The sequence below is a fragment of the Hemiscyllium ocellatum genome, chromosome 44 (assembly GCF_020745735.1).
Source record: "Hemiscyllium ocellatum isolate sHemOce1 chromosome 44, sHemOce1.pat.X.cur, whole genome shotgun sequence".
Taxonomy (NCBI): Eukaryota; Metazoa; Chordata; class Chondrichthyes; order Orectolobiformes; family Hemiscylliidae; genus Hemiscyllium; species Hemiscyllium ocellatum.
The window spans coordinates 15,537,352-15,609,440 of record NC_083444.1 but is presented as its reverse complement, the minus strand read 5'-3'; positions in this window follow the sequence as shown (position 1 = coordinate 15,609,440).

Below are 72,089 nucleotides of genomic sequence, written 5' to 3'. Positions count from 1 at the left end.
AAATCTGAACAGAAATGTTGAAAAAATCCTGCTCCCCATGATGGCAGGTTCACACACACAGAACACAGAATGGAAACCACTGGGGAAAGAAGCAATGGAGACATAAGACAAAATGATCCTGCAACTAATCATTTGTATCAGGATGCACTGCCTCAGGTAATGGCGGAGGGAAATGCAACTGAGACATTTGGGAGAGAATGGGGTCATTAACTGACACGATGGAGTGTCACTAAGTGAATTGTTCTTTCTCAGAGCCAGCACAGACAAAATATTTGAATGGCCTCCTTCTGTGCTGTAACAATTCAGCGAACCGTGTTATGGATCAGATCAAACCCTCTATAAACATATCACAGAGATAGCCTAATCCCTCACACTCACTCCATTACTGTCGCCCTGACATTTCTCTGAAAGGTATGTGTAAGGTGCTGCATTTCAGATGTGATTCACTTGGTCAAACACCCAGGCTTTCAGGAAAACACATTTTATTATTACACCACAGTTAAAATACAAAGAAATACAAGAAAAAATTACATAATTTTAACTCCACTGAAATACTTAACAAAATAAAATATTATTTAACGACTACTCACCAACAGTTCCAATATAGCAGCATCCCATAAACACACCCTTCGCAAAGGCCAATTCAGCACACAGAGATTTCTCTCACTTGCTGTCTGCTTAGACTTGGAGAAGGAACACCAACAGAATGAATCCAGCAGCAGAGAGAGATCTACAGCTTTTTCCAGCAGCAGATAAGGGAGATGCATGTAGCAGCTTCAAATCCAAAAAAATCTGTCTTCTACTTGTGAAAGTAAAAAGCAAAATCCCTGGATATGTGCGAGCCTGACTCCACCCACTCATGCTTTGTTTGTCTACATTTAATCCTGTGTCTGTCCAAACATTCACTTTACTGTTTGAATCCCAGTTTCTAGCACTTGGCACATAGCCTGGTGTGCTTTGACAATGTAGGGGCATATCTAAACACATCTTAAATGTTATCTGGGTTTCTGGGTTTCAGACTCACACCAGACACTGGTGAAACGTGTTTACTCACATTTCCTGTAAACCTCCTGCTCATTAACTTAAATCAACGTCATTGGTCATTGATCCCTCTTTCAAGGAGAATTTTTTTCTCTGACTACTCTATCTGTGCCCCCGTAATCTGACACATTTCACTATCTCCTCTCAATCTCCCCTACTCTCAGGAAAAAACACCAGTCTGTCCAAATCTACCTTTGAACTGAACCTCTCCAGCCCAGGCAACATCCCGGTAACTCCCTTCTCCACCTTCTCTCGTACTATCACAGCCCTTCTAAAATGTGGATTCTAGAACTGCACATCTTACATGAGCTAAGCTCGAATCAGTCTTTAAGGTTGTTTCTCCTCTCTGCGATTAAATTCTAAGTCTGGACTAATAAAGGCAAGTATTCCACATGCCTTTGCAAACACTTTATCCACCCGACTGACACCTTAAGGAATTCAGGATAGTGCACTTCTATGTCCCTCTGATCTGCTGTGCTTCCAAGGAGCTGATACTATGCTCGTGATTTAAGAGAAAGTGGGTGTGTCGTGTGATTATTTGTCTCATTGAAGTGGGCCATGAGACTGAAACGATTGGGAACCATTCATCTCGATTCTATGTTGTTCCCGTCCATCTGTTCATCCTGTATTCCCTCACCTTGTTTGCCCTGTCCAAGTACATCACATCACATTGATCCCGATTGAATTCCATTGGACATGGTCTGACCTTCTGACCAGGGGTCTACATCCTCCAATAACATAAAGCCTTCTCCTCACGATTCACCACTCCAGAGAATAAAACAGGAACAGTCACGGTTACAACACTGATCTGAACTTCAAATTGCTTTTAAAAAGTCATTGGACCAATAATCTAGCAAAATGATGCATTCACGTTGAACGTTGGCTTGATGTTTCATCACATTACCTTGACCAACCTTGTGAAGGGATACATTATTCCATTCTTCATCTCTTCTCTGAATTTCCTCTGGGTAACTGCATAAATAAAGGTGTTTGTGCAGCAACTCAGGAGCTGGAGCATGAAGCCAATCTCTCTTACAAATGTTGGCAGAGGAACTGGGTATCCCAAGTAATCAAATCGTTTCAGTATGGAATAAGCAATGAACACCACCCATAACATGACAAAATTACCAGATATAATAAATAACATAATCATGGATTTCCTCCGACTCCCCATCTCTGGGTCACTGACACTGTCCCCAGTCATCTGAGCCCGGAGTCTCCTGCGAGCTCTGTTGGCTAATATAATGTTTCTGACTGTCAGTGTGTTTAACAGTAGAATCAAAATAAATGGAATGAATGGTGTTATTACGTAATGCATTAATTCAACAATAGTCCAAACAACTGAAGTAAATACATTTTGAGGCACTTTACAAAACCACGGACTATTAGAAAGCCAATATCGCTTGTAATACATGAAATACCAGAAAATGTTCTTCAAATAACTCAGCACAGTCACTGTTCCTAAAACCACACCCGCTGTTTTCTTGGTGTATTGTTTATTTCTCAGCTTTTGGCAACATATGGCCACAAACCGATCAAAAGTGAACATGACTGTGACCCAGACAGAGCAGTCTGTGGCAGCATAAAGCAGAATCGCGTGGATGTTGCACACGTGGAGAGCATGCACAAAAAGAAACTCCTCCCGATATGTGATAGGAATTTGTCGTAGTATCAGATCGAAGATAATGACCAGTAGATCGGCCACTGCCATAGCCACCAGGTAATGAGTAACACATTTGGAAAGGCCACACATCCCCCGAACCAGGATCATAATTGCAATCAGATTAACTTGAAAGAAGAGGAACAAATATAATAATTTATATCTCAAGTATAGTGCAGAAACGATCTTTTTCCTTTATTTCCAGTAAAATATTGGAGTCAATTATTAATGAGTATCCAATGATTTTGCAAAACTAAACCACAAATCTACCACAAATTTGCAATTTATAATTCCATTCAGAAAGGATTCTAACTATTTTACCTGTCAGGGGATGGAAATAACATGTAGTCAAAATCATTGGAAATGCTGAGGTCTAAAACACAGAGGTGTCTGTGACAATATGGACTTCACAACTTTGAAAACTGTTCATGGATTGAAAGAATCAACAAAGAATAACCTTTAAATATGGAGAGAAGCAATGGCGTCCTCAAATAAAGTGTTTCTTGAGACACAAGGGACAATGAGGAGCTGTTGTAAAAGCAGTTACATGGGAGTTACCCATTCCTGGGAAGAAGGGGTTACAGATACCGAAGGGGAAATAATACCTGCTTGAGAAATTGCTGCCTCGTGACAAAGGGACAATTATGACGTGGCTGCAGTGGTAATGTTCTGAAGTAAAGAGTGTAATTGTAGGAAAAGGTATGTTTTAAGCAGCTAACCCTGAATGAAACAAGGAACAAAGGAGTTACTTTTGCTGAGAAGGCAAAGTATAGACTTGAGAGGGCCGAAAATCTAATCTATATTTGGGATGAAAAAACCTATTGAATCATCAATAATGTTACAGCACAAACATGAAAGACAGAAAATTGTGCGAGAATCCAACAGCAGAACAACTCAGTTGCAGAACTTCAGTTGATAACATGGTCCAGGGATCGAACCCTGGACACTTCCAGCGACAGACCACTGTTGGTTGAAATCCAAAGCAGGTAGTAACTAATTTGGTTTGCATGGATTATACTTGGTTACTTGAGGGATCTTAATAAAGTTGAAATTATTGTTTCAGTACCGATTGTCTCAGAGATTTTTTATTAAATGGCCAAATTAAAGGGAAATTATGTTGAGTTTAGTCACAATGCATGGATCAGTGAAACGGGATTGAAACAAGCAAAAGTTCAAGTCAACACAAAATTTGCGATCTGAAGCCAAATTTACCAACACGTGCAGAAATACTGTAACAGAAATGATCGATTCAGGCATTTCGATATTTTGCTCCATTCAAGTAGGTCTTTGATAACTTTTATTAATTGTCATTAACGTTTCTTTAACTCTCATCTCATTCAATCCTTAGAGGGAAAATTCTCACTAGCGATTAAGAAAGAAACAAAGAGGAAAAGAGAATGAATGAAAAGCAGTGAGAAAGGAAGAAAGAAAGACAGGAAGAAAGAAAGAGAGAAAAAAAGAGAGAAAAATAAGAATGAGAAAAAAGTAAGAGAGAAAAAAAAGAATAAGAGAATAAAGAATGAGAGGAAAAAGAAAGAAAACAAAGAAAGAGTGAGAGAAAAGAGAAAGGAATGAAGAGAAAAAAGAAAGATACAAAAAAGAAATGGAGAGAAAAGAGAGAGAAAACAAAGAGAAAAAAGAGACAGGTGAAAAAGAGAGAGAGAAAAATGAAAGGGAGAAAAAAGAGAGAAAAAAGAAAGAGAGAAAAAAGAAAGAGAGTGAAAAGTGAAAGAGAGAAAAAAGAGAGGGAAAAGAGAGAGAGGGAAAAGAGAGAGAGAAAAGAAAGAGAGAAAAAAGAGAGAGAAAGATCGAGAGGATAAAGGAAAGAGAAAGAGAGACAAAAAAGAACGAGCAAAAGAGAGAAAAAGAGATGAAAAGAAAGAGAGAAAACAACGAAAGACAGAAAAATAAAAAGACAGAAAAATGAGAAAACAATGAAAGAGACAGAGAAAAAAGAAAGAGATAAAAAGAGAGAGAAAAAATAAAGAGAGAGAGAAAAGATAGAGAAAAGAAAGTTAAAGAGAGAGAAAAAAGGAAGAGAAAGAGAGAGAAGATAAAAGAGAGAGAGAAAAGAGTGAAGACAAAGAAAGAGAGAAAAAGAAACAGAGAAAAAAGAAACAGAGAGAGAAAAAAGAGAGATAAAAATAAAGAGAGAAAAAAGAAAGAGAGAAAGAGGGAAAAAGAAAGAGAGGAAAAATAAAGAGAAAAAACAACGAAAGACAGAAAAAAGAAAGAGAGAAAAAGAGAAAAGAAGAGACAGAGAAAAAAAAAGAGAAAGAGAGAGAGAAAAAAGAGAAAAAAGAGAGAAAACAAAGAAAGAGAAAGAAAAAGCAAGAGAGAAAAAAGAAAGGGAGAAAATGAAAGAGTGAAAAAAGAGAGAAAACAAAGAAAGAGAGAAAAGGAAAGAGAAAAAGAAAGAGAGAAAAAGAAAGAGAAAAAAGAAAGAGAGAAAAAAGAAAGAGAAAAAGAGAGAAAACAAAGAAAGAGAAAAATAGAATGCAAGAAAAGAAAGAAATAGAGAAAAAAGAAAGCCAGAAAAAAGAGAGCAAAAATGAAAGAGTGAAAAAAGAGAGAAAACAAAGAAACAGAGAGAAAAGAGAAAGAAAAAGAGGAAAAAGAAAGAGAGAAAAATATAAAGAGAGAGAAAAAAGAATGCAAAAGACAGAGAAAAGAAAGAGAAAAGGGGAGAAGAGAAAACAGGAGAAAAAAGAAAGAAATAAGAGAGAAAGAAGGAAAAGAAAGAGAGAAAAAAAGTGGAAAGAGGAAAGGAGAGAGAAAAAAGAAAGAGAGAAAGAGAAATAAAAAAGAAAAAGAGAGACAAAAGGAAGAGAAAGAGAGAAAAAGTGAGAAAAGAAAGAAAAAAAAGAAAGAGAGAAAAGAAAGCCAGAAAAAAGAGAGTGAAAATGAAAGAGTGAAAAAAAAAAGAAAGAGAGAGAAAAAAAGAGGAAAAAGAGAGAAAAAAAAGACAAAAAAGAGAGAGAAAAAGAATGCAAAAGAGAGAAAAAAGAAAGAGAAAAAGGAGAGAAAACAAAGAAAGAGAAAAATAGAACAAGAGAAAAGAAAGAAATAGAGAAAAAAAGAGTGAAAAAGAAAGCCAGAAAAAAGAGTGAAAATGAAAGAGTGAAAAAAAGAGAGAAAACAAAGAAAGAGAGAGAAAAAAGAAAGAGAAAGAGGAAAAAGAAAGAGAGAAAAATAAAGGGAGAGAAAAAAAGAGAGAAAAAGAATGCAAAAGAGAGAGAAAAGAAAGAGAAAAAGAGGGAGAGAAGAGAAAACGGAGAGAAAAAAGAAAGAAAAAAGAAAAAAGGAAAAGAAGGAGAGAGAGAAAAAATGGAAAGAGGAAAGGAGAGAGAAAAAAGAAAGAGAAAGAGAAAGAGAGAGAAAAAAGAAATAAAAAGAGAGAAAAAAGAGAGAAAAGAGAAAAAAGGAAGAAAAAAGAGAGTAAAAAGGAAGAGAGAAGAGAGAGAGAGAGAGAGAAACTGTAGATAGATAAAGACTATTTATTGTTTTGCCTCACAAGTGCTATGATGTTAATGAATTCTTATAGAAAAATGGAATTCGTCTTGATGTCTACTCACTACAGAAACATAAGGAAGATCAGGGAAAAAAGTAACACAGAAATTACAATGCTGCGCATGATTAAATTGTATTTTTTTTGAATTTCATCTACAGGATGTAACTTACCCGGGACACCAACAGCAGCTAAGACCGGGTAGTAAATCCTTTGTATGTCAGCGATCACCCACAGAATCTTCAGCTTTACCATAAAGCTAAGAGACATAGTTTCCAATTTGAAAATATTGGTTATTTTGATGATTGTTGACAAGGATTAGCCAGTTCTCTCTTTGAGAGATTGAGGAAACTTCCATTATTTATACAGGGGAGAATCCATTAGAGCAGAAAACCAATTCCCAAGTTACTGAGCCTAATTACAGCCACTAACGAAAGTAATGCAATCAACAGCTACTGTCAGGGGAATTTGTACATGAGCAGGCGTGTCCTGACCAGTTAACCCTATCCCTGCTCATCAACCCCAAGCGTCCAAAATTGCACATTAAAAGAATAGCCTCTGTCCAACAATTCTAATGAAGGTATCTTCTAAATCAAATCAGCAGTGGAAAATAAGAATGAACATTGCACAGAATTTTAATGGGGGAGTTTAATTGTCAGTATATAGACTGATTCGGTGCTGGCATAATTCAATGGGGACGTTCAATGAGGCTACAGTCACTGATTTCCCACGAGCGACATCCTGGAGATCCTTGACTAGAAACTTAACTGAATGAGTCACATAAATCTTTTTCCACATCTTCTGGGATGAAGGTGTCTTTGGGCGTGGAAGCATTGATTTCCTGTCCCTAGTTATTCTCCAGAAGGTGTGAATGAGCTGCCTTCTTAATTACTGCACTTCACGTGCTGCAGGGAGATGGACACTACTAACAGCAAGTCAGAAGCTTGGAAAACTGCACTAAGTAACTCACGTCCTGACTTCCCAAAGTTTGTCTAAGATCTGCAAAGTAAAAGTCAGGAGTGTGATGGAATCCTCCCCACTTGCCTGAACGGGTGCAGCTCCAACAGCACTCAGGGAAGCTTGACACCATCCAGGGAAAAGCAGCTCACTTGATTGGTACCACATCGTCACCCACCCAGTCCCTCCACCACCGGCTGTGTGTACCACCTACAGGATACACAGTTTAATGTTTAACATATTTATAATTAAAATATTGGGTGGACATTAAAACAGAGATGAGGATTTATTTTCTCTCCGATGCTTGTGAGTCTTTGGACGTTGATGCAGAATTAAATGAATGATGGAGAGAAAAGATGAAGGTACCAAAACAGACTCTAAAGGTGCGTAAGGCTGTGATAAAGAACAGTGGCACAAGATGAAACACATACCCCTTAGAGCAAGGGGCAGGAGAAGCTAGGGATGCTTAAAAACATCCTTCTGTCTGTATTCATGTAGGAAAGTGTAAATACTAGTCGAAATAATAGGGCTTCAAGGCAATAATCTGACTTTTAAAAAATATTTAATACTCATAAAGAAAAGCACCCTGGATAAATTAAACAACAGTTGATACTGTTATAATCTACATCCAGGATTTCAAAGGAAAAGGAAGCAGAGAGGGTGGTGTTGACCTTCCTGAGTAATTGATCTCACTGCTTTTCAACTGGTGTGTCCCAGCACACTGGGACGTGGTGTCAAAGTGGGAAGTGTGCTGTGGAATGTTTGGGAGGCAGTGCTGCTTCACCTGTACATTGAATCTGTCTTCGTGTTTCTGATCTCCTCCAGAGCTTCGGGGTCGATTATTGAAGGTAGCACCTACTGACAACAAGCATCCCTTACAACAGAGCAGGCACAATCTCCAGAGGTACCCGTGTGCACCCTTCCAATACTGCACTTGGCATTTGAAATGTGCCGTGGTATTATTTGTCTCATTGAAGTGGGCCTTGAGTCTGAAAAGACTGGGAATCATTAACATAAATTCTGTTTTATTCCCCAAGATTATCGGTTTTGAAAATGGTCTCCTCCTGTTTAACAAGAGTATGATAAACATAGGTAGCCACAGGCCAACGTTGCTGGAAAAAAGGAAAAGGCTGGAATCAATTGGTGTGAATGGTTCAATGAAACTTTCACAGAAGTGTAATTCAATAAGATTGAAAGTGTACTATCTATAACAGGAAACAACTGTCTGAGAATGGGTACGTAAGAGGATCATGAAACTGAGAAAAAGCTTCATAGGAAATACCACACTTCAATTATTTCAGACCCCACAGTCAGAGTATTGAGTGCAGTTTTGGGCCCCATAGCTCAGGAAGGTTGGACTAGCCCTGGAGCATGTTCAGAGGAGGCTCACGAGAATGGTCCCAGAAATGAAAAGCTTAATGTGTAGGGATCATTGAGGAGTCTGGTTGTGTAATCAAGGATGAGGGAGGGTCTAATTGAAATGTACAGAACACTGAATGGCCTGGACAGAGTGGATGTTGGGAAGATGTTTCCATTGATAAGAGTGACTAGGACCCGAGGGCACAGCCTTAGAGTAAAGGGAAGAGCCTTTAGAACGGAGATAAGGGGACACTTCTTCAGCCAGGGAGTGGTGAGTCTATGGGATTCACTGCCACAGATGGTTGTGGAGGCCAGATCATTGTGTATATTTAAGACGGAGATAGATAGGTTCCTGATTGTCAAGGGAATCCAGGATTACAGGGAGAAAGCGAATGAGGTTGAGAAACTTATCAGCCATGATTGAATGGTAAAGCAGACTCAATGGGCTGAATGGCCTAATTTCTGATCCTCTGTCTTGTGGTGTTTTAAAATAGATGTAAGAGTAAGCTATTCGGCCTATTGAGCCTGCTCAACCATTCAATCTCATGATAATTGATACTTTGCCATGTTCCTGCTGTGTCCCCTCCCTTGACACCTTTAGAATCTAGAAATCGATCTGTTAGAGTCTTAAGAATATTCAGTGAATTTCCTCTATAGCTTTATATGGTGGAGAACTCCACAGGGTCAGCAGTCTCTGAGCGAAGACATTTATTCCCACCTCAGTGCGATATGATCTGGCATCGATACTGATTACACACTTACTGATTTTCTGCCACTATCAATTGGGGCAGTTTGTCGTGTTCCTTCACAATCCTGCTCTTGAAATATTCCAGACGGTTAGGAAGGATAGAACAGGACATTCAGGGATACAAGAGGTAGGATCTGAATCCAGCCTTTTGAATCATTGAGTCTGCTCCAAGATTCACAGAGATCCCTCCCTCATCCTTGATTACACAACCAGACTCCTCAATGATCCCTACACATTAAGCTTTTCATTTCTGGGACCATTCTCGTGAGCCTCCTCTGAACATGCTCCAGGGATAGATTCATCCTCAACTCAACCCCCCTGTCTTTTCCCCATTCACTTCAACACCATTCCTGTTAGAAATCTGTCCATCTCAGCATTGAATCGACTTAGAAACCCAGGGTCGATGGCTCTCTGTGATAAATTACTCCACAGATACACACCACTCTGAGAGGAGAGATTCCTCCATATCTCTGTCTTCGACATGGGGCTTCTTATCGTGAGGTGACGCCCTGTGGTCAGAGACATAATCTCTCCACATCTGCCCTGTCAAGACCCGTGAGAATCCATAGGTCACCTCTGTTTGGCCTGCAATTCAACTCTTGGGCAACAGCTACCCAAACCTCTCAACCTCTCCTCATAAGAGAGCCCCCCTGCTTCTAGCAACAACTGAGTGAACCTTCTCTCGACTGCCCCCACTGCATGGATATCTTTACTCCAATATGGGCCTCAAAACTCTTCACAGTTTTCCAGGGAGTCCTGACCACTGCCTTGCACAGTTTTTAACAAGACCTCCAGATTCTGATACACTGTTCCTTTAGAAATAAAGGCCAGCAGCTCATCTGCCTTCCCTATTTCCCATTGAATTTGGTTGTGATTTTGTTTTGTGATACATGTATGCTGACTCCCGAATCCCAAGGTGCTGATGCTTTCTTCAGTCTTTCTCCAATGAAGGAATATTCAGCCTTCTTATTCTTTGCATCAACGTGGTCTTAGGGTTTCCCCAAACAAAAGGTGCTTCAACTTTTCCAAAGATGTGAACATGCCAGGAGTAGGCAACGTGGCTTTCTGTCGACTGCTCTACTTTCGATGTCAACAGGGTTGATTCTCAATGGCATGTTCCCACTTTCTCCCCAGACATCTTGATGCCGTTAAATCACATTTATCCATCTGTTCCTCAAATATACCCAGTGACCCAGCCTCTACAGTCTTCTGTGGGAGAGAATTCCCCAGGTTGATCACCCTCTGAGTGAAGAAATGTTTCCCCATCTCAATCTGAATTGGTCTCACCCATATCCTGAGACAGTGACCTCTCGTTCTAGACTCCCTGACCATGGGAAACATCTTCCCTGCATCTCATCTGTCCAGGCCTGTTTGTATTTTATACATTTCAATCAGTTCCCATCTCATCCTTCTAAACTGTAATTAATACAAGCCCAGTTGAGCCAATTTCTCCTCATCCTGCCATTCTCAGTGTCAGCTGAGTGAACCTTGGCTGTGCACTCTCTATGGCAAGTATATCATCTCTCAGCTAGAGTGAAAACCTACATTCAATACTCAAGGTGCAGTTGGACAAAGGTCCTGTATAACTGCAGTAAGGCATCCCACGTCTTACACTCACTATCACTTGGCTTGTCTCTAATGTCATGTGGACTGTTTATTCTGGGATGGGGAAAGCAGTTAATGGGGAAGGGGATAGAGTGCAAGAGGGAAGGCTTTTGAGAAGAGTCAAGTACACAAGGGCAGGTCGGTATTGTATCTGCAGATCTGGGGACACAGGAAGTACAAGGGCACCAGCGAGCCTGAGGTACAGCAGGGTTTGGAGACAGTGCTGCCCTGCTGAGCAGGCTCTGATCATTGAAACCCCAAATAAATCCCAAGGGAAACACGGGGTAAGTGACACAGGGTTACACACTGACAGACCTGAACAGGAACATCGACGTTTACACACACAGACCTCCGCCAACCCTGGAGTCATATCTGGTGTCAGGCAATTCCCAGGTTCCAAAGTAACTCTGCTCTCCTTTTGTTGTCCCAATGTGGCTCTCCATAAGCAGCAGACATCTCAATGTTTCCCCATGACGAGGCTCACAGGATCTGGGCCACTCATTCATTTGGGGAGGGTGAACTCCATGAGGGTGTAAAAAAAAATATTCATTGTTCCCATGTTTGGATTGTGGGAGGAAACCGGAGCACCCAGAGCAAACCCAGCCAGACATGGGGAGGATGTTCAAACTCCACACAGAGAGTCACCTGGGGCTGGAATCAAATGCAGGTCCTTAGTGCTGTGAGGCAGCAGTGCTAACCACTCAGCCACAGTGCCAGCATCAATCACTTCAATTAAAATGAAAGAGTAATTGCAGCAAATGTACACCAATCTGATACTGGGGATGGTAGGACTGCTGTGTAAGGAGAGATTAGTTCAAATGGGCCTGTATTCAGAAAGAGTTAGGAGAATGACAGGCAGAGAGTTATTGGGTGCACACGGCTTTGTTGCTTGGGCTATGTAAGAAACTTAGAGGTTATTTTCAATGTGTATTGGACACAGTGTCTCATGGCCCAGAGTGTAGTGCCTGGTCTTTGGTGCTCCACTTCAGAAAAGATGTGAGGCCATTAGAGAGAGAGTGTGGGGAACGGATTCACGAATATGGCTAAACCATGAGGAACCTCAATGAGTTGGACAGAATCGAGAGATTGCCATTGTTTTTCAAAATGAATAGAAAAAATTAATTGGGGCTTCATATGGATATTCAAAATCATAAGTGTTCCAGAAAAATGAATAATTATCGTGGATAAACAATTTCCCCATTGATGACAAACACATCAACAAAATTTAAACCCATTGATGAAAAAAGCAATGGAGACATGTGTGAAAGCCTATCCTGCAGCTCATCATGAGCATCTGGGCGCACTGCCTCTGACGATGGTGCAGACAGATTCCATGGAGATTGTTCAGGAGGGAACAGGCAAAGTGTGCAGGACAGAAACGCAGTGAGCATTCTGAGTCCAGAGAGCATTCTGATTACCATTGGGCCTTGGCAGGTAAACATAATCAAATTACTTTGATAAACTTTGTGAAGGGATACATTATTCCATTCTTCATCACTTCTCTGAATTTCCTCTGGGTAACTACATAAATAAAGGTGTTTGTGCAGCACCTCAGGAGCTGCAGCATGAAGCCAATCTCTCTTACAAATGTTGGCAGAGGAACTGGGTATCCCAAGTAATCAAAGCATCTCAGTATGGAATAAGCAATGAACACCACCCATAACATGATGAAATTGCCAATTAACATAATCATGGATTTCCTCCGACTCCCCATCTCTGGGTCACTGACACTGTCTCCAGTTGTCTGAGCTCGGAGTCTCCTGCAAGCTCTGTTGGCAAATATAATGTTTCTGACAGTCAAAGTGTTTAACAGTAGAATCAAAATAAATGGAATGAATGGTGTTATTATGTAATGAATCAATTCAACAATGGCCCAGACAACTGAACAAAGTACATCGTAAGTCACACGACAGAACCATGGGTTTTTGGAAAGCCAGTATCTGTTTGTATAACTGAAATACCAGAATATGTTCTTGAAACAATTCAGCACAGTCACTGTTCCTAAAACCACACCTGCTGTTTTCTCAGTGCAATGTTTACTTCTCAGCTTCCAGAAACAAATGGGGACAAACTGATCTAAGGTGAATTTGACTGTGAACCAGACAGAGCAGTGTTTGGCAGCATCAAGCAGAATGGTATGGATATTGCACAGGGGGACGGACATCAGGAAAAGAAACTCCCCTTGATGTGTAACAGGAACTTGTTGTAATATCACATAGAAGATCACAACCAATAGGTCCATCTCTGCCATAACCACCAGATAATGAGTAACACATTTGGAAAGACCACACTTCCACCGAATCTGGATTAGAATTGTCACCACATTCACTTGACAGAAGAGGGGAAAATAAGAGAGCTTATTGATCAGTTACAATGCAGGAAACAATGCAACCAATTCTTAATTACTGTTATTCAATCTTATTGCAACAAACTACTTTGTGATAATAAATATATTGTTTGACATTCCAATTAGAGAGGATTCTCAAAATCCACTAACCTGCCTGCCCCGGCCGACCCATTGTCTCAGCCTGCTCCTGCCCCACCGAACTCATCTCCCAATACCTCGACACGGTCCTGTCCCCTTTAGTCCAAGAACTCCCCACCTACGTTCGGGCCACCACCCACGCCCTCCACCTCCTCCAGGAGTTTCGCTTCCCCGGTCCCCAACGCCTTATTTTCACTATGGACATCCAGTCCCTGTACACCTCCATCCCCCATCACGAAGGACTCAAAGCCCTCCGCTTCTTCCTTTCCCGCCGCACCAACCAGCACCCTTCCACTGACACCCTCCTTCGACTGACTGAACTGGTCCTCACCCTGAATAACTTCTCTTTTCAATCCTCCCACTTCCTCCAAACTAAAGGAGTTGCCATGGGCACCCGCATGGGCCCCAGCTATGCCTGCCTCTTCGTAGGATATGTGGAACAGTCCATCTTCCGCAACTACACTGGCACCCCCCCCCACCTTTTCCTCTGCTACATCGATGACTGTATCGGCGCTGCCTCGTGCTCCCACGAGGAGGTTGAACAGTTCATCAACTTTACTAACACCTTCCATCCCGACCTGAAATTCACCTGGACTGTCTCAGACTCCTCCCTCCCCTTCCTAGACCTTTCCATTTCTATCTCGGGCGACCGACTCAACACAGACATCTATTATAAACCGACTGACTCCCACAGCTACCTGGACTACACCTCCTCCCACCCTGCCCCCTGTAAAAACGCCATCCCATATTCCCAATTCCTTCGTCTCCGCCGCATCTGCTCCCAGGAGGACCAATTCCAACACCGCACAGCCCAGATGGCCTCCTTCTTCAAGGACCGCAGATTCCCCCCCAGACGTGATCGACGATGCCCTCCACCGCATCTCCTCCACTTCCCGCTCCTCCGCCCTTGAGCCCTGCTCCTCCAACCGCCACCAAGACAGAACCCCACTGGTTCTCACCTACCACCCCACCAACCTCCGCATACAACGTATCATCCGCCGCCATTTCCGCCACCTCCAAACGGACCCCACCACCAAGGATATATTTCCCTCCCCTCCCCTATCAGCGTTCCGCAAGGACCACTCCCTTCATGACTCCCTCGTCAGATCCACACCCCCCACCAACCCAACCTCCACCCCCGGCACCTTCCCCTGCAACCGCAGGAAATGTAAAACTTGCGCCCACACCTCCACACTCACTTCCCTCCAAGGCCCCAAGGGATCCTTCCATATCCGCCACAAGTTCACCTGTACCTCCACACACATCATCTATTGCATCCGCTGCACCCAATGTGGCCTCCTCTATATTGGGGAGACGGGCCGCTTACTTGCGGAACGCTTCAGAGAACACCTCCGGGCCGCCCGAACCAACCAACCCAATCACCCCGTGGCTCAACACTTTAATTCTCCCTCCCACTCCACCGAGGACATGCAGGTCCTTGGACTCCTCCACCGGCAGAACACAACAACACGACGGCTGGAGGAGGAGCGCCTCATCTTCCGCCTGGGAACCCTCCAACCACAAGGTATGAATTCAGATTTCTCCAGTTTCCTCATTTCCCCTCCCCACACCTTGTCTCAGTCGGTTCCCTCAACTCAGCACCGCCCTCCTAACCTGCAATCCTCTTCCTGACCTCTCCGCCCCCACCCCACTCCGGCCTATCACCCTCACCTTGACCTCCTTCCACCTATCCCACCTCCATCGCCCCTCCCCCTAGTCCCTCCTCCCTACCTTTTATCTTAGCCTGCTTGGCTCTCTCTCTTATTCCTGATGAAGGGCTTATGCTCGAAACGTCGAATTCTCTATTCCTGAGATGCTGCCTGGCCTGCTGTGCTTTTTGCAGCTGTGATCTCCAGCATCTGCAGACCTCATTTTTTACTCTCAATATTTTAGTTGTGGGAGGACAGATACACAATATAATTGTGGCCAAACGCACAAAGCAATGGAGCAGGTGAAACATAATTACAAAACAAAATTGCAATTTGAATAAATGCAAAAGGAATGCATTTGTAAATTGGGGTGGAAAAGTTTCTCACAAGTCTGAAAATATAGGAATGGAAACACTTAGAATGTTTCTTTCTCGCAAGTGGGCCATACATATATTGGATCTAGTTTGCAGTCATGATTGTACAATCATTATTATACTTATCATAGAGAAAATAATCATTTGAAAATTTTGAAAACTACACTTCTTCCAAAGAAAGAAAGAAAGCATAAAAGCAAGAAGCCTTCTTGAAGTAATGTCAATGATGACATATAAGGAAGATCACTGAAAAAGTACTGACACAAAGATTAAGGTCACTCATGTGCTTAAATTCCATCTTTTGAAACAACATCCCTCGAGTGTAACTTAGCTGGGATAGCAAACTCAGCTACGACCAGATAGTTAATCTTCTGAATATCATTAATCACCCACAGAATCTTCAAGTTGCTCAAAAAATCAAGAGACATGATTTCCGTTTTGTAAACAATGGATCTATCGATGGTTGTTGGTAAGGTCTGTTCTCTCTTTGGGAGATTGAAAATAAAATCCCTTATTTATAGGAGGGAGAATGCATCAGATCAGAAAGCCAGTTCCCATGTTAATTGAGAATGAACTACAGCCAGTAATAACAACAACCATTCCAAAGGGGATTCGTACATGAGCTGTTGACGTCCTGACCAGATCATCCTGATGCATTCTCACCAACTCCAAGTCTTGGTTCAAATCTACACCATAAGAGAAAGATCAATCTCCCACAAATGTAAATAAAGTACATTTGTCAGAAAAAAATAATGGGGCACAGGATGATTGAATTTTATGAGATACAAAAAAGTTAGGAAAACGCAGACTTAATACTGAACAATAGGATTTGAAAAAATGAACGCAAAATGTTTTCCCAGATTCCTCCTGGCACCCTCCAAACTTTTGCATTGGCATTTTCAGAAATGTTGCCAATTATGTTTATCAGTTTCAGGATGCGATAGACAGGTTTTGAATCAGGAAAGAAATCAAGGTTCATGTGGAAAAGGAAAAGAAATAGATATGACCATTTTCAGATCAGCCAGGGTCCCACTGAATTGTGTAACCTATGCCCAATCTACAAGGCATATGTCAGGAGTGGGATGGAATAGTCCGATTTGCCTGCAGTTGTGAAGCTGTAGGGAGATTCATGAAGCTTGTCACCATCCAGGGCAAAGCAGCCAGTTCATTGCCACCACATCCGCAAACATCCCCTCCCCCCACCACCGATGCAATGTGCACCACCTACAAGATGCGTAGTTTAATGTTTAAAGTAGTTGCCCGTTAAAAGCAAATGGTGCCCATTTAAAACAGAGATGAGGTGACATCTTTTCTCTCAGAAGGATGTGAGCCTTTGGAATTCCCTTCCTCAAAAGACAGTGGTTCGAGAATTTTTAAGCACTTTGTAAGACAAAAGTGGACTGTTGATGATGAAGGCATTGAAAGATGATCAGGACATGCAGGAATATAGAGTTGAGGTTAAAATCAGATCAGCCATGACCTTATTGAAAGGTGCAGCAAGATTCAAGGGACAAATAGCCTCCTCGTGTTCTTGTTTGTTCATTTTAATGAGTAATTTCGGATTTTTCCAATGAATAAGTCCTCAACCACCAAAATTGGAAGTGTAGTGGCCAGCAAAGAAGGTCACCTCAGAGTACAATGGGATCTTGATCAGATGGGTGAATAAGCTGAGGAATGGTAGATGGAGTTTAATTAAGATAAATGTGAGGAAAGACAAATTAGAGCAGGACTTATACACTTAATGATAAGGTCTGGGCAAGTGATGCTGAACAAAATGTTACCTTGGAGTACAGGTTCACAGGTCCTTGAAGCTGAGTCGCATATATATAGGATAGTGAAGAAGGTATATGGTATGCTTTCCTTTATTGATCAGAGCATTAAGTAGAGGAGTTGGGAGGTCATGTTGCAGCTGTATTGGATATTGATTTGGCCACTTTTGGGATACTGCGTTCAATTCTGCTCTCTCAGCTACAGGAAGGACGTTGTGAAACTTGAATGTGATCAGAATAGATTCACAAGGATGTTGCCAGGTTTGGAGTAATTGAGCTATAGGGACAGGCTAAATAGGTTATTTTCCATGGACTGTTGGAGGCTGAGGGGGTGACCTTATAGAGATTTATAAAATCATGAAGGGCATCGATAGGGCAATTAGACACTGTCTTATTCCCAGGGTGGGACAGTCCAAACCGAGAGGGCATAGGTTTAAGGTTAGAGTGGAAAGATTTAAAAGGGACATGGGAGATAACGTTTTCATACAGATGGTAGTGCATGTATAAAATGAGCTGCCAGAGAAAGAGGTGGGGGCTGGTACAAATACAGCATTTAGAAGGCTTCTGGATGGGTATATAGGAAGGGTTTAGAGGAATATTGGCCATGTGCTGGCAAATTGGAATGGGTTTATCTAGGATACCTGGTCAGCATAAATGAGTTGGACTGAAAGATCTGTTTCCGTTCTGTACATCTCTATGACTCTAATGGAAGTCGATTTATTCTGACACATTGCATGTGTTCCAATGTTATTTAGTTGCTTCCTGCATTGGAACACATCAAAAGGCTTCTGATAATCTGTGTTCACAGCAGACAGAAATTACACCTTTGCTACTTTGTTTGGATAATCCACCCACAAAGACAACTGGCAGGCTGTTAAAAAACAATTTCCCATTCATACATTTGCATTAACCCTGCCCAGTTATTTTCTCAGCATCCGGGTGCCAACATATTTTATAATAGACCATTAGTTTCCAACTATTTACACTGTATCTTAAATTCGATATTCCCTACTTTCTCCTTCCATCCCTTCTTAAAAAGCTAAGGTAGACACCTGCTCCCTTTCAAATTGCAGACACTGTCCCCAAGTTTACATATTGGCCCCAACACCATCCAGTATCACCATGCTCCATTTGTTCATGCTTTGAACATGTGTCCCAGGGATTTGTCAATTTAGGATTAGATTAATTTCACCAGCACTGCTTTGTTTCCACAAGACTTTCTCAGTTTATCATTCTCACGAGTCCCTCTGAATACAAGGCACTGCCTTAGGCTGACACTCTGCCGATCAGCTACTGCCTCATGATCTGAGCCTCAACACTGAGGGAGGGCCTTATTGTCAGAGGTTCATTCCTAACAGTGCGCCTCATTGTCAGAGAATCTGTTCTGAGGCAGTGCCTCACACTAATGGGCTCAGAGATGCTGGAACGCTACACCATTAAAGGATCAATACTGAGGTATTGCAGCACTGTCAGAGTCAGTTCTGAGGGCTCCCTCAGTACTGGCTCTCTCACAGTGCTCCACTATCAGCACTGAGCCTCGAAATGTGTGGCCCATCCTCAATTCTGATCTCCATGTAAACAGGCACAGCCCCAGAATGGACCCTCTGACAAAAAGGCACCAATCCTTTGACAGTGAGGCATGCCTTTAGTTTTGACCCTGTAATAGTGCTGCAATACCTGAGTACTCAGCCCGAAATTATCTGGCACTCCCTCAGTTCTAAACCTCTTATAATAAGGCATTGCCTCCATATTGACCCTCTTGTAATAATCCGTTCCCCACAGTTCTGACCATTTGACAGTGCTTCCATATCTCAGATAGAGAGGGAATTGGTGCAGTGTAGCACGAAATGGGAAAATCGGGGCAGGCAATACTGAATGGGAGAGTGAGAGTGGGGCATCTCTAAATGGGCCAATTTGAGAATTAGTGTAGGGCAACACTGATTGGAGAAATTGTCCAGAACATCAGTAAATGGGGGAATTGGTCTTGGGCAACACTGAATTGGAGAATTGGTGCAGGGCATCAGTAAATGTGAGAGATGCTGCAGGGTGCTAACTAGAGCATGTGTAGATGGGAGAACACGGGCAGGGAATCAGTAAGTAGAAGAAATGTTGTAAAGGAGCAGGAAAGTGGAGATTCACACAAGGCACCACGAAAAGAAAAATATTGCTCAGGTCATCATTTTGCATAAAATGTTTACCAGAGAAAATGGGAGAAATGGGTGAAGACATCACTGAATGGGAGAATTGGTGCAATTCATGATGAAAGGGAGGATTTGTGCAGGATCAGTTATTTGGGAAGTTGAAGCAGGGAACGCCAAAATTCGAGAATTCTGGTAGCAGACCACTAACTGGGAGAATTGTTGCAGAGAAATACTAAATGGAAGAACTGGTGCACAGTGGAACTAAATTAGAGAACTGGAGCATAGCGCCATTAAATGGGAGAATGAGAGTGGGGCACCCCTAAATGGTAGAATAGGGCTAAGGCATCAGCAAATGGGAGAATTAGTATAGGGGTCTGGGTAAATGGGAGAATTGGTGGGCATCAGTAAATGGGAGAATTAAGTCTGGATGTAGGCTTGCTCGCTGAGCTGGAGGGTTCATTTTCAGACGTTTCATCACCATTCTAGATTACATCTTCAGTGAGCCTCTGGACAAAGCACTGCTCAATGATATCACAATCAAAAATTTAATGGAAGGTATAATCAAATGAGAGATGCTGATTTAAACTCACTCCTTAATCTCCTCATCTTACACACACCTCACACCTACATACTCAGCCACTCCCACACTGACACATGCACACACACACACACACACACACACACACAGAGTCGCTGATCAGTTCCTGCTAGATTGCTGGTTTTGAACATCCACGAGGACAATCATCCTAATCCCATGTGTTATGCCCTGCTCCCAAACACAGACTCTGATTGCAATCTGGAGTGTGATACAGATGCCTTTCAGTGTCGGAGGGAGGTGAGTCTTGAGCCTGGCCCAGGTATTTAAATGTCCTGCGTTCATCTGACATCCAGGGATTCTTTAGTGGAGCTTTCATACATGGAAATCCCAACATATTTGGTCATTCGGGTCCTTATGTGCCTGTGTGAGCGAGTTGTGTGTGTGTATGTGTGTGTATGTGTGTGCACATGCATACCACCCTGCAATTTTGGATCTAATATGACTTACTTAAGGACTCACTGAAATATGCTGTTAAGTTTTTTGATTGTGATATCATTGAATGAGCTTTACTCTGTATCAAACTCAATGTTTACCTGAGCAGGGAGGGAATGATAGGGCTGAGAATCTGGATCCCCAGCGAGGTCTCTCACTGAGGGTCAGCTGAAGGGCCTGTTTCCATGCTGTAGGGATTCTAGGAATCTCATGACGTATGCAAATCAATGTTTGTGCCAAAACTGTGTTCCTCATGCCTTCTTAAAATCTCTTTCCTTGCACCTTTAAAGCCTGCCCCGTTCTCTTGAAACTCCCCCATCCTTGGGAAAGGGCAACTGCATCTATACCTTTTATTATTTGGTAAACTTCTACCTGCTCCCCTCTCAACCTCCTACATTCCAGGAGAAAAAGATCCTCGACATTCCAGCCTTTCGTTATAACTCAAACATTCCATTGCCAGCAACATCCTGGTAAATCTCTTCTGAACCCTCTCCAGTTTAATAATATCATTCCTATAACTGGGTGCTGGCTGTTTCAAAGTTTCAGTTTTGGAACTATATTGTAAGCTTTTGTGGACCTGATATTTTAACCCTCCCTCGCCCTCTCTCCACAAAAGCTTTTGCAAACACTCAGCTATTATTTCAGTTTCCAGTGTGAACAATAAAACAGTGAACAAAACAATTCCTGTGGATTTCCCATGGCCAACCCACCCAGTCTAACATCCCTAGACACTGTGGACAATAATGTTAAACACTTTCATCCTTCAGTAGTTCCTAGACATTGGTCACGTCCTGTCTTTTAGCACTGAAGTAATGCATGTTGGTATTTTGGGAGGTGGCTGCTGCCTTATTACAGGATGATGAAAGGAGAATACAGGATCCAGTGGGACATTTCTCTTAAAAAAAATAGTTTCATTCATTCAGACAGTGGCTGCTAATGCCTCCTCCAGAGGGAGCCACCCTGCAATACTTCACGGCCCCGGCCCAAGTCACATCTTGCCTACTCCCACATCTTGCTTGTCAGTCCTTCCCCATGGGTGTGGCCATCTTGAGATGACATCATTGTGTAGCCCATTGCGTCACTCAGGTCATTGTGTGACTGTCCGAACCAATAGAATGGTCAGGGACAGGAGCCAATTGCCCCAAAACAAACCTGCCACTTGTGCAGTAGCTCGGGGAGGCCAGCAGAGGGTGGCATTGTAACACTTTAAACACAAGGAGGACATACACTGAGACTTTGAGTCATCAGATTTTAATTAATTCATTCATTTAAACCTCCTTCCAGGACAAACTGTGTCCCATTGCAGGCACAGGTGGGCCCACACAAACAGGACCAACAGCATTATATCAATTTAAAAAGAAGACTAGACAAAAAACAGATAGCTGGTGGTTCAAACCCATTTAATTGATTCAGCTCCCAAAACAACAGAGAGCCCATTGCACAAAGACACAGACACAGAGAGACACAGACACAGTGACGCACACTAATACACATGCTGACACACTCACATACACATACCCGTACACACAGATAGTCAGATACAGAGTCAGAAACACACATGAATATGCAATCACACACACCCACAGAGATGCACACAAACAGACATGTATAGGCTGTGTACAGTAACTGACACTGCCCTGAGTTTAACCATCTATAACACAATCTCTGTCAATCAGCACATTCCCAGCTTTTTGAGATGAAATGTCGATAACAGTGTGGAACAGTCACATGATGTCCCTCAGGCTATTGTCAGGTAAGAGGTGAATCTGGTTAAAATCTCATGGATATTTGCACAATTAACAGACTTGTGTAACAGAACCGTTGTGCTCTCCATGTTTAAGAATAAACTTTCCCAGCATCACAACTCCAAATATTCCCTGTCTCCACCTCCGACACTCGGTAGCAGCAGTGTGTACCATAGAGAAGATGTACTGCAGAAATTCACTAAAGTTCCTTACAGAGCAGCTTCCAGACCTACGGCATGATCACCTGGAGTACCAAGCAAAGCAGATACACAGAAACACCACCAGGTGGCAAATCCTCAACAAGCGACCTGCCATCCTGGCTTGGAAAAACATATCAGTCCCATAAGTGCATTGACAATGCAACCTTTCCTCGTCAGAGCGTCTGTTCCCCAGCCAGCGATGGCCTAAACCCATTAATGAATCATTAAAGTTAAGGTTCACTATTTTAGTGCCCGGGATGCTCCAATGCTCGGCATTGAAATATATTGGGTCTATATTTGAGAAAGTTGAAAGGCAATTGGAATATATCAGATTCTGAAGAAGCAGGGGCTTGAAAGTGTACATGCTCAGAAATTATTCCTACAGGCCTGGGAATCTGAAATAATGAGGACACTGTCTCATAATAAGGGGCAGATTATTTATGACAAAGACCAGGAGGCAGCCCTTCACTCTAAGGCCTCTGAATCTTTAACATGCTCTATCCCTGAGGACTGTGGATACTCCATGACTGAATACAGTTCAGACTAGAATAGACAGATGGCTGGTGCCTCAGGGAATCATGGGATATGACGAGTGGACAGGAAACTGAATTTGAAATCTAAAATCAGCTCTGATTGGATTGACTACCAGAACAGGCTGCGCAGTCTCCTCCTGCTCAAATTGTCTCAACCTTTAGACATTTACTGAACCAACTCCCAACCGTTGCAGATTTGGCTCCACAAAACTGCTTGTTATTAAACATCTGGAGCCTCCACCCTATTACAAACCATCTCATTCTTTGTTCAGCACCACCCCCATTCCAATTGTTCAGAAATGATTACTTTCCTAACTTCATTCTGTTGGACTGAAGCCCTCCACCCCCAGGACACATGGGTTAATCTTTCCGCCCCAACACTCCAGCACACCTTCCTTTCGCTCTTTAGATGCTGCTGACCTTGTCAGTTTTCTCAGCCCGGCCTCCGTTTATTTCAGAGGGAACATCCTCTGCCTGGTCCCCTTTCTGAGAGAGGAATCAGTCTCCGGCCTGACTCCTTGGTATTCTGTTTGTTCACAGAGAAAATAGCTACCGCTCCATTCAAATTCATAACATGCCCAGAGGGGCATCAATGTATTGTGGTGATATTAGATAACAGTGAAATTGACAACTGATCTTGGAAGAACTGTTGGGGAAGTTCACAGCACAGAAGCAGATAAGTTAATCATTGTTTTAAATGCGGCCTACAGCGAATCTGAAGCAGTGAGCAGAGTGGGTTCTTTCTTGATTGTATGTTTATGGTGACATGTCTCTTGATTAAACTTAAAATATAAGCCATAACTATTATTTTAACCAAGTGTTTGCAGAGGAATAAGACGATGTTATTTCCTGTGTTTGTAGATTGTGAAGGAGCAAAAATGGCCTTTAATAGAGTGATATGTACTTCTTGTCAGATGTGGGAGTTTAAAGAGACTTTAAGGGTTACTGCTGATTATACCTGCCATAAATGCTGTTGGCTGCAAATCTTATCAGATCGAGTGGATCGGTTGGAGAGACAGATAAAAGCGATGAGGAATTTGCAACAGCAATAGTATATGATGGATTGACAGTTATAGGAAGAGGGGGAAGTCTCAGATACAGTCACATAGATGGGTTAACTCCAGGAAAGATAAGAGAGGTAGGCAGCTAGTGCAGGAGTCTTTTGTGGATATTTCCATTTCAAACAGTTATGCTGTATGCTGTTTTGGAAAATGTAGGGGGTGATGGATTCTCAGTGGAACATAGCATGAACAGCTAAGTTTCTGGTATTGAGACTGGCTCTGATGCAACGAGGGGTACGTCGGGTTCCAAGAGACCAATTGTTTTAGGGGATCCTCTAGTCTGAGGTACAGACAGACGTTTCTATGGTCAGCAGTGAAAAAGCAGAATGTGTGTTGCTTCCCTGGTGACAAGATCAAGGATGTCTCATGAGAGGGTGCAGAATGTTCTCACAGGGGAAGAGGGGCCAGCAAGAGTTCATTGTCCACGTTGGAACCAACGACACAGGAAGGGAAGAGGTTGAGATTCTGAATGAAATTTCAGAGAGTTAGGTAGAAATTTAACAAGGAGGTCCTTGAGTGTGGTAATAACTGGATTCCTCCCGGTGCTATGAGCCAGTGAGGGCAGGAGTAGGAGGATAGAGCAGATGAATGCAAGGCTGAGGATCTGGTTTATGGGAGAAGGATTCACATTTTTGGATCATTGGAATCTCTTTTGGGGTAGAAGTGACCTGTACAAGTAGGGCAGATTGCACCTAAATTGGAAGGGGACCAATATTCTGGCAGGGAAATTTGCTAGAGAGCTCAGGAGGATTTAAACTAGTAAGGTTTGGAGGGGGGTGGGTGTGGGACCCAGGTAGATAGTGAGGAAATAGATCAATCTGAGAGTGGTACAGTTGCCAACAGAAGTGAGTCAAACAGTCAGGGCAGGCAGGGACAAGGCTGTTCTCATACATTAAACTGCATTAATTTCAATGCAAAGGGCCTAACAGGGAAGGCAGATAAACTTAGGACATGGTTAGGAACATGGGACTGAGAAACCACAGCAATTACAGAAACATGGCTCAGGGATGGGCAGGATTGGCAGCTTAATGTTCCAGGATACAAATGCTCCAGGAAGGATAGAAAGGGAGGCAAGAGAGGAGGGGGAGTGGCATTTTTGATAAGGGATAGCATTACAGCTGTGCTGAGGGAGGATATTCATGGAAATACATCCAGGGAAGTTATTTGGGTGAAACTGAGAAATAAGAAAGGGATGATCACCTTATTGGGATTGTATTATAGACCCCCTAATATTCAGAGGGAAATTGAGAAACAAACTTGTGAGGAGGTCTCAGCTGTCTGTAAGAATAATAGGGTGATTATTGTCGGGGATTTTAACTTTCCGTACATAGGCTGGGACTGCCGTAGTGTTAAGGGTTTAGATGAGACGAATTTGTTAGGTGTGTACAAGACAATTTTCTGATTCAGTATGTGGATGTACCTACTGGAGAAGTTGCAAAACTTGACCTACTCTTGGGAAATAAGGCAGGGCAGGTGACTGAGGTGTCAGTGGGGGAGCAAATCCATACCAACTCTCTAAAGAAAATCTCACCCAGACTCAGTGCAAAGATCTTCATAAGCCCTGCATCTCCCATGGCCAACCTACATATCCTTCAACATTATGTGCAATTTAGTGTGGCCAATCCACCTAACCTGCATAACTTTGAACTGTGGAAGGTAACCCACGCAGACACAGGGAGATTGTGCAAACTCTACAGAGACAGGTATTCGAGGCTGGAATGAAACCCAGATTCCTGTCATCGTGAGGCAGCATTGCTAACCACTGAGCTACCATACTGCCCTTATATAATTGGCAGGATTCGAACCTGCACAGTGAAACCCCAGTGGCTTTTCTAAGCCATCACCCTAACCGTTCTGACCATGACAAACACCTATCACTACTGAGAGGGACCTCGACGTTCTTCGCTTCAGTGTTTACAACTGAAAGGGACCTTGACGTTTGTAAGGATAGTGTGAAACACACTGATATGTTAGAACAGATTGATGTTAGGAAGGAGGATGTGCTGAGAATTTTAAAAACCAGGAGGATAGATAAATCCCCTGAGCCAGAGGGGATATATGCTAGGTTGGATCAGGAAGCAAGAGATTGCTAATTTGTCAGCAATGATCTTAGCGTCCTCACTGTCCACTGGAATACTGATAGATGATTGTAGGGTAGAAAATGTTATTCCCTCCTTCAAGAAAGGGAATAGGGATAATCCTGGGAATTACAGACAAGTCAGTCTTATGTCTGTGGTGGGCAAAGTATTGGAATTGATTCTGAGAGACAGGTTTTATGATTACTTGGAAAACTGTAGTCTGATCAGAGATAGTTGTGTGCCTTTATGAGGGTTAGGTCATGCCTTAAACCTTACTGAATTCTTTGAGGATGTGAGAAAACACATTGATGAAGTGGATGTGGTGTACATGAATTTTAACAAGGCGTTTGATGAGGTTCCACGTGGTAAGCTCATTCAGAAAGTAAGTAGGCGTGACATAAAGGAAAATCTATTGGTTTGTGTATTGAATTGGCTGTCCCATAGAAGACAGAAGGTGGTGGCAGATGGAAAGTATCCAGCCTGAAGATTAGTGACCAATGATGTTCTGCAGGGATCTGTTCTGGGACCTCTGCTCTTTGTGATTTTTATGAATGACTTGGATAAGCGAGTGGAAGGGTGGGTTAGTAAGTTTGCTGATGACATGAAGCTTGATGGAGTTGTGGATAGTGTGAATGACTGTTGGAGGTTGCAACGGGACATTGACAGGATTCAGAACTGGGCTGATAAGTGGCAGATGGAGTTCAGTCTGGAAAAATGTTTCATTTTGGAAGGTTGAATTTTAATGCAGAATACATGGTTACTGGCTGGAATTTTGGCAGAGTGAAGTAACAAAAGGATCTTGGGGTCCATGTCCATAGATCCTTCAAAGTTGACACCCAAGTTGATGGGGTTGTTAAGAAGGTATTATCGTGTGTTGGCTTTTATTAACAGGGGGATTGAGTTTAAGAGCCGTGAGGTCTGCTGTAGCTTGATAGAGCCCTGGTTAGACCACACTTGGAATATTGTGTTCAGTTCTGTTCACCTCATTCTAGGAAAGATGTGGAAGCTTTAGAGGAGATTTCCCAGGATCCTGCCTGGACAGGAGGGCATGTCTTATGAAGAAAAGTTGCGGAGGTAGGGTTTGCTCATTGAAGCCAAGAAAGATGAGAGGTGATTTAATAGAGGCGTACAAGATATTGAGAGGTACAGATAGAGTGGATTGGCAGAGATTTTTGTCCATGGCAGAAATGTCTATCACAAGGGGGCTTAATTTTAAGGGAATTGGAGGGAGGTTTAGGGGAGATGTCAGAGGTAGGTTCATTACGTAGAGAGTGGTGGATGCGTGGAATGCACTGCCAGCGATGGTCGTAGAGTCAGAGACAGTAGGGACATTTAAGCAACTCTTAGAAAGGCACATGGAAAATAGTGCAGTGAAGGGTATGCAGGTTAGTCTGAGCTTAGAATGGGATAAAAGGCAGGCACAACATCAAGGGCTGGAGGGCCTGTACTGTGCTGAACTGTTCTATGTCCTGTGTTTGAGACCCTGCCTCGCCTGTCATGTCAGGAAATTCTTGGTATTGGACCATTTATTTGGTTTTAATGACATCACTGTCCTAAATGAGGCCATCAGGAGAAAGTGAGGACTGTAGATGCTGGAGAGTCAGAGTCAGAAAGTGTGGTGCTGGAAAAGCCCAGCAGGTCAGGTAGCATCCGAGGATCAAACGTAATTGAGTTTTTGAATAAGTAACAAAGAGGATTGATGAGGGCAGAGCGGTAGATGTGATCTATATGGGCTTCAGTAAGGCATTCAACAAGGTTCCACATGGAAGACTGATTAAAAAGGTTAGATCTCATGGAATACAGGGAGAACTAGTCACTTGGATACAGAACTGGCTCAAAGGTAGAAGATAGGGGATGGTGATAGAAGGTTGTTTTTCAGACTGGAGGTCTGTGACCAGTGGAGTGCCACAAGAATCGGTGCTGGGTCCTCTACTTTTTGTCATTCATATAAATGATTTGGATGTGAGCAAAAGAGGTAAAGATAGTAAGTTTGCAGATGACACCAAAATTGGGGGTGCAGTGTGCAGCGAAGAGGGTTACCTCAGATTACAACAGGATCTGGACCAGATGGACAAATGGGCTGAGAAGTGGCAGATGGAGTTTAATTCAGATAAATGCGAGGTGCTGCATTTTGGGAAAACAAATCTTAGCAGGACTTATGCATTTTATGGTAAGGTCCTAGGGAGTGTTGCTGAACAAAGAGACCTCAGAGTGCAGGTTCATAGCTCCTTGAAAGTGGAGTCACAGGTAGATAGGATAGTGAAGAAGGCGTTTGTTATGCTTTCCTTTATTAGTTAGAGTATTGAGTACAGGAGTTGGAAGGTCATGTTGTGGATGCACAGGACATTGGTTAGGGCAGTGTTGGAATATTGTACGCAATTCTGGTCCCCTTCCTGTTGGAAAGACATTGTGAAACTTGAAAGGGTCCAGAAAAGATTTACAAGAATGTTTCCAGGTTTGGAGGATTTGAGCTATAGGGTTGGAGCTGTTTTCCCTGGTGTGTTGGAACCTGAGTGGTCACCTTATAGAGGTTTACAAAATTATGAGAGGCATGGATAGGGCAAATAGGGAAAGTCTTTTCCTGGGGTTGGGGAGTCCAGAACTAGAGGGCATAGATTTAGGGTGAGAGGGGAAAGATATAAAAGAGACTTATGGGGCAATGTTTTCACACAGAAGGTGGTACGTGTATGGAATGAGCTGCTCGAGGAAGTGGTGGAGGCTGATACAATTGCAACATTTAAGAGGCATTTGGATGGGTATATGAATAGGAAGAGTTTAGAGAGATATGGGCCACGTGCTGGTAGGTGGGACTAGATTGAGTTGGGATATCTAGTCGGCATGGATGGATTGGATCGACGGGTCTGTTTCCATGCTGCTCATCTCTATGACTCTATGAGCAGGAGATTCAACGTTTCGGGCATAAGCACTCATCATGAGTGACATCATATCCAGATATCATCTCCCTGCTACTCTTTTCATTGTTGTAGTTGAAGCAACATGACCAGCTATCTGGGGTTTTATTTTCAAAAACGCCTTACCTTAATAGTCATAGAAACAATGGGACACAGTTCTCCAACACAGTGTTGATGATCCGATCTACCTTCCCTTGATGCAGTTTTTTTGGTCACGGGAAAATTTCAACTTTATTGTCAGATCATGAGATGCTCCTTTCGACAAATCTTTCATGTAGACACCAAAACTGGAGGTGCAGTGGAAAGCGAAGAAGGTTACCTCAGATTACAACAGGATCTGGAGCAGATGGGCCAATTGGCTGAGGAGTGGCAGGTGGAGTTTCATTCACATAAATGTGAGGTGTTGTATTGTGGGAAAGCAAATCTTAACAGAACTTATACACTTAATGGTAAGGTCCTAGAGAATGTTGCTGAACAAAGAGACCTTGGAGTGCCTGCTCATAGCTCCTTGAAAGTGGAGTCGCAGGTTAATAGTCTCGTGAAGAAGGCATTTGGTTGCTTTCCTTTATTAGTCAGGGTATTGAGTAGAGGAGTTGGGAGGTCATATTCCAGCCATACAGGCCATTGGTTGTGCCACTTTGGAAAATTGCGTGCAGTTTTGGTCTTCCTATCAGAAAGATGTCGTGAAACTTGAAAGGGCTCAGAAAAGATTTACAAGGATGTTGCCAGGGTTGAGGAATTGATTTATAGGGAAAGGTTGAAAAGGATATGGCTGTTTTCTCTGGAGCGTTAGAGGCTGCAGGTTGACCTTATAGATGTTTATAAAATCATGCGGGACATGGATAGTGTAAATAGACAAGATCTTTTCCCTCTTGTTAGGTGACTCCGGAGATAGAGGGCATAGGTTTTGGGTGAGAGGGGAAAGATGTAAAAGAGATCTAAGGGGCAACTTTTTTATGCACCACATGGTGTGTGTATGGAATGAGCTGCCAGAGGAAGTGGTTGAGGCTGGTGCAATTGCAATAATGAAAAGGCATCTGGATGGATATATGGTTGGGAAGGGTTTGGAGGGAAATGGGCCAGGTGCTGGCAAGTGGGACTAGATTAGGTTGGGATATGTGGTTGGCATGGAGGAGTTTGACTGAAGGGTCTGTTTCCATGCTGCACATCTCTATGGCTCTGTTTGCCAGTACCAGACATCAAAGCGTTACCCTTGTTGTCTTTGTCTTGTTCCATATTTATGCTAAATCCATCTATTAGCCCGTCTTCATTTCAAAAGATTTCGCCTAGAATTGCTGTCGGTATCATTGTGCTATTTTGTGCTGATGAGTTTGATTAAATATGATTTGAGAATTTGGTGTTCTCAGCGCCTTTCACTCAATTTATTTCCCAACCAATATTTGAGAGATGAAATCCCCAACTACTCCTGCTCTATTGTTCTAATGTTCAGAAATAACTTAAGCACTGCACTTTTATTCCCCTCAGAGTATTCTGTCATTGACAGGAAACTGTGGCTGCCCCATCCAGTTTTCTCAAAATATCTTTTGCGTATATTCACATGACACATTTGGTGAGATTTCTTTCTCTTTGGCATTCTTATCAAATAGGAATCGAGAGTATAGTGCTTGAAAAGCACAACAGGTCAGACAGAATCCGAGGATCAGGAAAATCAATGCTTCAGGCATAAGCTCTTCATCAGGAATCAGGCTTATGTGCCGGGAGAGCTAAATGGAAGGAGGGTAGGGCTGGGGGAGGAAGGTAGCTGGGAATGTGACAGGTAGATGAAGGTGGGGGCGGTGGGGAAGTTAATAGCCGAATAGAGAGAGGAGGAGAACATCTTCAAGGTAGGCATCCTTGGAAGAGGCTTCACAGTAAGGTTAAAATCAACTAGGAGAAAGTGAGGACTGCAGATGCTAGAGATCAGAGAACCACACTCTCGATTCTGATCTCCAGCATCTGCAGTCCTCACTTTCTCCATTCTTATCAAATTATTCACCTCACTCAATTTCCTTTAGATTTGATAAGGTTCACTGAACCTTGCTTACAAAGGTTCACCTTTCAATGGAAGTAACACTAACCCTTTGTCTCCAGTAGAAAAACTGCAAACTGTTGATTTCTTACCTGCTTCATATTTCCTCATGTGCTGCTGTGCTACTTTTAAATGATGTCTTGCACCCACTCCATTTAATCTTCCGTTAAAATTTGAATTCAATTTTAAATAAATACTGGAATAAAAAATATCATAAATCCCATTGTTGATTGTTTGAAAAACCCATCCTCTAAACTAAAGCTCTTCAGGCAAGGAAGATGCCATCCTTACCTGGTCTGGCCTACATACCTACAGGGTCAGCACGGTGGCTCAGTAGTTAGCACTGCTCCCACACAGCTCCAGGGACCTGGGTTAAAATCCAGCCTTGGGTGACTCTCTCTGTGGAGTTTGCATATTTTCCCTTGTCTGTGGGATTTCCACCCACAATCCAAAGATATGCAGGTCAGGTGGATTGGCCATGCTGAAGTGCCCATTGTATTTAAGTACATTTGAGTCATCATTGGACAAGCATATGGACGCACATGGAATAGTGTAGGTTAGATGGGCTTCAGATTGGTATGACAGGTCGGTGCAACATCGAGGGCTAAAGGGCCTGTACTGCGCTGTAATGTTCTATGTATTAGGTGCAATAGTGAGAGGGAGAGCATTCTGGGTGGGTAGGCCTTTGGAGGGTCGGTGTGGACTTGCTGGACCAAAGGGCCTGTTTCCACACTGTAGAGAATCTAACCTAATTATGTGAATGCAGGCTCACAGCAATGTGGTTGACCCTTAACTGCCCACAGTTAGGGATGAACAATAAATACTGGCCTATTCGATGATGCTCTCATCTCATGAATGAATTTAAATAGCACCCATCAGTAATACAGCTTGATGATTGTTTGCCCACTTCCCATCTGCCTGAATATAAGATGGTCTCCATTTCCTCAGGAAGACTTCATCTGTAAAATAGTAACATTCTAGGATGCTCTTAGATTCTGTATTCTACATTCTATGTTCTCTACTCTGGCTATTGAAGACTAGCAATTCCTATACCTTCTTAACCATCCTGGAAGGAAGTGTGGTCTCCAGATGCTGGAGAGTGAGAATAGAAAGTGTGGTACTGAAAAATCACAGCGGTTGCTCCTCCAATGCTGACTGACCTGCAGTGTTTTTTTCCTGCGCCACGCTTTTTAACTTTTCTTAACCATCCTGTCTACCCATGCTTCTCGCTGAGGTGGGAGGTGTGTTCTCAGACATTTTGTCCCAATACAGCTTCAATGGAGGCTCACTGATGACGTTACCCAGCATGGCGACAAAATATCTTACAACAAACTTACCACCTCATCGAGAAAAGTTACAATCGGAATCTCAACTTGAGCTACAAATCTTCTCAGAAATCACCAATGGACTTGTGCACTTTGTTCCTCAGGACACCCCTCAGACTGACCATGCATTTGGCCCCTCCAGTCAATCCCATCATTTAGTAGGAACATGGCTGATCTGACATTCCTCACATCCACTTTCTTGCATTTTCCCTGTAACCCTTGATTCACTACTTAGCGATGATTCACCATTAATAAAGATAAGCTCAATTATTAGCTTGCCCTCTCTCCATGGATGCTGCCCCACCCTTTGTGGTATCCACATTTTTCAAGTATTTAGCTCCTACGAGGATCTATCTCTCTTAGTGATAAATACCACGCAAGGACTCAGCTTCCACAGCTCTCCCTGTGGCAGTGCCTCCATTTCATCGCCCATGAAACAAATCTTAATTCCTCATTTTTTAATTCAAGTCAATGTGTCGTACCTACGTTTTTGATTGTGAGGCATAATTAGCCCTTGTCTGACGACCATTAGCCTATTTGTCTAAGAAACAACCTTTTAGATCAGCTGCCAATCCCATTATTGTCATCTTTTCTTTGACATTTATATTTCCCTTATTAACTGTTAACCTTACAGTTCAATTTCTGTGTGAATTTTTGTATCATGTTCCTTATCCTAAATTCTAATGTTGCCCCCCTCCTCAGTTATTTTTACTTTATGTATGAGATTGGGGATCTCTGAATAAAACTTCATTTATGTCTCATCCCTAACATCCCCAGTGAAGATGGTGGTGTGCTGATCAGATTCACTGCTGTTTCTGCATTTACCTGCATGCACTTTGTTTTATTCACTCACGGGATGTGGGCGTCGTTGGTCCGGTATTTATTGCCTGTTGCCAGTTTCTCCTTCATACTGTGTGGGGGTGAGCTGCCTTGTTGAACCACTGCAGTCCGTGTGGTGTAGGTAGACCCACAATGCTGTTAGGGAGGGAGCTCCAGGATTCTGACCCAGCAACACAGAAGGAACGGTGACATGCTTCCAAGTCAGGATAGTGACTTCAGAAAAACAGGAAGAAAACTATCCATCTGACTTCACGAACTCCAACTCGCAACTAACTGGCTGGACGCACTCTCCCTCATCTCTGTACACACTGACCAAGAGGGCCATCAATTTTTTCAAGTGAACCAGAGACACACAAGGCAGGTTGAGGTTAACGTGCAGGGGTCAGAATGTTCATGCATATGTCATCCTTATCCTTCTGGATGGTAGAATTTGTGGGTTTGGAAGGTACTGTCTAAGGACCTTTGCTGACTTTGGACAATGCATCTTGAAGATATTACATACTGTTCTACTCAGTGACAGTGGGGGAAGGAATGGGTGTTTGTGCGTGCAATGTCAATTAAGTGGCTGTTTTGTCCTAGATGGTATCGAACATCTTGAGTGTTTTTAGAACTACACTCATCCAAGCAAGTGGGGAACATTCTGTTAAGCTCTTGACTTGTGTTTTGGAAATGGTGGAGATGGGGATTCAGGAGGTGATTTATTTATAGCTGCATTAAGAGCTTCCACGAGATTCTGGAAGCCAAAGTACCTAATTATTTTGTACAGTTTTCACCAAGTTCTGTAGCTCGGGATCAGGTAGTCGGTTAGCTGCTGGAGCTGCTGGGTTACAATGCAGACATTGCATTACCATGCTAGGTAACATCATCAGTGTGACTTCTGGGAAGCGCTATTGTTTTGTCCCAATTGGTTTTAATATGGGTCCAGTCTGTTGGGGTGAGTGTCACTTCCAAATCTTCTGTGCGGTTTGTACACTGGGTCTACCTCTGCATATATTTACACTACTACGAATCCTCTTGCAAGGATGCCTGCCTTGAAGAAGTTTTCCTCCTCTCTCTACAAGAATCTCAGGGAGTCCCTCTCCCACTGAAACTCCCAGGTCATTTCCTCTGCCCTGAAGCTCTTCAACCATGTCCTGAAACAAACTCGCTACCACAGCCACATTTGCTTCCTCTGTGCCTGCCTCCGTAGCCAACTCATCCCACACGGACTCCGGACCACCTTTAAACCAGCAGAGTTTGGACAGGAACAGGACAAACAGTACAGACTACAGATTCAAAAACACCAGCAACGGTTCTCCTTCAAGATCCTCCGCTCCACACTCACAGCAATGCGCCGGCACCTAACCTCTCTGCAGTCAGTCCTGCTTCAGCTGAGGGCCACACTCTCTCAGAATTGCAAAGGACCCACTCTGTACTACATCCTCAATTCATACTCTCAACAAGCAGTATTTCAACTCCATCTCAAACATCAAAAACTGTAAGTACAACAAACTTTTATCTACCAACCTCCATAACGAGCGCTCCTCAAACATTCCCATAGATTCCCCTGGCCTCTGGAACTACTTGGATGCCATTAGCCATGCGGCTGCTGCAGCTACCATCCCCACACTGATTGATGATGTCACTTCCGGCCCCATCATGGCCATTCCCACAGCCACTTCCGCCCCTCACAATTCCTCATGCACCACATTTAGCATCACTTCCCTCCCTCACATCATCGCTGATGTCACACACTCAGTGACTTCTGCCCCCGCCACTGCCGTAGTCACCACCACTTCTGCCCCCACCAACGCCACTCACCTGCATTCTGCTGATACGCCCCCCACAGATCCCTGCCCCCCCAGAACCCTGAGGGGAACACTACCCCTGCACATGACTCCACCCCCATTCCCCCCACCACAACCACTCCAGCTACAGGCTCTACCCCCATTCCCAGCTCCGCAGCCACACCAGATCCCAGCTCCCAGCCCTGCCATGTTTTCACCATCCCTCCAGACTTTCCCCTCACTGAGGATGAACGATCAGTCCTCAGCAAAGGACTCACCTTCAACCCCCTCCGCCCACGCATCAATGAATTTAATACTCACTGTGACGTCGAACAATTCTTCCGCAACCTCCGCCTCCACCTCCAAGCTTACTTCCACAATCAGGACTCCCGCCCACCTTCCGAGGACCCCTTTGCCTACGTCCAACACACTGCATCCACCTGGACACCCCGCGCTGGCCTATTACCTGCCCTTGACCTCTTCATTTCCAACTGCCGCCGGGACATTAACCGCCTCAACCTGTCTACCCCCTCCCCCACTCCAACCTCTCACCCTCACAACGCACAGCCCTCCAATCCCTCTGCTCCAATCCTGACCTCACCATCAAACCAGCAGATAAAGGGGGCGCGGTGGTAGTCTGGCGCACTGACCTCTACACTGCTGAAGCCAAACGCCAACTCGAGGACACCTCTTCCTATCGCCCCCTCGACCATGGCCCCACCCTCCATCACCAAACCATCATCTCCCAGACCATACAGAACCTCATCAGCTCAGGAGATCTCTTACCCACAGCTTCCAGCCTTATAGTCTGGGAATCCCGTACTGCCCAGTTCTACCTCCTTCCCAAGATCCACAAGCCTGAACACCCTGGCCGACCCATTGTCTCAGCATGCTCCTGCCCCACTGAACTCATCTCCACCTACCTCGACACTGTCCTATTCCCCTGGGTCCAGGAATTCCCCACATATTCCCCACCCCCCATGCCCTCCACTTCCTCCAAGACTTCCGTTTCCCCGGCCCCCAACGCCTCATCTTCACTATGGATATCCAATCCCTCTACACCTCCATCCGCCATGGCCAGGGCCTCCATGCCCTCATTTTTTTTTCCTCTCCAGACGTCCCCAGGAGTACCCTTCCACCGACACTCTCATTCGTTTGGCCTAACTGGTCCCCACCCTTAACAATTTCTCTTTCGAATCCTCCCACTGCCTCCAGACCAAAGGGGTAGCCATGTGCACACGTATGAGGCCAAGCTATGTCTGTCTCTTTGTTGGCTACGTAGAACAGTCCATCTTCCATAATTACACCGGCACCACTTCCCACCTCTTCCTCCGTTACATTGATGACTGCATTGGCGCCACCTCGTGCTCCCGCGAGGAGGTTGAGCAATTCATCAACTTCACCAACATATTCCACGCTGATCTTAAATTTACCTGGACCATCTCTGACACCTCCCTCCCCTTCCTGGACCTCTCCATCTCCATTAATGATGACCGACTTGACACTGACAATTTTTACAGACCCACCAACTCTCACAGCTACCTGGATTACACCTCTTCCCACCCTACCTCTTGCAAACATGCCATCCCGTATTCCCAATTCCTCTGCTCCGTCGTATCTGCTCCCAGGAGGACCAGTTCCACCACAGAACACACTAGATGGCCTCCTTCTTTAGAGACTGCAATTTCCCTTCCCACGTGGTTAAAGATGCCCTCCAACGCATCTCGTCCACATCCCGCACCTCTGCCCTCAGACCCCACCCCTCCAACCGTAACAAGGACAGAACACCCCTGGTGCTCACCTTCCACCCTACAAACCTTTGCATAAACCAAATCATCCGCCGAAATTTCTACCACCTCCAAAAAGACCCCACCACCAGGGATATATTTCCCTCCCCACCCCTTTCCGCCTTCCGCAAAGACCGTTCTCTCAGTGACTACCTGGTCAGGTCCGCCTACAACCCACCCTCCCATTGTGGGTGGCACGGTGGCACAGTGGTTAGCACTGCTGCCTCACAGTGCCTGAGACCCGGGTTCAATTCCTGACTCAGGCGACTGTGTGGAGTTTGCACGTTCTCCCCGTGTCTGCGTGGGTTTCCTCCAGGTGCTCCGGTTTCCTCCCACAGTCCAAAGATGTGCGGGTCAGGTGAATTGGCCATGCTAAATTGTCCGTAGTGTTAGGTAAGGGGTGTATGTAGGGGTATGGGTGGGTTGCGCTTCGGCGGGTCGGTGTGGACTTGTTGGGCCGAAGGGCCTGTTTCCACACTGTAAGTAATCTAATCTAATCTAATCTAATCCTGGCACTTTCCCCTGTCACCGCAGGAACTGTAAAACCTGTGCCCACACCTCCTCACTCACCTCCATCCAATGCCCTAAAGGAGCCTTACACATCCATCAAAGTTTTACCTGCACATCCACTAATATCATTTATTGTATCAATTGCTCTCAATGCGGTCTCCTCTACATTGGTGAGACTGGGCGCCTCCTAGCAGAGCACATTAGGGAACATCTCTGGGACACTCGCACCAATCAACCACACCGCCCCGTGGTCCAACATTTCAACTCCCACTCCCACTCTGCCGAGGACATGGAGGTCTTGGGCCTCCTTCACCGCCGTTCCCTCACCACCAGACGCCTGGAGGAAGAACGCCTCATCTTCCGCCTCGGAACACTTCAACCCCAGGGCATCAATGTGGACTTCAACAGTTTCCTCATTTCCCCTTCCCCCACCTCACCCTAGATCCAAACTTCCAGCTCAACACTGTCCCCATGACTTGTCCGGACTTGTCCTACCTGCCTAGCTCCTTTTCCACCTATCCACTCCATCTTCTCCTCCCTGACCTATCATCTTCATCCCCTCCCCCACTCACCCATTGTACTCTATGCTACTTTCTCCCCACCCCCACCCTCCTCTAGCTTATCTCTCCACGCTTCAGGCTCACTGCCTTTATTCCTGATGAAGGGCTTTTGCCCGAAATGTCGATTTCGCTGCACTTTGGATGCTGCCTGAACTGCTGTGCTTTTCCAGCACCAGTAATCCAGAATCTGGTTTCCAGCATCTGCAGTCATTGTTTTTACCAAGTTATGTTGCAGTTGTACAGGACATTGGTGAAGCCGAACTTGGAATATAGTATTCAGTTTTGGTCACTTATTTGTACCCAGGATGTTACAAAACTGGAAAGAATGTAAAAGGAATTTACAAGGATGTTGCCTGGACTCAACGGTCTGTGTTACTGGGTGGGGTCAGACAAGCTGGAATTTTTATCACCAGAGCATAAGACACTGATGTATATAAGGATGTATAAGATCATGAAAGGGTGAATGGATAGGGTGAATGTTCTCGGTCATTTTCCAAGGACTGGGGAATTGAGAACTAGAGAGCATCAGTTTAAGGTTTGAGAGGAAAGAATCAAAGGGAACCTGAGGGTCAACATTTTGACAAAGAGGTTGGTACACATATGGAATGAGCTGTCAGCAGAAGTTGTTAAGGCAGGTACATTAACAACATTTAAAAGGTATTTGGACAAATGTATGGACAGGAAAGGATTAGAAGGATATGTGCCAAGCGCAGGGTAGTGGGGTTAGCAGTGATGGACATTTTGATCGGCACGGACCAGTTTGGGACAAAGGCCCTGTCTCTGTGCTGTCGGACTCCATGATTCAATGTATTGAATTTGAGAAAAAAGAACCAGTTAATTGGAACACATTAAGGCCAGCAGCATGAACCATCTGTCACAGCTGCAGCACATGGGCTGGAGGGTGACATATAGACACTGCCCTGGCTCGGGGGGGAAGAGTCGTTGGATAATTTGCACCAAGAGGCCGTCCCAACTTGGAGGGTTGAATTGTCTGATTTTGGTCAGTGCTCAGAGACAGGAGAGTGTGATTACGAGTAAGGTATGGACAGGGATACAGACTGCCGCAGAACAGGAGGCTCATTCTTTGGCAAGAGTGACTTGACTGTGACACCAGAGGAACAGAATCAAGTGGGAGAAACTAAAACAAATGGAATTGTAGTCAGAGGCTCACAGGGACCAACACCCTTTTCTGTGGCACAGCACGTGAGGCAAGGAGGATGTGTTCCCTTCCCATGCTGGGGTTCAAGGCCCATGGTCAGGGCTGAAGACAAGTCTGCAATGGGAGGGGCAGGATCCATGCAGGTACAAGAGACATACACCAGGCAAGAAACAAGGTTCAACCGGGTCACTGTCAGGAGCTCAGTGTCGAATAAAGAAGCTGAAACCTCAGTCATCTGGATTAATATCGATGCCAAGAGTTAATTGGCACAGGGCCAATCAGATTAGGGAGAGCCATTGATGGCTCAAAGACTGTTGTTTTTTCTGGCTCTCTCATCACAGATGCTACCAGACCTACTGAGGTTATATTTCAAATGACAGCAGTATCTACTCTGTAGTTCGATCGATGTTACCTCTCATTAGTCTTTTATGACAGACCCCTCTTAGTCTTAAGTCTGTTCGATTCTATCTTCTATTTTTTGCTACATCCTGCAATATTAATAATGGCCTGCCTGGTCCCCAACGCTGTTGACTCGTATCATTCTCACCATGTCTGTCAAATCCAAGTTTGTCTATCTCATTTGTATCTTGACAAAATACAAGAATAAAATACTGAGCCTTGTAATAAAAACAACATGGCTTCCTCTCTGCTGTCTGCCAGTTACAGTGATTTATGATCACAGCACGTTTCTGCCTGAATACATTCTTTCTCCATGGTGACCTTCTGCCATTTATTACAATAGCTTCAGTTTTTAACCAGCCTCTCAGGTAATAATTTGTGAAACACATTGGAAGACCATCCCTTCATCAATCTTTCATTTTATTTCTTCAGGCACAGTCACATTAGTTTAATTTGAAACCCACACTGACTCTCCTTAAACCTATCCACCCTCCCCAATTGGATTTGTGTTGATCTGCTCCAGGTTATTCCAAGTGTACACTGCCCTGGTGTTAAACTGACAATCTCTGGAATATACTCCTGTACTACTGAGAAAGGTGTCCCATTCTCCAGTTTGTATGGTGTGACACGGGGACTGGGTTGAGCTACAGTTTGTGGTTTTATGAAGCAGAAAATAAAACATGGTGCAGAGTTAGGCACAGAGATGCTGATGACCTCATCAGCTTGAAACTGTTTTCTTGTTCCTCCTCCTTTAATCAATGTAGTTTTCAGGGTCTAACTCCGAATTCCCAGAGCTCTGTAACTGGCCTGGAACAGTGTGTTGAAAGGACTACTGTAATCCAAAAGACTGCAGTCTGAGCAGAAAATCCCAAATACAATGATGACGTCCCACTGGGCCACACTGCGCCTGCTCAATGAATGAAGAAGTAGGTTATGTCTCATGTTTGAGACTTGAAGTCTTGACTATCACTGAATGAAGGCTGTATTCAGAGACAGAAATGAAATAAACTTTCTAACTGTGCTTTATCGCTGTTAAAATTCTGTGTGTCCGAGCTCAAGTCATTTGACTGGGGAATGAGGGTAGCAGGTCACCAGTGAAATGGAGGGAATGGTGGAGGAGCTCACTGAGGGCCATCTCTGAAAGTTGGAATCAGAAAGATGCTATTCCGTATTGAAACGGTTTAAGGTGAATTCATGGTTACATGGAGATTGCAAACATAAATTCTTTGAAGATTGTCTTGTTTAGAATTTGGAGCCATGACAGGAAGAAGTAGTGTCCAAAGGTTTATCCAGCTGTAACCCGAGTACGATTGTAAATGGCTGCACTGCCAGCATCTCTGACCCTCTCGTGCACTGTGCACATGTTCAGAAGGACCTCATGGTTCAGACAAACTAACTCCTTACTTTTGAAGATTGTTACAGAGTGTTAAACAGACAAGAAATGAAAGACTCTCTGCTCATGTATTTTCAGCCTGTCAATACTCTTCCCGAAGTGTCAATTCTCCCTGTGCCTCTTGCCCATTTCCAAAAGCAAATTGTGGCCTGTGTTTAACTTCCTGCTCAATCTCATATTTTCTGATGCCAGTCGGAGTCCAGTGGTAGATTTAAGTGAAACTGTATTTTAGTACAACTTTGTCCCAGCTTGATCTCGCCTTCCCCCCCACCCCACCCAACCCCGGGATTACTATTTGTCAATAGAGCTGAGTTATGGATAGGCTTATGGTCCATCCCTGGGGCTTCATGATGTTTTCCAGAACCTATCTCCTTTCTTGAGGCTTTTCACAATGGATACTGTATTCAAGTAACATGTGCCAATTGTGCCATATTTACTGCTAATTAATTAGGTATCATCTATTACTTCAGCAATCTATTAAATTCCTCATTATCGGAGATGTAAAGGAATGTTGATCTTTGTCCAGTTCCAACAAAGTTATCTGGTTACAGCTGATGTAAGAATCCTTTAGCTAACATGTCACGTTTTAATGTGCTCATTCAATCTACATTCCAGTGTCTGCTCATCTCTATATTCATTCCGCCCTGTAGGGTTTAAGGGGTTGTGTTTACTGTCTGAAACTGGGTTGAACTTTTTCCATTCATGATTTTTAATGGATGTAATTAATACAGAATCGATATTTATAATGGTTGACTTAACAATTAATCAGTGTGAGATGTCCTTATCTCTATCTTATGTGTGAGCTTCAATCTTGAGCTGCTATTGTTCCCAAATGTGCAATAGTATTATCTATGTTTAACAGAGCTGCTATTGTTCTACTTGATAAAACTATATTAATAACTGTTACATTTATTATCTATATCTGATGCACATTCAACAACTTGAGTAAATGTTGCTGCCCACCCTGTTCTGCTGCATTACCAATGGGCTGCTGTCGGCCATTTTGTGCTCCTCAGTCATGGGCATCCGCAGCAATACCCCTTTGATTCCCCCTTAAGTGAATCATAAAGTGCACCAATATTTGCAAGAATGGTTGCCTCACCGGCTGCTTCATTTTCAAGAGCCTAACCTGCGGGGTTGCGATAGAAGTCACCTGTTGGCAGCAACATTTGATTAATAAAAAGAGACAACACAAGATAAGAATCATTATAACAAAGAAGACCATTCCCTTTTCCTTCATTTCCTTCTGGTGTACGGGATTGGCGAGTTATTAGTCACTCAAAATACAGACAGTTAGTAATACAATCTAATTCCCCACCTTGGGCTAAATGTAACAGTTCTTACATCTTTGCTTTTAAATATTTGTGTTGCTATTTACATGTGATATGCAGAACTAAATTTTGTTTCTTTAAAATTTAGATCACCGCCGTTGTAGTGATCAGCAGCACTTGGTAGTTTGCTTCCCACTGGGTTCTTTATGGATTTTCATCACATTGATCCACGTTCCTGAGACGATATTCTGTCCTCCATCAGGAGGTCACTCTGAGCAGCCGATACCTTTTGGGATGCAGACTTGTCAGAATTGGTTAGGCTTGACAATATTTCAACAGTGTGCCATTAATTAGTTGTGAATCAACTTTCCAAAAATCAATTGTTCCTGGCAGTGACATAAGCCTTCCGGTGATTACTTTAAAAGGGTTTGGTCCTGTTGTCTGACTGGGAGTTGCTTGGATGTTGCATAGTTCTACTGACAGGACTTTTTTTCCAAGACACTCCCTCTTGTTGGTACCTTAGAAAACCTTTGTTTTACTGTCGGTTGATTCATTCCACTTGCCCTGATGTCTGGGGGTGATGAGGGAATTTACTGGCAGACAGCCCCTGTTAAGTATATCCCTTGGTCAGAGTCTCTGCTGGGCAGGACTCCCCACCGAGGAATGTAATCCCAACACAAAAGCTTTATGATTGGCTGTGGTTCCTCAGGTTGGAGAGGCTTCTACCCATCTGGAGAACATGTTAACAATAACTAGGACGTCAGTACAGCTTCGACGTGGTGGGAGGGATGTGTTATCGACTTGTAGATGATGTAACAGTCCTGCAGGGGACGGAGGAGGGTCTGATTTGGGACATGTCTGTGAAGGGTCCGGGGTTGTTCTTTTCACAGGGCACACAGCTATCTGCTCCCACCTGGGCATGGTTTGTAAAACCCAGCCCCACCAGCTCCTTGGGAATCGTACCCCCATTTGTTGTGGAGCTGAATGTGCCCATGAGTGGGTCTGTTCTGCAACGAAGAGCAAATGCCTGCAGGGCGACAGGTTTGTCAGTCTCTCTTCATCTCCAGATCCCAGCGTGACACTGTTTCATTGCTGCTTCAATCCAAGCCCATTATTTTTTCCCTCAGGATCATTGACTCTGCATATCCTTTAGGCCCTTTGTTAAAGTCCTGAGCATCTTTAATTTACCGTTTTGGATCAAACGTCATCGTGCTTATCAAGCTTCAAGTTCAGTCACTGGTTGCTCATTAACATCATACATGGACTCAAAATTCCCCAGTCCCCTTAGCTGCATCAATCTTGAGGATATTCCTTCAATATTCTTCTTTCTTTGTTAATGTTATGTGTGATTGCAACATTGAGTGGCAACTATCCCCATTTATAGGGAACCCCTCAGAGCTGCAATGTCCATGTTCTCAAATAATATCGTTCTAACAGAGCGTTCATCAGGCTTTCCCTTCAGATAATGCTTCCCCTCTCTTTTTCTGAGGTGCCTGTAAGTCAGCATTTTGAGCCCTTTCACTCCAGCTCACTATCACTGTTTTAAAATTAGTTTCTCAATGGATAATGTCAGTGTATTATCATTTAAATTATGATTTTGGAGCTCTTCCAAGCCACACTAATCTGTTTGTCAAGTCGGTGTACATGTCTGAGACCCATTCTCCAGTGCATTTTCTTTTCCCCATGCATTCCCTCATGTTTGGTACTTCCAGGGTAGCAATCACTTTCGAACACTCACATCAGCATTCCAAGACCATGTCCCACCTTCTTGCTTCTTGTATAATTTTATCAAAAGATTGATGAGATTGTACTTATCTTTCCAAGTACAGTCCCAATGCAGCAGGGAAGGGTTTGATTTTCAAATTCACTTTTCTTGAAAAGAAAGACAAGAACGCAAACATCACCAAGAGAAACAAACAGTTTAATACTCTCACCTAAACTTCCCTTTCACGAAAATGCATGGTCACTTCAAGTGCCATTTCAACCCATTACCCTAACTTGTCCCTTTTCTGTCAGAACTCACCATCCCTACTTCCTTACTCTCATCCGATTTTGCAATTTAACTATTGGCCCCTTTCTAATTCCAGAGCTCTGGAGATATTTGCAGTCTGTGGAACATCATTGATTAATAAACCAGAGGTCAAGTATTTCTGTTTGATTCAGGCAAAACATCCTTTGTTTGTTCTTTCTTTCTCTAAGACGACCCACATTTTTGTTAAAGTTCCTCGATAACTCACCCTAGACACTTGATATATCCCTGTGTAAATGTGTCTTAATTCAAAATTCAATTCACTCCTTCAAAGTCACGTACAGTTTTTTGTTATGCATTGAAATTCCGGATGCCCAATATATCTAATCTTTTCACGGAACTTCTTCGATGCTGAGGTGTGTTGTTAACGAATGGCTTGATGGGTTGAGGATGCCTCATCCATCACTGTGTTGTGATGTTTCAAAGTTTGCAGACGGTTTCAGAAATGTGGAGCCATTGGTGCAGACCTTCAGTATCTGAAGAAAAGAAAGCATCCGTCCATCCCACTGCAAACAGAATGGGGGGACATGCTGGGTGGAGTGCTATATTGCAAATGCAAAATAGTGGCACAGGGAAATGGGGGACATAAAACCTGGGGAGATACAAATCTGGTCAGATGGGGAGTATATTTGGGGGCATTTGTGGAGGGGAATGAAGCTACACTGAGAAGGTACAATTGGACAGGGGCCCAGGGGAAATTTGCCATGGAGCTGTAAGATTGGGAACAGAAGCAACTTCTAGTGCATGTGAAGCTGGCAAAAGTTTGGGTGGAAAACTAGAAGTCGGGGGTCAGATAAAGCCCTGTTCTCATTGAGGGGGGGGTGACAGGGATTGGCTTGAGTGTGGAATCTTGTTGTGCATCACCACAGTCAGTCAAAAGGCTAGTGAGCTCTGCACATGCTCACTGAGTGCAGTAGGGTGGGTTATCAGGGAGGAACTGCCTCCACAGGAAGGGGATTCAAAAAGGGCCATTCGGGCACAAATCCTGAGGAGCCGGACAGATCCTAGACCATTTAATGATGGGTTAGATCACGATGGACTGAACATCCCCCTCCTGGGCCATGAAGCTTCAGCGATTTTGAGATTTGGGATCCTGCTGTGTATAATGTCGGGTAGACAAAGGGAGGTCAGTCCTTAGGGCCGAGGGATTGGGCCTCAGCAAGGGGGTTATATACGACACGGTGGGAGATAAAGGAGGGCTTTTATGTCGGGGTAACGAAGGGTCGGGGCAGAAAGGACACTGCATGGGGGGGGTGATTACACAGGGCATGGAGAAAACGATTGAAGGGGAAAATGCTATTCGCCGCTAAAGACAAGGGGGTAAGCTTCGGGGTATTGAGTAGAAATCGGACTGCAGCGGTTCAAGAAGGCAGCTCAGCACAACATTCTCAAGGGGCAATTAGGGATGGTTAATAAATGCTGGGCCCAGCCAGTGATTCTCACATTTTTTGAGTGAATAATTAAAAAAAATCATGGTCAGGAAACAGTCGGACCCTCCTGTGGGCTTCACAGAGGAGTTTTATTTATTCACAACACAAGGAATCCGTGTAACCAGGTATTTTACTGCGTTACTGATCTTCGCTCTGAACTGAGACAATGTTGCTGCATAAATAAATGTGTTTGTGCAACAGCTTAGGTTCCGCAGCATGACACCAACATCACTGAAGTGATCTAGAAAAGGTGAGTAATCAACAGGATTGATTCCTTGAATGATATAACATAAGAAATCTACAACAGTGATTAACCACAGGAGGATGAAGCTCCCTGAGATGGTGAAGAGTAAAATCGCAGCCTTCCTTCTGCTCTCCATCTCTGGGTCTCTGTGATTCTCTCCTTTGCTCTCACCCTTCAGCCTCTTCCGGACTCGACTGGTCACTAAAATGTGTCTGACTATCAGAGCATTGAGCAACAGAATTAAAGCGAATGGCAGTAAAGGGGTTAAAACTGTATCAAGCCAATCTAATACCACCCACCAAGTCACAGTGAAGTAGCTTAGCTTTGTTATACAGTCATATGGCACATTACAGTTTCCTCCGCGTTCATCCCAAACTGCATCCACCTCCATCCAAACGGTCCATCACTGAGACCGAGCGATTCTGTATGTTCGCCTTCCCCGCCTATGGGAGTGCTAAGGCTGCTCGGGAACTGATCAATATGGCCTCCACCTTGGAAAGGCTGGCTAATGAGACTGCCGATGGCTTTGCAGCGGTAAGCATGGCCATCTCCGAGGTGTCAGCTGAGGTCATTGCCACCCGTATTGTTGTGTTGTCGTGCGAGTGGAGCTGAAAATGTTGCTGGAAAAGTGCAGCAGGTCAGGCAGCATCCAAGGAGCAGGAGAATCAATGTTTCGAGCATGAGCCCTTTTTCCTGTAGAAGGGCTCATGCCCGAAATGTCGATTCTCCTGCTCCTTGGATGCTGCCTGACCTGCTGCGCTTTTCCAGCAACACATTTTCAGCTCTGATCTCCAGTATCTGCACTCCTCACTTTCTCCTATTTGCGAGTGGCACATGGTGGCCCCTGTGCTGTTATTGGGGCCTAGTGCAGCACATACATTCCGAATACCTCAGACAATATAACTGACCAAGCGGATCACATCCACCTGGAGGCTGATAATATCCAGCAGGAAGGGAAACAGTTTCATGATTATAATCCTACCCCACTGATTATTACTGGATGGTGCTGATCTGTTCATCATGCTTCTACATGTCTAAGACCACAAGGGGGAAACTGAAAACAGGAACGAAATACACAAGAAATACTTACAGAACACAATGGCGATCTCCGTGTGTGCATGTACAGAACACAAGAAACCATCTTTCGCGGTCTTTTGTTGTACGAACCATCCAGACGAGAAAAACTGCTGTCCCTGATGTTCAAGGAGGGACGGCCTGGTCAAGTTCCACGGTTAGGGGCACAATCACGCTGCCCCTCCCAATAGGTTTGGATTTCATAAATTTGATGAACTGACTTCTAAATGTGAATTTTTTAAATTTTGGCACAACACTACCCAATCAATTAACACCCTTGTAAAATGTTCCCCAAATGCGGGAATTGATATTAAAGTTGCTGGCTTTGTCACTGCCTGAAAGTTTCCAATTTCATGACACATATGAAATGACACAAATGAATTTGGAAATTTCCTTTCCAAATCCCACCGGGAATACAACTTGATAAACTGCTGCCCATTTCCCATCCGCCTGAATGTGTGATGGTCTCCATTTCCTCAGGAAGGCCTCATTTATAAGATCGCAACATTCTGGGGTCTCTTCAGATTCTGTGTTCTATATTCGATATTCTAATCACTGGTTAATGAAGACTAGCATCCCGTACGCCTTCTTAACCAACCTGTCTACCTGTGCTAGCAGCTTCAGGGATCTATGGACTTGTACACCAAGCTCCCTTTTATCCTCAGTTCTCCACTAGGACCTGCCATTTATTTGGCCCCTCCAGCCTGTTCCACCATTCATGGGAACGTGGCTGATCCGACATTCCTCACAGCCACTTTCCTGCCTTTTCCCTGTAATCCTTCATTCCCTGACTGATCATCGATCTATCTCTGGTGGCGATAAACTCAAAGCATTAGCCTGCCCTCTCTCCATGGATGCTGCCTGACTGCTGTGATTTCCAGCATTGTTTGTTTTCAGTACAGATCCCAGCTTCTGCAGTAATTAGCTCCCACAAGGATCTCTCTCCCACTGTCTTAAATATACACAGGGACTCTGCTACCACAGCTCTCCCTGTGGCTGTCCAATCTTACTTATCCCAGATAAAACAAATCTTAATTTCTCATTTATTACCTCAGCTCAGTGTACACAACGTACATTTGCAATTTTGGTACAGAATTAGTCCTTGTCTTATTCCCATTACCCGATGTGCATCGTGACCAACCTTTTACATCAGCTGCCAATCTATTATCATTATCTATTCTTTGACACTCTTATTGACCTGGTGCTCAATTTCAATTTTTTGATGATGTTCCTAATCCTAAATTTTACTGTCAAACTCAATTATTATTACTTTGTACATGAGATGTGTGGATCTCTGACTAAAATAGCATTTCTGGCCCATCCCTAACATCCCCAGTGAAGACGGTGGTGTGCTGATCAGAGTCACTGCTGTTTCTGCGTTTACCTGCATGCACTTTGTCTTATTCACTCGCGGGACATGAGCATCGCTGGTCCAGACCTGGCTGGGAACGCTGCCTGTTCCCAGTTGTTCCTCCATAATGTGTGGGGGTGAGATGCCTTGTTGAACCACTGCAGTCCGTGTGGTATAGGTAGACCCACAATGCTGTTAGGGAGGGAGCTCCAGGATTCTGACCCAGTGAAGGGACGGTGATATATTTCCAAGTCAGGATGGTGAGTGGCTTCGAGGTGTATGTGCAGGGATTTCTGTTCTCATCTATCTGCTGCTCATGTCCTTCTGGATGGTAGAGTTTGTGGGTTAGGAAGATGCTGTCTGAGGACATTTGGTGAATTTCTGCAGTTCATGTTGGAGATGGTCCACACTGCTGCTGCTGAGAAACAGTGGTGGAGGGAGTGGGTGTTTGTGAATGTGGTGCCAACTAAGCAGCTGCTTTGTTCTGGTTTCTGCAAACAGAAAAAAACCATCCAGGATGAAGCAGCCGCTTGGTTGGCATCACATCCCCAGACATCCCCTCCCTCCATCACTGACACTCAGTAGTAGCAGTGTTTACCAACTACACTGTGCTCTGCAGAATTTCATCAAAGATCCTCACACAGCACCTTCCAAACACACGAGCACTTCCACCTCGAAGGACAAGGGCAGCAGATCGATGGGAACATCACCCCCTTCAAATTCCCCTCTGAGTCACTCACCATCCTGATTTAGAAATATATTGTGATTCCATCAGTGTTAAAGGCAGCTCAGCAGTACCTTCTCAGGGGCAATTCGGCATGGGGAATAACTACAGACTCAGGCAGTGATACCCACCTCCCACGAGTGAATAAAACAAAATCATTTCATGGTTTGGAAACAGTGGGACCCTTCTGTGGGCGTCACGGAGAAGTTTTATTTATTCACAACACAAGGAATCCGTGTAACCAGGTATTTTACTGCATTACAGATCTTCGCTCTGAACTGAGACAATGTTGCTGCATAAATAAATGTGTTTGTGCAACAGCTTAGGTTCCGCAGCATGAAACCAACTCTTCTGAAATGATATTGAAGAGGTGGGTAATCGTCAGGATTGATTCCTTGAATGACATAATATAAGAAATCTACAACAATGATTAACCACAGGAGGATGAAGCTCCCAGAGATGGTGAAGAGTAAAATCGCAGCCTTCCTTCTGCTCTCCATCTCTGGGTCTCTGTGATTCTCTCCTTTGCTCTCACCCTTCAGCCTCTTCCGGACTCGACTGGTCACTAAAATGTGTCTGACTGTCAGAGCATTGAGCAGCAGAATTAAAGCGAATGGCAGTAAAGGGGTTAAAACTGTATCAAGCCAATCTAATACCACCCACCAAGTCTCAGTAAAGTAGCTTAACTTTGTTTCACAGTAGAATGGCACATTGTTGATGATCCTGAGAGGTTCATATTGAAAATAGAAGGGGATGTTTTTCAGACAGAACAGGGTGCAGGTTGTTGCCAGAACCACAGTCGCAGCTTTCTCAGTGCAATATTTTGTTCTCAGCTTCTGACAACAAATGGTCACAAATCGGTCAAAGGAGAAAGTGACGGTGAACCAGACAGAGCAGTCCATGGCAGCATGACACAGTGCCCCAATAACACTGCACACAGGAGTGATGTTCAGGAAAGTGTGCGGGTCATAATAGAAATAATACGAAGGTAATCTCCTCAGTATAACCTCAGGAGTAATGACCATCAGATCGGCAGCTGCCATAACCACCAGGTAACGGGTAGTGCAAGGGGAAACACCACAGTTTTGCCTGGAAAGGACTGTAACTGCTAGCAAATTTACTGTGGGAGACAAATGGGAAAAGAAACAACAAATTATTGATCAGAAATATGCCCTACCCATTCCAGAGAGCAACAACAAGGTTTTACCAACAAATTCCCATCCACTGTGTGACTGGGAGTGGTTGCGTGTGAGTGAGTTTGAGTATCAACTTTTACATTCACTCCAGATTGTCCTCCAGCCCAGTCAGTCTCGAGATTCGAGAGGTTAGACAGATATTGAGTTCATAACTCTTCCTAGGAGAGCAGAAGGAAGTCTATGATTTTGTTTGGTTGTGTGGTAAGGTACAGAACCCCATTAGAATCCTCAATCCCAATTCAGTTATAGAACTAGCAATTGGACTGTCAATAATCCAAACTCTCCCCTTCTCCAGAGAAACAGTTATCCCATGATCCTGTCATTGGACTTAATCCTGATCGGAGCCATGGCAGGATTATAAAACAGGTCACCAGAACCTGTGTGAGATTTCAAACACAACTACACCATGTATCTTAAACAAGGGCAGTACAGCAGAGCATGCAGGACTCCCTTAATGACAATGTGGGAGTTTTAGGTTTACTGTAATATTTACACTGTAAACCTACCCACCAACATCTCAATGTGGAGGGACCAGGAGGGCAATCTCTCAAAATGACATCTCTCCTGAACGCTCTCAGCCCCATTCACAGACGATGATCCTTTGTTCTAAATCTGCAACCAGTAGAAATAGTTCATGTTTTCCTTTTAATATTTTGTTGGACTTCACTCAGATCATCCCTTAACCTTCAAAATTCTCCATCAACCTGGCTTCATTTACGGAATGAAATCAGAAGAAGCGCAGCAGGCCCAGAGCATCTGTGGGAGAGAGCACAGAGTTCGGGTCGAGTGACCCTTCTTCAGAACTAACCTGCCTGATCTCTCCTCATACCTTGAAGCCATATCAAACTGGAACAGATGACACAACACTGAGAACAGAAAATGCTGCAGCAGCAGTGAGGTTGGGAGTCTCTGTCAGTGTAGGATTGTACCGAGAATGCTGCTCAGTGAATTGCTGTCACTGTCCCGGTGCCTGGATAAGGGTGACCAGTCAGTGAGCTGGAGACGTTATTGTTCAAACGGGAAAACCAGAGAGCAGATCAGCAGCAGATTAAAACAAGTTCAATTGTCACAGCGCCATACCTGGGATGCCAGTAAAAGCAAGGATGGTGTAGAACACTTTCTGCACGTGATCAATTGGTCGAAGCATTTTTCTGTGTGAGGTGAGCTGTCCCTTCAGGCAGCTGACAAGCTCCTTGTTTGAGACTCTGAGCAGATGCATTCCCAGAGACGCTGCCTTATACTGTGTGGGAGCTCCTTGGGGAGATCGAGGTGACAACATTGCTCGGCTTTGTTGCTGTTTTACACATTTCTGGAATTGACAAACCCATTACAGTAACAAGTGTAATCCTGATTACAGAGGGGGGTTACGTGATAATGAAATAACAAAAGCAGAATCTAGAATCTACCAGCAATAACGCTGTCCACTCAAACACCATGAGCCCCATCCTGAGATCACACCCTATTTCATGATGTGAAGGTGCTGGTGTGGGATTGGGGTGGACACGATCAACCTGTTAGACTGGAACCTGGTGTTGTGTGATTTTTGACAATTATTTCAACTGATGTTGCATCGAGGCAGTTCATTCCAAGTGTGAAAATATGTCTCCGAGCTGTCCTTCTGTCCTCTCGGGTAGGAGCTGCCCACTTTAAACAAGAACATTGCACTCACTGATTCTTCTCACACATTGAAGGTGTACATTACTGCGAGGTCAGCATTTATTCCCCATTCCCAATTTTCCAGGATCTGGAGTCATATGAAGGGCCAAGTGAGGACAGCATACTATCTTTCCTGAGAGAAGGGGTCTCAGTGAACAAGATGGACCTCTAACAGTGGGATCATCACTGACCTCCCCCTTACTGTCACTGTCCATCCAGATACTTCACTGACCTCCCTCTGATCATTGCATCTACTTTCGGCCAACAAGGAAGGCAAATGGAGTTTTGACATTTATTATAAACAGAATAGAGTATAAAGGTCGGGGAGTGTTGCTGCAAGTGTAGAAGGCAGGACAACAATCTCAGCTGGAGTTTTGCAAACAATTTTGGGATATAATTGCTTTGGAGACAGCTCAGTGGAAGTTCATGAGATAATTCCGGAGATGAAGATGTTGTCCAATTCCTTTTTCAAACAAGTTCGACAACTCCAATGGGAATGTGCCCAGGTGTCACCAATACCGAAACGGTCAAATCAGTACAAACATGAGCCAATCCCAATATACACAGTCCCTTCTTTATCAGGAATCATGTTACAATACCCTTTAATTACAGCCATGCTATCTGTAACCCTACTGGCACTTTAACTCCTGAGTCGCTTGGAAATATACGCAGTCTCTCTATCTCTCTGCCTCTCATTCTTTCTGTCTCTCTCTCTCTATCTTTCTGTCTCTCTCATTTTGTCTCTGTCTGGCTGGCCCTCTCTCTCTCTCTCACTCTGTCTCTCTCACTCTCTCTCTGTCTCTCTCTCTCCTTCTCTGTCTCTCTGACTCTCTCCCTCTCCCTCTCTCTATGTCTCTCTCTCTCTCTCTCTCTCTGTTTCTGAGTCTGTGAAGCTGGTTTCTCTCTCCCTCACTCTCTCTCTGGATGATCAGCTGGTCTCTGGTTGGTCAGCTGGTCTCTGACCCTTGCCGTGCTGGTCTCCTCAGAACGCCTCCAGAAGATTTAAGAAAACCGTCTGCAGGTGAACCCTGTTTTTGTGCCTTGGTCGATGGTTTTTCATAACGTTCAAAAGTTCGGACCAATCCGGAGAATCCGTTAATTGTCTGAAACACTGTCAATCATAGACATAGATGAGAGTGGTCCTGAGGGAAATGTACGAAACCGGGCCTAGGCCGATTACATCAAAATTTGACAGGAGCTGGGAAATGAGGATTGGAAGCAGCTATTTGAAGGGAAGTCCACATTTGCTGTGTGGGAGGCTTTCAAAGATAGGTTGAAGATAGTGTCGGATAGGCATGCCCCTTTGAAAACAAAGGATAGAAAAGGCAAGATTCGTGAACTGTGGATGACAGGAGAAATCGTGCGACTAGCCAAGAGGGAAAGGAAAGCATCCATAAGGTCCAGGCAGTGAAGAACAGAATGGGTCTTGGGGGAATATCAGGAGGGTGGAAACAATCTATAACGAGGAATCAAGTGGGCTAAAAGGGCTCATGAAATAACTTTAGCGAGCAGAATTAAGGAGATTCCCAAGGCCTTTTCTTCATGTATAAGAAGCAAGAGGGTATCGAGAGAAAGAGTTGGTCCACTAAAGCATAAGGAAGGAAGGTTGTGTGTCGAACCTGAGAAAATGGGTGAGATTCTCCATGATTACTTTGCATCAGTATTCAATGAGGAGAGGGACATGATGAATTTTGAGATTAAAGGTAGAAGTTTATTTATCCTGGATCACGTTGACGTTAGGATGGAAAAAGTGTTGGTTAGGCTCTAGGATATTAAGGTGGACAAATCCCAAAGGACCGGATGAGATCTATCCCAGGTTGCTGAGTGAGGTGAGAGAGGAAATAGCTGGGGCCCTAACAGATAGCTTTATTGCATCCTTAACACAGGAGAAGTGCCGGAGGACTGGAGAGTGCTCATGTTGTCCCCCTGTGCATGAAGTGTAGTAGGGATATTCCAGATAACTACAGACCAGTGAGCCTGACGTCAGAGGTGGGGAAGTTACTGGAGAAGGTACTGAGGGATAAAATCTATTTATATTTGAAAAATAATGGGCTTATCAGTGATAAGCAACATGATTTTGTGTGGGGGAGATCGTGCCTTACCAACTTAATAGAGTTCTTTGAAGAAGTGACCAAGTTGGTAGATGAAGGAAAGGCTGTCGATGTCATATATAATAAGGCATTTGATAAGGTTCCCTGTGGTAAACTAATGGAGAAAGTGAAGTCACATGGTGTGCAGGGTGTTCTCACTAGGTGGACAAAGAACTGGTTGAGCAACAGGAGATAGAGACTAGTAGGTGAAGGGAGATTCTCGAAATGGAGAAAGGTGATTGTTCTGTTCCACAGGGATCAGTGCTGGGCAACTGTTGATGGGAAGATACATAAATGATCTGGAAGAGGGCATTGTTGGTCTGTTCGATCAGTTTGCAGATGAAATGACGATTGGTGGAGTAGCAGAAAGCATAGGGGAATGTCAAAGAATACAGGAAAATATAGATAGACTGGAGAGTTGGGCGGAGAAGTGTCAGATGGTGTTCAATCCAGGCAAATATGAGGTGATGCATTTTGGGAAATCTAATTCTAGAGCAAACTAGACTGTAAACAGAAGAGCCTTGGGAAAAGATGATGAGCAGAGAGATCTGGGAGTTCAGGTCCATTGTACCATGAAAGTGGCTGTACATGTGAATAGAGTGATCAGGAAGGCATATGGTATGCTTGCCTTCATTGGACCGGGTATTGAGTATAAGAGCTAGCAGGTCATTTTAAAATTGTACAAGACTTTGTTTTGGCTGCATTTAGAATACTGTGTACAGTTCTGGTCGCCACATTACCAAAAGGATGTGGACGCTTTGGAGAGGGTGCAGAGAGGGTTTACGAGGATGTTGCCTGGTATGGAAGGTGCTAGCTATGAAGAGCGGTTGAGTAGGTTCGGTTTATTTTCATTAGAAAAAAGGAGATTGAGGGGGGACCTGATTGAGGTTTACAAAATCATGAAGGTTACAGACATGGCGGATATCGATAAACGTTTTCTCAGGGTGAGGGAACTCAATGACGAGAGGTCATGTGTTCAAGGTGAGAGGTGAAATGTTTAAGGGGGATACACATGGAAAGTATTTTACACACAGGTAAGTAGGTGCCTGGAATGCACTACAAGCAGAGGGAGTAGAGGCAGGCACGATAGATTCATTTAAGATGTGTCTGGACAGATACATGAGTAGGTGGGGAGCAGAGGGATACAGATGCTTAGGAGTCGGTTTAGACAGTGGATTTGGATCGGCTCAGGCTTGGAGGGCCGAAGGGCCTGTTCCTGGGCTGTAAATTGTCTTTGTTCTTTGTTCTTGTTCTTTGTTTGGGTGGCTTGTTCCCGTTGGTTTCTTTGTGTAGCAAGACCCACTGCCTTTCTGTCTGGGCTCTCCTTTGTTTGATGGGGAAGTTGTTGGGGATATAGCTGTCCATGACCACCAATGTTTTAGCATCAAGGGGGCTGCTACATTTCCCCTTCGCACACTGTCCTTCCCCTCTCCCTACCTTCTTCTTTCACCATCCCCCCTCTCTCCATTCCCCCCACACACTCTCCTCTCCTCCCACACTCTCCTTTCTCCTCCACTCCACACTGTATTTTCCCCCCACCCCACACTCTCCTTTCCCCCCACCCCATAATCTGCTTTCCTGACAATCTCATTTCCCCCCTCCCCACGCTCTATTTCCCCCCTCCCCACACTCTCCTTTGCCACCTCACCATACTCTCCTTTCCACCCTCCACTCACTCTTCTTTCCTCCCTCTGCATGCTCTGCATTCCCCCCTCCCCAGGCTCTCCATTCTCCCCTCCCCACGCTCTCCTTTCCATCCTCCCCACGCTTTCCTTTCCCCCCTCCTCACACACTCCTTTCCTCACACGCTCCGTTCCCCCTCCCCACGCTCTCCTTTCCATCCTCCCCACGCTTTCCTTTCCCCCCTCCTCACACACTCCTTTCCTCACACGCTCCGTTCCCCCTCCCCACGCTTTCCTTTCCACCCTCCCCACACTCTCCTTTCCCCCGCCCCACACTCTACTTCCCTCCCCCTGCTGTCTGTCTCCCCTCCCCCATGTTCTCTTTATCCCATCATCCCTGTGTTCCCTCTCTCACCCAAGTTTCCTTCCCCCGTGATCTGTTTCTGCAATCCCCGCAGCCTCGTAATGCCCTGCTTCCCCCGAAAATGTTTACTCCCTCCCTCAGATTTATGCCCCCTCCTTCCCTCCCTCTCTAACTAAAGCATATAAGGAGTGGGGGGAGAGAGCTGTGCTGTTGGACAATGTGTTGACAGCAGTGTGAGCAGTAAGGCTTTGTTTCGGGAGGTTTCAGAGAGCAGCGGCTCAGTAAAAAATCCAGGGAAGCTCCGGTAACGTCCTTTTAACATTCCGTTTCAGTCTGACAGCAGCTGAGATGGCAGTTAGGGCAGGAATCCCCTGTGGCCATTCCCCTCGCAAACAAGTATCCGTTTGGGAACCTGTTGGGGGCGGGTGGGGTAGGTGTGTTACCGTTCAGGGGAAAGCAGCAGTATCCTGGTCGGTGGCAATCCCACTGGCTCTGGGGCAGAGCGGGAAACGGGAAAGGGAAACAGGACCTTAGTGATAGCACACTCGATAGTTAGGGGGACAGAGACAGGGGATTCTGTGGGTGCTGATGGGAATCCAGGATGGTGTGTTGTCTCCCAGGCACCAGGGTCCAGGATGTCTCAGAGCGGCTGCAGAATGTTCTCAAGGGGTAAGGTGTGCAGCCAGAAGTTATTGTTCACGTTGGCACAAATAACAGAAGTAGAAGTAGGGATGAGGTCCTGCAGAATGATTATAGAGCGCAAGGAAGAGCGTCAAAAACCAAGAGCTCATTGGTGATAATCTCCTGATTACTTCCAATGCCACGTGCTAGTGAGGGGAAGGACAGGAGGATACGGCAGATGGATGTGTAGCTGAAGAATTGGTGCAAGGGGCAGGGATTCCGAGTTGGAGATCATTAGGATCTTTTCTGGGGCAGGGGTGACCTGTCTAAGAGGGACGGGTTACACCTGAACTGGAAGGGGACCAATATCTTGACAGCCAGGTTTGCTCATGTTCCAAGGGAGGGTATAAACTAGATTGGCAGGGGGGTGGTATCCTCAACAGCAGGGAGGCAAATGTGAGGCTCAAGGAGATACAGGAATCAGAAAGAGGGATTTGAAGAGACAGGTCAGACTGGAACATGACAGGGAGCGAGGAATACCTATTGGATTAAATTGCATCTACTTCCATGCAAGAGGGCTGACCGGGAAGGCTGATGAACTCAGGGAGTGGATAGGTACGTGAGGCTGGTAGATTGTACCCATTACAGAAACATGGCTAAGGGAGGGGCAGGACTGGCAGATTAATGTACCAGGGTACAGGAGCTTCAGGTGGGACAGAGGGGGTCGGAGGAGGGGAGGGGAGATACATTTTTGATTAATGTGAGTATCACAGCAGTAATCAGAGATGAAATAACTGAAGGGTCATCCAGCGAGGTTATGTTGGTGGTGCTATGAAATCAGAAGGGGATGGTGACGTTATTGGGGTTGCACTGTAGGATCCCAAACAGTCAAAGGGAATTGAAGGAACAAATATGCAGGGAGACTGGGGAGACTTTCAGGAGCAATAGGGCTGACATAGATTTTAATTTTCCAACATAGACTGGGAATGCCAGAGCATTAAGGGCTGAGATGGGGAGGAATTTGTTCAGTACATTCAGGAAGGTTACCCCAAGCAGTATATCGTGGGTTCTACTCAGGAAGGGACGAACCTCGATCTCCTTTTGGGAAATGGGGCAGGACAGGTCACAGAGGGGACACAGAGCATAGAACAGTGGGGGAACACTTTGTGACCAGTGGCCATGGTTCTATTCATTTCACAATAGTTATGCAGAGGGACCAAACTGATCCACAGGTTCAAGTTCTGAATTGGGCGAAGGTGAAGTTTGATGGAATTAGACAAGAGCTTACAGGGGTTGGTTGGAGCAGTTTGTTTGCAGGTTCAGGAAACTCCGGCAAGTGGGAGGCCTTTAAAAGGGAGATTGCTGGAGTACAAGGTGTGTATGTTCCTGGGAGGGTGAAAGGATTGTGTGGCAGGAACAGGGAATCCTGGATGACAAGAGATATTGAGGCTTTCACCTGGAAACACTGCGAGCGGCGAGAAAAGAAACTGCAGGGGCCGTGGCTGATATTTTTGCATCATCGTTAGCTACGGGTGAGGACCTTGAAAACTGGAGGGTAGCGAATATTGTGCCATTATTCAAGAACAGCTACAAAGATGGACATGTGAACTACCAACCAGTAAATCTAACATCTGTGGTGGGTAAGTTACTTGAGAAGACTCTGAGAGATAAGAAATACATGTGTTTGGGAAATCAGGGTTTGATTTGGAGTAGTGAGCACGGCTTTGTGAATGGGAGACCGTGCCTCACAGATTTGTTAGAGTTCTTTGATGAAGTGACCAGGAAAGTTGACAAGGGCAGGGCAGAAGATGTAGTCCATATGGATTTCAGGAACGCCTTTGATAAGGTTCCACAAGGGAGGGTGCTCTGGAAGATTAGATCGAATCGAATCCGGGGGAGCTGGATACACAATTGGCTTGATGGCAGGAAGCAGTGAGTAATAGTGGAAGGATACTTGTCAGACTGGAGTGCCTCAGGGGTCGGAGCTGGGCCCATTGCTGTTTGTTATTGATATCAATGTTTTGGATGAGAATGTCCAAGGGCATGATTAGTAAGTTTACTGATGACACTAAAATAGGCAGATTCATGGACAGTGAGGAAGGTGATCAGAAATTGCAGCAGGACCTTGATCAGCTGGGGAGGTGGGCTGAGAAATGGCAAATAGAGTTTAATATTGATAACTATGAGATCTTGCCTTTTAGAAAGTCAAATCATGGGAGGGGTTTCATAGTGGATGGTAGAGCCTTAAGGAGTGTAGTGGGAGAGAGGGACCTTGGAGTTGAGGTGCTCAATTCTCCCTAAGTGGGCGGCACGGTGGCACAGTGGTTAGCACTGCTGCCTCACAGCGCCTGTAGACCCGGGTTCAATTCCCGACTCAGGCGACTGACTGTGTGGAGTTTGCACGTTCTCCCCGTGTCTGCGTGGGTTTCCTCCGGGTGCTCCGGTTTCCTCCCACCCTCCAAAGATGTGCGGGTCAGGTGAATTGGCCAAGCTAAATTGCCCGTAGTGTTAGGTAAGGGGTAAATGTAGGGGTATGGGTGGGTTGCGCTTCGGCGGGTCGGTGTGGACTTGTTGGGCCGAAGGGCCTGTTTCCACACTGTAAGTCTAATCTAATCTAAGTGGAGTCCTAGTTAGACAGGGCAGGGAAGAAGGCTTTTTGCACACTGGCCTTCATCAGTCAGGGCACTGAGTATCGAGTTTCGGAAGTTATGTTGCAGTTATACAGGAGGTTGGTGAGGCCACACTTGGAGTGTTGTGTTCAGTTTTGCTATTGAAAGGATGTTATTAAACTCGAAAGAGTGCGGAAGAAATTTACAAGGATGTTGCCTGGACTCAACAGTCTGAGTTTTCAGGAGAGTTTGGACAGGCTAAAACTTTATTCTTTAAAGCATTGCAGACTGGTGTGGTGGGGGTGAACTTGTACAGATGTATAAGATCATGATCAGCATGGACTGGGTCAATGCACACAGTCTCGTTTACATCGAGTTGGGCAATTGAGGACTAGAGGGCATCAGTAAAAGGTTAGTGGGGAAAGAATAAAAGGGAACCTGAGGGATAACTTTTTTAAACAGAGCGTGGTACATATATAGAATGAGCTGCCAGCAGAGTGAGGCTGCACAGTGGCTCAGTGGTTAGCACTGCTGTCTGAGAGCGCCAGGGACTGGGCTCGATTCATGACTTGAGCGACTGGTCTGTGTGGAGTTTGGACATTCTCCCCGTGTCTGCATGAGCTTCCTCTCAGAGTCCAAAGATGTACAAGTCAGGTGAATTGGCCATGCTAAGTTGCCCATCGTGGTAGGTGCATTAGTCAGAGGGAGATGGGTCTGGGTGGGTTACTGTTCGGATGGTCGGCATGGATTGTCGGGCCGAAGGGCCTATTTGCACGCTGAAGGGAATCTAATTTTAAAAAGAAGTGCTGAGGCAGGTATGTTAACAACATTTGAAAGGCATTTGCACAAATACATGGACAGGAAAGGATGGTTTGGAGACGCCAGTGTTGAACTGACGGGGGCGGGGGGAGGGGGATGTGAGTGCCTGAGAGAGAGTGTATATGTGAGTCGGTGAGTGTAAAGGGATACAAGTCTGTGAGAGAGTGCATGTGTGCGTGTGTGTGTGTAGGAGAGCGTGCCTGCGTGTATTTGTGTGTAGGAGTGTGTGTGTGTGTGTGTGTGTGTAGGAGTGTGTGTGTACGAGTGTGTGTGTAGGAGTGTTTGTGTGTGAGTGCGTGTGTGTTTGTGTACAACTGTGTGTGTGTACATAGGAGTGTGTGTGTGTTTGTTTGTGCGTGTGTGTGTAGGAGTGTCTGTGCATGTTCTGTTTAGTTCAGAAGAATATGAGCCAAGCGCAGGGTAGTGGGGTTAGAAGGGATGAACATTTTGATTGGCACGGACCAGTTTGGGACAAAGGCCCTGTCTCTGTGCTGTCGGACTCCATCATTCAATGTTTTGAATTTGAGAAAAAGAACCAATTAATTGGAACACATTAAGGCCAGCAGCATGAACCATCTCTCACAGCTGCAGCACACGGGCTGGAGGGTGACATATAGACACTGCCCTGGCTCGGGGGGAAGAGTCGTTGGATAATTTGCACCAAGAGGCTGTCGCAGCTTGGAGGGTTGGATTGTCTGATTTTGGTCAGTGCTCAGAGACAGGAGAGTGTGATTCCGAGTGAGGTATGGACAGGGACACAGACTGCCGCAGAACAGGAGGCTCATTCTTTGGCAAGAGTAACGACTGTAACACCAGAGGAACCGGAAGCCAATCAAGTGGGAGAAACTGAGAGCACTGGAATTGTAGTCGGGGCCTCACAGGGATCGTCACTGAACGTGAGTCCAGGAGGCTGTGTTGCCTTCCCATGCTGGGGTTCAGGGTCTATGGTCAGGGCTAAAGACAAGTCAGCAATGGGATCGGCAGGATCCACGTAGGGATAAGCAACATATACCAGGCAAGAAGCAAGGTTCAACCTGGTCACTGTCAGAAGCTCAGTGTCGAATAAAGAAGCTGAAACCTCAGACATCTGGATTAATCTCGATGCCAAGAGTTAATTGGCACAGAGCCAATCAGATTAGGGAGAGCCATTGATGGCTCAAAGACTGGTGTGGGAAAGTTGGTTTCTGGCTCTCTCATCACAGATGCTACCAGACCTACTGAGGTTATATTTCAAATTCCCAGTGACAGCAGTATCTACTCTGTAGTTTGATCGATGTTCCCTCTCTTTGGCCTATTACGCCAGACTCCATCACTCAATCGTTAGGTCTGTTCAATTCCATTCTCCACTTTCTGCTATTTCCTACTAATATTAATCATGGCCTGCCTGGGCCCCAATGCTGTTGGCTGGTATCAACCTCACTATCTCTGCCAAATCCAAAATTGTTTCAAAGAAAATGGTGACATTTTTTCTCGGTATTGAATGCCAAATGCATTTGTATATAAACATACATAAAACAAGAATAAAATGCTGAACCTTGCAATAAAAACAACATGGCTTCCGCTCTGCTGTCTGCCAGTTACATTGATTTATGATCACAGCACGTTTCTGTCCGAATACAGTCTTTCTCCATGGTGGCCTTCTGCAATTTATTACAATAGCTTCAGTTTTTAACCAGCCTCTCAGGTAATAATTTGTGAAACACTTGGCACAGCCGTACCTTCATCAATCATTTATTTTCTTTCATCAGGCACAGTCACATTAGTTTAATTTGAAATCCACACTGACTCTCCTTAAACATATCCACCCTCCCCAGTTGGATTTGTGTTGATCTGCTCCAGGTTATTCCAAGTGTACACAGCCCTGGTGTTAAACTGACCTGCCTGTATTCTCTGGAATGTACTCTTGTACTATTGAGAAAGGTGTCCCATTCTCCAGTTTGTATGGTGGGGCAGGGGGACTGGGTTGAGCTGCAGTTTGTGGTTTTATGAAGCAGAAAAGAAAAATTCAAAATGTTTCTCTCTTAAAGAAGAAAGCATGGAATTGCCCAGAGTTTGCTAGCAATTTGGGAGATTGGAAAAGATATAAAGAAAACCAGCAAAGAAATATTGAGAGATTAATAGGAAGGGATACATTTCTAGAAGTATCAGAAGTTTTCGCAAGTGCATCTATAGATGGTTAAAAAAGGAGTCAAGAAAGTGAACAAGGTAAAAACAATGACTGCAGATGCTGGAAACCAGATTCTGGATTAGTGATGCTGGAAGAGCACAGCAGTTCAGGCAGCATCCAAAGTGCAGCGAAATCGAATATGCAGGAATATGAAGGGCTTTTGCCCGAAACATCGATTTCACTGCACTTTGGATGCTGCCTGAACTGCTGTGCTCTTCCAGCACCACTAATCCAGAATCAAGAAAGTGAACGTTCATGCATCAAAAAGTGAGGCTGGGGAAAGAAGGAGGTGGGAAGGGAATTGGACAATCATTTTGCCCTCAGCAAAAGCAACAATTGGTGGAAGAACTCAACAGGTCTGGCAGCATCTGTGGAGGGAAAGCAGAGTTAACAGTAGCGTGGAGAAGGTGGTATGTAAATGCTGGTCTTCATTTTAGGGAGAAATGTGAGACCCAGAAATAGTCACAAATCAGGAAATGTCATGTAGAGAGGAATTAAAGATATTTCCAATAAAGGCATTTGGAATTGTGGACTGAAAATCCCCAGGATCCAGATGGACGCCATTCTTTGGATCAAGTAGAAGTGAGGTAGTTGGCACATTGACTCTCATTTACCAACATTCCATTGATTCGGACCCAGTCCCATTAGACTGGAATGTAATAAATACAATGCTTACGGTGTGTGGAATCCCTACAGTGTGGAATCAGGCCATTCAGCCTACTGAGTCCACACCCACACTCTGAAGAGAATGCTATCTATACCCATCCCCCGCCTCGAACTCTGTATCCCTGCCTTTCCAATGGCTAATTCACCTGGACACTATGGGGCAATTTAGCATGGCCAATCCACCCGAACCTGCACATCTTTGGACTGTGAGAGGAAACCGGAACGCCCAGAGGAAACACACACAGACACGGGGAGAATATGCAAACTGCACACAGACGGTACGCAGAGAGTTGGAAATAATCCAGGGTCCCTGGCACTGCGAGGCAACAGTGCTAACCACCGAGCCACCGTATTACCTCAGAGTAGAGCTCTGAGGTGCAGAGGGATCTGGGTGTAGGAGTGTATGAATTACAGAAGGTTAATATTGCAGGTACAACAAGTAATCAGGGAAACTCATAGGATATTATTGTTTAGGGAACTGAATACAAAAGTAGAGAGGTTACCTTTCAATTATACAGGGGACTGGAGTAGAGTCATAGGGATCTGCAGCTCAGAAGTAGGCCCTTCGGCCCATCACATCTCCGCCAGTGAAATACAACCACCATTCTCATTCCTATTCTTATCCCATTTCCAATACCTGGCCCATAACTTTGTATGGCTGAGCATCACAAGTGCACCCCTCAATGCTGGTGGGGGTTTCTGCATCTCGGTGTCTCACAGGCAGCGAGTTTGAGATTCCCACCACCCTCATGTTTTGCTCACATCCCCTCGGAAACTTCTGTCCCTGATGTCATCAGAGAAAATGTCGGACAATCTGGGTCAGTGTCCACTGAGGTTCAGAACAATCCGAGGGAACATGATTGAAACACATAAAGTTCACGAGGATTCAGGATGGATGTGGAGAGGGTAGTATTTCCTCCTGGCGGAGAATTCAGAACTTGGGAGGTCATTGTTTCAAACTGAATCATTGACCCTTTAACATAGAGATAAGGAGTTTGTTTTTCTCTCAGTGGGATTGTTTGCCTTTGAAACTGTATTCCTCAAACTGTTGTCAAAACATAGAAACCTGGAATATAGCAACAGGAGTGGGCTATTCAGCCCTTCCATCCTGCTCTCCTATCCCATAAGATCATGGCTGATCATCCATAAGACCATAAGACCATAAGACATAGGAGTGGAAGTTTATAATGTGGGGAGCCAGGGCTCTCTTCCAGGACCTGTGGCTTTCCTGATGAATATCAGTGACACAGATCTGAATGTACGAGACACAGTTTCAACTTTTGTGGACGAGACGATTCTTTCAGAGGATTGTAAAGTGTTGATGGTGGGAGTGTTAACCGTCCAAAGGACAAAGGCAGAATGCATGGACACAAAAGGCAATGCTGAGAAGGGGGAATTAATCCATTTTGGCAGCAGGTGCGGGGATAGGCAATAAAAAGAAACGGCTGCGATTCCAAGGTGTCAGAGAACTCCGGGGATCTGAGCACAAATCATTGAAGGTGGCATGGCATGTTGGGAAAGCAGTGAATAAAGTTTGCAGCATCTTGTGCTTTGACGTTAAGTGCGTAGGGAACAGAAAGCAAGGACTTCACAAGTAACTTGTATCAAAAACCACCTTAACTGCAGTATTGTGTCTCAATCAGGGCAAAACATCTCGGGAACAATGTGAAGTGATTTGAGAGTGTATAATGAGGTTTTTATAAAAATTGGTTCCTGGATAGACTGGAGAAGATGGAGCTATTTTCCTGGGAGAGGAGAAGTCTGGAAGGAGTTTTGGTCAAGTTATTCCGAATTCAAGTGGGTTCAGGAACAGGGGAGAATAGTTGCGAACATGGTCCCCTGTAGCAGAGGAATGGAAAACAAGACCTGCCTGATATCAGAAGAGAAGGAAACTCAGTTCCACACAAGAGAACATTATTTCTACACAGTAACTGGATAGGGTGTAGATGCTGCTGCCTACAGCGTGGGATGGGCTGAGTTTACGTCTTCAGAAATGAAATGGATGCTGAACACATGTTTGTTTTGAACAAATGCAGATCACTGAGAAAAGGTGGAAATAAGGGAGATGATGAGTTGCTGCTGTAGAGAGGGGATAAAGTAGCAATGGATCTTCTGCTGTGTCAACAGGAAAAGACCCTTCAGCCCTTCAAGTCTGTGTTGGTCATAAACTGTCAGCTAACTGTTCTGATCCTATGTTCCACTACTTGGCCCATACACTTTAATACTTTGGCATTGCAAGTGTACGTCTCAATATGTCTTCAACATTATGGGAGCTCCTGCCTCTGCCCCCCCTTACAGATAGTGAGTTCCAGATTCCCTCCCCATCTAGGGTGAAAAGAAAATCTTTCCTCAGATCCCTTCCCAAATCTCCTGCACCTCACCTTAAATCTTCACCCCAACCCATCCCCTCCTCTCCCTCGATCATTGATCTCTCCAAGTCTATGACTTGCTGAAAATAGAATTCAGCTTGTTGAAGGTTTTTGTCTTGTCATCAAGTCCATTGTCAAGAATACCAATTCAAGGGGAACACCAACAGTTATCCTGCATGTTCTTGTGAAGTCTACATGGTGGGTTTGCCCTATAATGGGATTCTTGCAAATGGTCCTGATGAGCCCAAGGTGAAAACCTTCAACAAACCATGACACTTTTCACCAACAAATGTAAACATCATCGAATAATGTCGAGCAAGGTGCAAAATAAATGCAGAAACTCTGCCCTGCTGCAAAGCTGAAGTGAGAAACAGAAATCCCAGAGAAACTCAGTGGGACTTGGAAGAAGAGTCATCCTGGACTCAAAACAATAATTCTGTCTCAAACTATTTCCAACCCACACTTACCAGGAACCCCAACAGCTGCGAGGAGTGGGGAATAAGAAACATAGATGTAGTCAAAAAAATATTTGTACATGCTCACAAAATGTCCCAGTGGCTGGCCGTGCCGAGCTCAGTGCACCCACCAAGACAACTTTGGTTTCACGGTCGGACAGAAATTACAGCAGGAACTCCCTCAACAGGCAATTAAGCTGCTTGTGTCTTACTGTAACGATAGAAATAGATTAGCAGAAAGTCTCAACGGACACGACTTGAAGTTAGCAAAAGCACCAATGTTTCCACATGACTAAGTTAATGAACTTAAATTTACATCTGTGCTCTTGGTGTTCCTTCATGTGTTTTAGCTGCAAACCAAACCAGCCACACTCAGTGATCAAACTCCATTTTAATTATTGTCTTTAAAAAATAAACCTGCTTTTTGGACATGTTCTGCTCCATTGCAGGTGGGTCTTGAACCTGAACATTCCAATGTATGACCACTGCCCTGAATCCCCTCGCTGGCAAAGTGGCTCATAGCCAGAAAGATCAGCCTCTCACCAGAAGCTTCGTCCTTTATGTTGGTGGGGGAGGGGAATGGAGAGACCTGGCTGAGTGTAACTGTACCTTAAGAGAAATCTTCCAAAAGGGGTCAATGTTAATTGTTTCCAGGGGCTGCTCTGTATTGGCAGCGTTCTAGGAGAAAGTGAGGACTGCTGATGCTGAAGATCCGAGTTGAGAGTGTGGTGCTGGAAAACCACAACAGATCAGGCAGCATCCGAAGAGCAGGAGAATCAACATTTCGGGCATAACCCCTGCTGCCTTTGCAGCATTCTCTCCTGTTCACCAGTGCTTTCACTCAATGACAGCAGCTGAACACTCTTTTAAGGGCGAAACAAGCAGACACTTGGAGCACAGCAAGCTCGCTCGCACAACAATGTGTTATTTACTGAGAGAATGGGTTTCACTTTCTTCATCTGGAGAAATACTTGTCTACTTCTGGAAGAGGTCTCTGCGTCTTTTCATCCAACCCCAGTAACTCCCACCAGCTCTCCCAACACTCTAAATCCCAGTACTTACCCCCAGCTCCCTCAACCCTCCCCATCCTAGTAACACCCACCAGCTTTCCCACCCCTCCCCATCCCAGTAACTCCCACCAGCTCTCCCACCCCTCCCCATCCCAGCAACATCCACCAGCTCTCGCACCACTCCCCAGTTGCTAAAGAGTCAATTTAAAGTGAACATTGAGGCTGAGTTTAAACTATCCTCTTGCCTCTTATTCCATTGTTAGCTCCCTCATGTTCACATTCACTCCTCCCCTCTCCTCTCTCTGTCTTTCTCTCACACACACACTCCCTCTCTCACACTCCCTCTCTCACACTCCCTCTCTCACACACACACACACACTCACACTCTCCCTCTCTCACACTCCCTCTCTCTCTCTCACACACACACACACACACACTCCCTCTCTCTCACACACACACACACACACACACTCCCTCTTTCACACTCCCTCTCTCTCTCTCACACACACACACACACACTCCCTCTCTCACACTCTGGAGCCATCATCAAGGGATGCGAGTGCGGTGCTGTTCTGCTTGAATTCCTGGTCCAGGAGAGAAAGGTTTCTGCAGAAAATGGCCACAATCTGGTCAAAGATCTTTCTCCGAGTCTCTGGCACTGGGAAGAAGGTGAAGCCAAAGAAGCCGATCAACAGGAAGGTGAAGATAAGGAAAAAGATTGGAGCACAGAGCTCATGGCAATGGGAAAGAGGAAGAGAGAGACTTACATTGCAGTAGCACCTGTCACCACCCGAGAAACTTCTTCCTTTCCTTTTCCTCTGAGGCATCAAGGTGCACAAGCTGCAACAACTTCGAGATCCCCACAGCCTTCTGGAACCTTCCTCCCCTCCCGTTCCCTCTGACTCCATTCCCTAGCCCAGCCCCACCTCCCTGTCATGTATTCACCATCCGTCCTGACCTTCCACTCCCTGAGGCTGAACGGCCTCTACCCTGTAAAGCTCTCTGTTTTATCCCTGTGATGGGCTCATCCTCACCCTGAGCAACTTTTCCTTTGACTCCTCTCACTTTCTTCAGGTCAGACGGGTTGCCGGGGAACCCGCATTAGCCCCAGTTTCTTCTGCCGCTTTGTGGGTTCTGTGGAACATTGCTTGCTCCGCTCCTGTTCCTGACCCTACCCATTATTCTGTCTCAGTTATATCGACGGGATCATCGGCACTGCTTCCCTCCCCCGTCTGTGGGACAACAGAAGTTTAGTGTTCCTTGGTTTTATTGAGGAGAGCTCATAAAGGCGGAGGGGCTGAAGCGTGTCGTTTAATAATGGAAGGGGAGTGGCAAGTTCTCCCAGTTCAGGTTATTTCTAGTTTGTTTTAGCTGGAGCAATCACAAGATGTGAGAGTCCAGGGGAGTTACAAGCTTCAGGAAAGGATTCCTCTGTCTTTATCTGAAATCTCTCTCTGGGTGTGGTTCCCTCCAGCCTGGAAGAATCTGTGTTTGAATTGATCTTTTTGCCAAGGGGTATTTTATGGAATGCGACAGTCTCGGAACAGTTAATTAATAATAATTACTGTATCTGGTCGGATATAAGTTCTGAAGTCCATTGTCTTTTGCTCATGTTTCAACTGGAGTGTTTAAATAAATTCTGTTTAAAGCTGAGTGGTTTGAACAGCTGCATCACATCGATAACACACACTTCACATCTTCCTTTAAAATAGGAAAAAGTTAGGGTCTAGGCTACATTTTCAGATATTTTGAGGGGCTCTGGCCTAGTCCATGACAGCTTAGGACTGGAAACATTTATTGATTTCGCTTCCAATTTCCACCAGACTCTTACCTTCACTTCATCCATCTCTGACTCCTCCCTTCCCTTCCTTGACATCTCTGTGCCCATTTCTGGGTGCAGTATTCCAAGCATCAGACTTGCTGTAGGCAGTATGTGTCCACCTACAGCACATGGACTGCAGGGATGAAGATAGCAGCCCATCCCCCACCTTCTGGAGAATAACTAGGGACAGGAAATAAATGCTGCTACACCCAGAGACACCTTCACCCCACCAGGTGCTAAAAAAGCCAGAGCATTAATTTCAAAAATATACTTTACTCATAAAATACTTTGATGATCTATACAAGTGGACATGCCATACATATATAAACATTCCATTTCTTTGCATACCGAAACAGAGTAATCGTTCCTATTTACAGGTCTGTACAATAACATTTTTTTAGCTGAGGCGTCAGCAGAGCCCAACTGCCTTTTGTTCTTCGTTAGGCAGGCAGACGTTACACGGTGGTCTTTCCCCACCGCGCCGAGGCATCGGCACATTCCAGAAGGAGGTGTGTGACAGTCTCTTCCCCTCCGCAGCCGCTTCGAGGGCAGCGTGCGGAGCGGCTGAGTGTCCAGGCATGCATAAAGGATCTCACAGGCAGAGCCCTTCTCATCACCAGCCAAGCCATGTCTTGGTGCTTGTTGGAAAGTTCTGGCGATGAGGAATTCTGCCAAGTGGCCCGGGTGACTGCATCGGCGCAGGTTCTGGGAATAGGCCAGACCTGTGCCACGTACAACAGCAATGACAGTACCTCACACCTGATGACCAGGTTTTTTCCCGTGATGGAGAGCGGCCGTAGCCTCCATCTGCCCAGTTTCTGCCTCACTTTACTGATACGCTCCTCCCAAGACTTGGCGCACGCCCCAGCCCCCCCCGAACCAAATACCCAGCACCTTCAGGTGGTCGGTCCTGACGGTGAAGGGGATCGAGGATTGGTCGGCCCAGTTCCCGAAGAGCATGGCCTCCCTCTTGCCTCGGTTTACCTTGGCCCCCGAGGCCCGTTCGAACTGTCACATATGCACATGAGTGTGCGCACGGACAGCGGATCCGAGCAGAAAACAGCGACGTCATCCATGTACAGGGAGGCCTTATCCTGCAGGCCCCCCCTGCCGAGAGTAGTCATCCCTCTCAGGCTCGCATCCTCCTGATGGACTCGGCAAATGGCTCTATGCAGCACACAAACAAGGCAGGAGAGAGTGGGCAGCCCTGCCTGACTCCAGATCTGACTGGGAAGCTATCTGATTCCCACCCTTTGATTGAGACTGCACTGACAATGTTGGTGTAGAGCAGTCTGATCCAATTGCAGATTCCCTCCCCAAAGCCCATTTTGGAGAGAACATCTCTCATATACCCGTGTGATATCCTGTCAAAGGCTTTCTCCTGGTCCAGGCTGATCAGGCAGGCATCCAACCCTCTGTCCTGCACGTAGGCGATCGTATCCCTGAGGAGTGCGAGACTCTCAGCGATCTTCCTGCCCGGCACAGCACAGGTTTGGTCAGGGTGAATCACCGACCCCAGAGCAGCCCTGACCCGGTTAGCGATTACCTTTGACAGGATTTTGTAATCCGCATTCAACAGTGTGATCGGTCTCCAATTTTTGAGTTCCTCCCTCTCCCCCTTCCGCTTGTAGATGAGGGTGATGATGCCTTTCCTCATGGATTTACTCATGGTTCCTGTCCGAAGCATACTGACATACAGCAGGTCCTGGCCAATCAAGTCCCACAGAGCGGAATAGAGCTCGACTGGTAAGCCGTCGCTTCCGGGAGTTTTATTCTTTTCGAGGGCCTTGGTCAGCTCATCCAGAGATAGCGGCTGGTCCAGCCTCTCGCGTGTTCTGTCGTCTAAGACCTCCGCGATAGACGACAGGAACGACTGGGAGGCCGCGCTGTCGGTCGGCTTCGCGTCATACAGACTGGCATAGAAGGATTTACTGATCCTCATGACATCAGCCTGAGATGACGTTATCGAGCCGTCTTCTTCCTTCAGGCTGCTGAGCACAGAGCTCTCTTTGTGCACCTTCTGGAAGAAGCGTGAGCACGTCTCGTCCTGCTCCACCGAGCGGACCCTGGACCGGAAGATTATCTTGGAAGCCTCCGAGGAAAAGAACGAGGCTTGCTGGCCCTTCACCTCCTTGAGGTCCTCCGTGACATCGACCCCCATCGTCTGCAGCAGGAGTAGGTTCTGCATACTTTCCTGGAGCTGGGACAGTTTTCCGCGCCTCTCTCTCGCCTCCTGAACACCTTGAGGATGAAGAACCTCTTGATGTTCCCTTTAACTGTTCCCCACCAGTCTGCTGGAGACTCAAAGAGGGGCATCACGGTTCTCCAACCTGCGTAGTCCCTCTTGAGCTCCTCAATGTTTCCCGGGGTCAACAGCTTAGTGTTCAGCTTCCACGTTCCCTTACCCGCCTGCTGCTCGTCCTGTAGGTGACAGGCGACCAGTAGGAGGCAGTGGTCAGAGAAGAACATCGGCTTGACGTCGGTGGTTCTAACCGAGAGCGTTCGGGACACAAACAGGTAATCTATCCTTGAGCAGATAGACCCGTCTGCCCGTGACCAGGTGTATCTACGCTGCACTCCATCTGCAGGGGTGCTGAAGACGTCGTGCAGCTTGGCATCTTTTACCGTGTCCATCAGGGCTCTGGACGTGGCGTCCAGTTTACTGTCCCCCCCGCCGGATCGTCCATCTGCATCAATGATACAGTTGAAGTCTCCGGCCAGAATGACCCTCCTGGACGTAGCCAGCAACAGTGGAAGCTGCTGCAGGACGGCCAACCGTTCACTCTTACCCACTGGGGCATACACATTGATCAGTCTCAGGGAGCATTCTTGTACATAACGTCGGCGACGAGGAGGCGCCCGCCCACCACCTCCTTAACCTCGGAGATGGTGAAGTTGCTTCCTCGCAACAGGATACCCAGGCCGGAGGCGCGGCTATCGTTGCCCCCCGCCCAAACTGACAGCCCATGGGCCCACAAACTCGACCATCTCCTGTAGCTGCTGAGGTGCGGTATCCCACACTCCTGCAGAAACAGGAGGTCGGCTTTAACACTGGCCAGGAAGGCCATCGTTGAAACACATCGCGTAGCCGATTTGATGCTACACACATTGATGCTGGCAATTTTAAAACCCATTTTAACAGTTTACAAGGTTAACAGTCCATTTGCTGCTGGTCTTGCTCCTCTGGGGTAGCTGTGTGCATCCCGTGGTGACGGCAAACTGCTGGACCATCCCTGGGCTGAGGTAGCTGTCCGGCTCCACGCTGGAGCCATTTCCCCGCTCTGGTGTCTTTGTGTCGGGCCCGTGGTCCGCACTGAACAGTTCTCCATCTGACAGCGGGGCTGTCACAGGACCGCTGCTCCCAGTTACCTGGAGCTGTGGCCCGGTGGGTACCTCCTGGTTCCCACCGGGTAGTGGGAGGCCTTTACCCGTCCCCTCAGAGGGATCGTCCTTTCCTTCCTGGGTGGTGCTGCCCTCCTTTCTCCCCACAGCGCTCTGTCTCTTCCTCTGGGGAGGACCCTTCTTGCACCCATCCTCACCATCGGAAGAGCTGCCTGAGTCTTTGACTTGTAGGTGTCGCTTCCCCCCTTCGCTGGGTGGATTTGGGGGCCCCCGGGAGGCTTCTTCTTCCTGTTTTTGACTGTGATCCAGTCCTCTGCCTCCTTTGATTCCACCTCTTCCATTTCCTCCGTCTGCCTTGATGGAGCTTGGATCGGCTGCTGCACCTCCCCGCTGTCTGCCGTCTGCTCCACTACCGCCTGCTCTTCCTTCTGGGTGCCTCTAGGCACCGTTTCCGTGCTGTTCGTGGTACCTTGCTGGTCTTAGTCGGTCCACGGCTCGTGTTGCCACCTCTGGCCATCTGTGCGTAGGTGGCGGC